Source organism: Rhipicephalus sanguineus, chromosome 11 (assembly GCF_013339695.2).
Source record: "Rhipicephalus sanguineus isolate Rsan-2018 chromosome 11, BIME_Rsan_1.4, whole genome shotgun sequence".
NCBI classification, from domain to species: domain Eukaryota; kingdom Metazoa; phylum Arthropoda; class Arachnida; order Ixodida; family Ixodidae; genus Rhipicephalus; species Rhipicephalus sanguineus.
In genome coordinates this window covers 115064665-115136753 of record NC_051186.1, presented here as the reverse complement: position 1 = coordinate 115136753, position 72089 = coordinate 115064665, and positions in this window count along the sequence as shown.

The following is a 72089-nucleotide window of genomic DNA, read 5'->3' as shown; positions in this document are numbered from 1 at the left end:
AAAGCAAATTTTAGGTTCGAAGCGAACAGTGATTACGTCGAATAATTTTGAATCGAATAGTTCGAATAGTATGTATCACACATTATATATAAAAAAATTAACATAAATGTTGTCGAGGCCCAACTAACCTGCACGGCGTTTTTTTTTTAATTGGAACGAGGCATGCATGTGCGACTGTCATTCTTTTTGCTGCAAGTTATGCTACTAAACGTAGCGTTTAGTAGCATCAAATAGCAGCAGAATTTCAATTTCAGTAAGATGCAAGTTATAACCGATAAAATACGTCACACTTTAAAAAATACTATACATATAACATATTATAACATATAAGCCCGTATAACAAGCTTTTAAACTTAAAAAATGATCAGGGGCGTAGCCAAGGGGAGGGTTGGGGGTTTCAACCCCCCCCATCGAAATTTTTCAATTTTGCTTGCGCATATATTCACGCACACATACAAACACACGCACGAACATACCTAAAGTATGGTTGAACCCCCCCCCCCCGAAAAAGATTTCTGGTTACGCCCCTGAAAATGATTAATCTATGTCGGAGAGTAATATGTTAATTTAACCTTGAAGTGGGGCTTCGCGGCATTGCGCAATTTTGTTGGTTAGGTGCTTTCACGGCATTGCACTTTCAGGCTGCAGTGAAACCACCTTCACAGGTGGGTTACATGCCGTCCAATATACGCCTATTCGTTCATTATGAATACTTTGAAATTTCGGAACCTTAAATTCGTGTCGAAGCGAATTCGAATAGTATAATATTCCTTCGAACATTCCTAATGCTCGAATATTCGCACATGCCTACTTCGCGGCAAACAGACGCAGACATTCTGCCAGTATGCCAGGACGGCAGCAAAATATTGTCTACCCTTGTTGCTCGCGAGGGTAACATGCACAAAACAACAAATTTAACCACTCTCGGTTGACCTGAAAAAAAGGTTAAAGATTTAAACGGCTCACATAGAGAACCGTGGTAGTTGCACGCTCCCCAGGCCTTCTGTAAACGCATCGTGTCTGAAGAAAAAAAGATCACAGCTTCACCGCAAGCGCGAAGCAATGAATGCGAATGCAACAAATTCTAATGTTATACGAAGGAACGCTGGCAGCTAACTCTTTTGGATCCGATCTCGCGTAACTATACAAAACGTTGGTGTAAGGGAATACGGCCGCTCCAGGGAGAGGTGCGCTTTTCGCAGTCTCTTCGCGTTGAGAGCGCGCGTAAAAGAGTATACGAGCCGTTTGCTGATCCCTGCGAGATAGCGAGCGCGCAAGGGATCGTGAACGCGCTTTTTAGGATCAAAGTTCGCAGTTGCTGCTCAAGCTCCCCCCCCCCGCCCTCGCATCCCTCCATGCTCAATCAAGACGGGCGGGGCGTTTCGTTTCTGCTTGAGCAGCATCGACGGCAGGTCTAACACGCGGGGGGATGTTATCGCATGCGCCCTCCGAGTGACGCAGATAGGCCAGCTCGTTTGATCTCTGCATCAGCCGCTATCGTCGCCGCTGCTCGCGAGCTTTTACTCACGGGTAGAACCTACGATGCGCGGTGGGATGTTATCAATTTGGACTTTATACTGAGCATGACGGCGACGACAAAAACCCGTCGAGAGTGCCGATATAATTGCTATCGCAAGAAAAGTAGCCACGTGATGGTCTTTGGTTGGAAAATAACTCAACAGCGCAGTCAACTTTAAGACTTTTCGACTTTAGGACTTTTAGGACTTTCTTTTTCTTTAGGACTCTAGAACACTCTCTCCCTAAATAAAAATAAAGCAATATGTCCGTTGGCAGTTACGAACATGTACTCCCTATTTCCATATAATGAGAGCCATCTGTAAGTTCTACGTAGATCTTGTTCGTGGATCTGAAGGAATCTAAAGGACAGTTAGTTTTTGCAGTGATAGAAATAGATGCGCGGTCCACAATAACCTCTTGTTACCTAAAGTTCGCACTAATTATGGAGAAGTGAGCATTATATTTTCATAAATTTCATAATAGAATTGGCCATCAGGTGATCTAAAAGAAATATAGCACATTTATGTATTCAAGCGAAAATTAAAATTGTGTTTTTCCATGAATAATTGCTGCGTTTCGTTAATTTTGTGAATATGTCTTGTATATTCACAAATCGCTAAGTACTGACCTGAAAATTTAGTATGGTCCTTGCTGCTTGTAACACTTCGAAAAGGCTCTTGATATTCCCTGTTGAGGTTAGCTTTTACAATGTACTAACACGGGACGTCCCGCCTGCGGTTTGTAACATTGAGTCCTCCCCCTGTAATATATTACCTCCCCCTGCAATGTATGTACGACCGCTGCCGCTGCGGAGCTGCGGCAGCGGTCGTTCTCCACTCCATCCCATTGAGGACATGTGTGTGTAATCCCAACCGTACACGTTAGTGACACTTTTGTGTCGTAGAACTCTACGAGATGGCAGTAGCCCAATGAACCCTCGCATGCTACCTGAAGCCATCAAATCTGCCGGGACGCGACCCTAACTATGAAACGACAAAAGAAGCGTGCTGAATTAGGGCTCATTGAATTCAACAGACACTTGTAGTGCATAGGACGAGGCCTGCACACGAATTGAATTTTGTGCAACAAGGGTGGTTTTCTCGAAGAGTTGGGCCTGTTCGCAAAAGATACCCAAGGTTTAAAACCAATGAAGAGAAGCAGAGTGCTCATGTTTCCTGTAACTTCTGGTGTTCTTACACTTCTGCTAAATCTGAAGCTATCTTGAAATTTTCACATTCATGATGTAGTACAATAAGGGTGGCTCGTTACCATCCATTGTCTGCATATAGCATAGATTTATTTATTTATTATTGTGACGAGAGTGCACATGGAGTTTTCTGTGTAAGTTACTTAATTGGCAAGCTGCATTTTCATACATTTTAGTACGCAAGTGTGGGAAAGCGTCACATCTAATGCATAATTGCAATTTTCTGCAAAAATTCATTACTCTACTATTATTTCCTCTCAATGCATCCTAAGTTCATCATTCAAGGAGAGGTCTCGTATATCAACAGATACCTGTGTTAGGCCAGCATGTTTGATATGTGCTACCTGTGAACTGTAAGGCCTCTATTGTGGGCAGGTTGATGGAATGTTTTGTGGCATCTGCTATTATGAACCCAGTGTCGACGACTGACTGTTCAAGGTACTGAAGCAATGGACAGCTTGCTGTGAAATGTTTGGAGAATTCTTCCTTAGGTCTGGTAAAGTGCATATTAAGACGTAGATATTTGCTTTCTTCTCAACAAACGGGCAGTTCAGGCATTTTCGACCTATCGAAAAATAAAGTCAAGAAAAGAAGATTGGGATTGGTGGTTTATAATACGAGTACAATAGCGCACACTTAGACAGGGGCGAAGTAAGCAGCAGGACACAAGAGCTACCAACAAATCAATATTTGAAGTAGCAGAGAGAGAATTGTGTACAGAAATATGTGAGGTGAGTGCACAGCCAAGACTGCAAACGATCTGAAATCGGCACGAACGATCTGATTGTAAGTTACTTTGTGGGCAAAATAACAAGAGGCGCGCAAACACACCGCATGCCTAACTTCTCACATATGTTGGCTTTTATTGTCGTACAAACTGCTTTTTCTTTATTCTCCACAATCACTTCAAATTCGTCAAATTCAGGCTGACATTCAGACGTGCTACAGTGCACAGCTAGACGACCGTCTTGGTGCTTTCCTACATTGCCACGGCGTTCTTTCAAATGATCGTTAAGGGATCCAGCGGGATGGCTAATGCAGAACTTTGCACAGAGCAGTGGGATCCGATATGCAGCATGATCAGCGCATCTAACAAACGTACATCTATCTTGGAGCATGCCAATTGTCGCTGCTAAACATAAGAGATACATCAACGCGGCCAGCAATCTTCTTGACGTTATGCACAATAATATGCATGTAAGGCTCTGGCTCTGCACAATAATACACTCGATGGTGCGAGGAGAAAATTCGTGAATCCAAATTTCGACCACTGCTACCTGTAGATTGCTCAAATAACCGGCTTCCGGCAAGCGACATTTTGTTTAGCGCAAAGACACACAAGTATGCATACCTTTCGCGTGTTATTACTTCTGAGAATGAAGCATGACAAATGTCGGTTTCAAGCTTCCTTGCTAGGAAAACTAAATCTTCCGGAGTAATGATCCTTTCCAGGTAAAAGATTCTACCTTAAGGATAATTTTAGTGAACACCGTGGCAATGAAGGAAAACACAAAGACGGTTTCCTAGCTATGCAATGCGACTCGTGTGGATGTGAGCATCAGTTTGATAAAGTTGACATGATTCGTGTGGATGTGAGCATCAGTTTGATAAAGTTGACATGATTGTCAAAATTAAAACAATGGCTACGTATCTGCGTGCTTCGCTGCAAATTTCGTCGAAATGCGATAGTCTTCTGACATTTATGTGTGGCCTTGCTGCGGACAGCGTCTCCTCTATGTTGAAGAGGCCGCATCTGGCTGGCATCGATAAAATAGAGGAGGCGCTGCTTGAGATATGGACGCCATCTGGCTCTGGCGTCGGGAAACATGAGCTTGTGCAGAACCCAGGGCCACTTCCAAGTGGCAGCACCATATCGTCGGCAGCGTTCTTTCTCGTGCATAGCGTCGCATTTTCAGCGCAGCCTAAGAAACACTATGGCCTTCAGAATTACGTACCTATGCATTTTTTAGTAAATCAACACACCACCTAATGCTTACGTATTGATGTTGCGCCTCAGACATGCGTAATATTTGCTTCTTCATCGACAATGTTCACAACTATGAATGGAGCTAGCAGTTAAAGATGTCTGGGTGTTCAGCAAGTGCTTAAACTTTGGCTGGGTGGCTGAATTGTGTGACAGACAGACAGACCAAAATTTCTGCGTCAAAGTATCCGAAGAAAGGCTATCGTCTTTCACAGTTAGTCCGCAAGATAATTGAAGCTGATATGATTGAGTGGTTAGGCACACGCTGTGTTATAATGCCTTCCATCAGTTTGCCTCAAAAGGAACTTGCATTCCTTTGTACCAATTTCAGATGGCTTGCAATCATGTCTGTGCGACACGCACACATCTCACCTATATCTGTACGTACGACATTTCGCTGCTATTCCAAATAAGCATTTGTTGATAGCGCTTGTGTCATGCTGCTTACTCGGTCCCTGTCTAATTGTGCACTATTTTACTTACTCAAGTGAGAAACTTATTGCACCTATATTGTGAGGCCCGAGGGACACATGCCCTCTCCTTTTTATGATATTGGACAGGCTATAGGCGCGTCAATATTTAAAACCTGCTGTGCGTGGCTCGTTTGTTTTTGTAAAGTAGGCGCAAAATTCAATTTTGGCACAGATAACCTTCTTTCATTCGGTTCAAGTGTCCTGATATTTTTTTCGGTTCTTCTTTTTTTTCAGATGAGCCAGAGTGCAAACAGTATACTGGTAGAGTTGTCAGAATAAAACTCATCTTTTTGCGTTCAGAGGAGTTGGATGTTCACTCTTTACTTCGCAAGAAGTGATATGTATGTAGGCTTCCTGCCACAGCTATGTACTGTCTCGCACTATGTAGGAAACACAGTGATTTCTACAACCTTGGCTGAGAAAAAATGATATGTGCCAAATAGTGGATTTCTTCGCTTTGTAGTCACCCATGCACAGAAGCTGACCCCACACTGTACCTAAATTTTTGTAATAAATTGTGCTGTGTGAGGAAGAAAGTAATGGTGCTTTACATGCAGCTACTCTAATGACTATTGACTGATGCAGTGGCAGCTTCTACTTTGCTGCAAAGAAGTTGTTAGAGGGAGGATACGCACATTAGGCAAAAATGGCGACAAAAACTATCACTGGATCTTAAACACAACAATCATGAGAAAAGATGTGCATGTACATGTTGCCCCTGTAGAAACATATATCAGCCTACAAATGCCTATATATTTGATCTGCCAAATTATTTGTTCCAGTTGAACAGCTGTATCTGTTCTTGGGATTGCCTGATTGTTCGCGATTGGCATCCAACAATGTTTTCACCGAAGTTTCATCCCGACCAAGCGAGATTTTGTCAGACCCTCGACTTCATAAATCCACACTATGCACGATTAATGTGTATGTGGTGCCAGAACACTTCAGTTTTCACTGAAGTAGCACACTTGTAGCCTGGCATTTGTTTCAACAGGGGCAATGTGTGCATGCATGTCTTTATGAGCCTTGTGTTACGCATCAAGTGAAACTTTTCGTCGCCATCGCTGCATAATGCATTTATCCTCTCTCTAACAACTTCTTCGCAGCAAAGTATCAGCTGCTGCTTCCATAGGTCAATAATGATTGCGGTAGCTGCATGTAAAGCACGGTAACTTTCTTCACCACACAGCCCTTAATATTACAACTTTTTAGGTGCAGCGTGGTGTGAAGTTGTGCACATTAGTGACTGTAAAGCACCAAACTGCTCTAATTGGCACATGTCATATTCCGCGTTACGTGGAAAGTTTTGAAGTCATTACGTACATTATTTAAAAGGATTTATTACGTAGAACATTCCTTAGGTGAAATTACGCAGAATTTTTCTATGACAAATTAGGTATGAATCTCCTAACGTGACATTACGTAGAACGTTTATTCGAGACATAACGTATGACATTACTAAGAAGACATTACGTAATTACGTGGAATGTTTTTACGAGTGAATACGTACATTTCTAGAGAGAACGTTTAAGGAAATAGCTATATTTTGGAATCGAAAGCTTATCGGCAACTTTGAAATCCGAAGCATTCCTTAGCGAACCTTTGGAATTTTGTGCGTTTCTATCTATCTATCTATCTATCTATCTATCTATCTATCTATCTATCTATCTATCTATCTATCTATCTATCTATCTATCTATCTATCTATCTATCTATCTATCTATCTATCTATCTATCTAGCCGCCTACGTCTGGGTGCTCTCATGATCGCCTCCTTAACTTGGTGTCGACCAAAAAATTACACCATCTCCCGCTAAATGGGATCATGAGGCGATGCGAAGCCGGAGCACTTGCACGATCGCGTTGCGTTGGCACTCGTTGGACATGCTACCGACCTCGCGTCGTGGAACGCGAAGAGGAACACTACGCGCGTCGTGTCTTCCCTCTAGCCTGGCCGCTATTTCTCACAGGGCGAGCGGGGAACGCGGTCGACAGGCGGGCGAGAGAGGAGCAGCGTAGGAGAGGAGAGAGAGGAGGAGGGCACGCGCATGCGCTGGCGCTCATTGCGGCCCTGCGCAAGAGAGAATTTTGGCACGTTGAGCCCACATTTCAGAGGAGTCAACCGAAGCAAGCGCTGGACTGAACGCGCGCAGCGCTCTACCAATTGAAGGAGCGGAGACTCGAGGAGGACAAGCGCATGCGCCGTGAGAGCAGAAGCAAGAACGCAAGAGAAACGCAAGCAGGTGCTGGTAGAGAAGTGGAGAGAGTAACGCGCAGCTGTTGGAGAGAGGGAAGGAGGAGAGTTGCGCATGTGAAGTGTGAGCGCTGAATACCAGGCCGACGCCAAGGGACATACCCCTGAGCAAGAGATGCCTCGCATCTAAAACAGCATGGGATGGTAAGAGAACTTGACGAAAAAGACTGTCGGTTAATGACATTAATAACATCTAAATCCCTTCGCGTACATCGTCAAACCCTTTCCTCCAGACACGTGTGGCACATACCCGTGTACCACGGGCGACGATGAGCGGGTATGCGCCATAGGTGATTGGCCCCTTATATCTGCTCAGGAACGGCAAGAACAGACATTGGTAATTTCAATGCGGGAGTGTTAAGAAAAACCGACATCGGCAGCATTGACCAGAAAAATGGAAATAAATAAAGTAAGGATCTCAGCATAATCCAACCCAAGCATTCTGCGTGGCAATTGGGTACTCTACTACAAAACCATGCCTGGTCTATAAACCAGTTCAATTTTACTGCCTGCATCGCCAACCTCTATAGCACCGATGTAATGGTTAGCGGTCTATACGAGCGAATGTTATCCTTTTCTCCCTTGCTTTTAAAGATTAAGTTCATTCTACTTTTTCGCCAACTGTCTGGTATTTCCCTCTCCTTGTAAGCACTTTTCTACGGCTTTCAGCAGTGCTTCTTTAGTGTTCAGTCCAAGATCGCTAATGAGACTGACGGGAACCCCATCTAAGCCCGGAGTAGTGCGCTTAGGAATTTTTCCTTCGGCCTTCTTCCAAACGAAATTCTCTAGTACTACATCTTCCTCGGTTGCACTCCTTTGCGTACTTTTACTCACCGGGGGAATCCCCTGGGCGACCTTTATAAACAAATCGGCTGTTATCTTTCGGATGTAACCTAGCGCTTCATACCCTTCCAATTGATTTCCTCCTTCATCTACCAAACGTTGTTGCATTGTGACAGACTTCCTACCCAGCGCTTTTAGGTGGCTCCAAAATATCCTAGGCGCGGCCTTCTTCTTTTCGCGAATCCCTGTCATCCAGCGTTCACTTTTCACCTTTAATTTTTGCCTCGACTAATGTCTGCACAATGGATTTTTGCTCTAAATATATTTCCCATATTTGGTTGACTTCGTCCAGTGGCCGCTTCTCCTTTTTTGCCTGTCTGTGCTCCCGTGGTGCCTCACGTCGCTTCTCGATCGCCTCCCGGATTTCTTTGTTCCACCAACTTTTTGGCTTTCTCTTTCCTTTCCAACGAATAGTTTTCTTCTCTTTTTCCATTTCAAAATGTACAGCGCCATCTGTCGTCAGTTCCGTAACATCGATCCGCCATGTTTCGTTGGGCGCGAAAACGAAACCAGTCGCATTTCGCAGCCTTTCAGGTTCTTGTTGCTGATAATTTATTGTCGTTCAGCGATGACTTCCCACTGCTTCGTGCGCTGTTCAGGTAACGAGAGAGCCGTGACAATGCCGGGAACAAGGTCGTACTACTATAATTGAATTTGTCAGTTACGTGAACGAATAAAAATAATATACCGGCGCGAACTTGTTTCATCGACGAAATCGGCACTGTGTTTAGGTTCGGAAATGACCGGCGCGCGCAAAACCGCTCTTTAAACTCGGTTCTTATTTCTCCTTGCAATTTAGTTGCTCGCCTGCAATATAACCTAACCTACAGAGCAATATATTAATATATATGGATTTTAATGGAGACGGCGGACGTCGCACACGCGCGAGAAAGCATGATTGATCAACATTAGCTTGTCGGTGTTGCAGATCGATGAAAGCAACGATTACGCATATAAACGCGTGTACGCAGTGTCACAGACGCTGATGCGCGCGTCCGCGGTAAATTAGTGCCGCCATTCCAGAACCTATCGCAGACACACACAGCCATCGCTTTACATGCTTCGCAAGGCAGTGTGCGCCGAAGTACAGGGGTGGTCAAAAGTTCCCAGGCCGCAACGCCCGGCCGCGGAGCAGCGGCTCGCTACTATCGGGGCGCTGCCATCGCAATCACGCCTGGGCGCACGCTGGCGTCTAGCGCGTGTGTGGAAGGGGAGGGGGGTGTATCCCTCTCTCTCTTTGTTGTTCTCCTTCATAAGTAACCTAGGTATAAACTACTACTGTGCAGCGCTGCTTATTCCACTAAGATTTTCCAACTAGCCCCAACACAAGCTCTTCTGAATACATTTCGGGCTCCGACCAAGCTCGTATGCAGCGAAATGGCCTGCGAAGACGGCTGATAGAACCACCGCAGTGCCAGTGGAAAGTTAAACGCACGATATTGTTTTCCAGGAAGCCGAAAACTACGGTAATGTATATGGTGCCTAGCTAAATGTGGCCGCAATCATAATGCGTCAGTTTTCCGGAAGACAGCCGCCTCGCTACACGCTGCACAGTAGTAAAACATCGACGAGCGGACAGTGAGGGAACATGACGCACCAAGTTTATACGTCGCTTTCTTATCAAGGAGAGCAAGAAATGGAGAGGGGTTCCCTTCCCCCTTCACGCACACGCTCGACGCCAGCGTGCGCCAAGGCGTGATTGCGATGAGAGCGCCCCGATAGCAGCGAGCTGCTGCTCCTCAGCCGGGCGTTGCGGCCTGGGAACTTTTGACCACCCCTGTACATGCATAGTCCGCAGGCCACGTCTGCTTACGGCGCCTTATCCTACCGCTTTTATTGTTATTCTTTTTTTGTAGCGTTAGCTACACTTGCCTAGCCGGAGCCGGTTTCGCGTGGGTCATCCAGAGCCGTGATGCGCTTGCGCGAGAATGAGTGCGGAGCCGGCATCTCACGCGCTCTCAGCCACCGCCGCTGCTGGTGGCGGAGAGCGAGAGGAGTGGCGTCGGCCGGGCAGACAGACTGGCGCCGGCGCGCGCGAGTCGCCGCTGCTGCTCTGCGCATTCTAGAGGGGTGACGTCGTAGCCATGGCGCGCGCAGCTATTCGCCTTCGCTGTGCAGTCGCCGTCTGACAATGCGCTGGACCGCTGGTGCCGCTTAATAGCGCCTCTGACTGGCGTTTGCAGGTGGGTAATGCCATGGACAAGGAGAGCGCAAATGCTGCTCAACGGCGCAGAAGAGCCGAGAAGCTTATGTCATCGGATCCCGAAGTAGTTGCCTGGCAATTAGCCGTTCAGCGTACGAAGAATGAACAGAGGAAGGCTAAACGTGCTGCTGAGACACTGGAGGAAAGGGAGGAACGTCTAGAAAAGCGGCGTCGCCAGGTTGCTGAGCGACGTGCCCGACCACCTCTGCAGCAGCAACAACAAGACGCCGTCGATGACGTCAAGGCTCGCCGATCGACTGCCTATACTCTGAGTGCGACTCGAAACTGTGAAAGCGCCAGTGCGACTCGGACCTTCGAGATGGACTTCGTAAACACTCCGTTTGGATACGTGTGCGACTTGTGTGAAGGGTATGGCACATGAAAGACTTGATGCCGCTAAGTATTGCCATGCGTGAAACGTTGAGTTTAGTGGCGGCGCCTGAGCGGGGTGAAACCGTGGCGCGGGTTTGTACAACGTGCAAGAACTATCTCGTTAAGCGGAACATTCCGCTCTTTAGCGTTACCAATGGGTATCGTTACCCGGTCATGCCGCCAGCTCTACCGGTTCCGAACGTAATGGCCGAATGTGTGTCATTGGAGCAGCAGTAAGCATGACAATCAAGCTAATCCTAGACAATCTGGAAAGCTCAGAATAATCAGCTGAGTCTTTGCTAACGCTACGTATATCCTGGCATAGCCGAGCTAAGCCACTGGAATTTTTTTTTGCTTCCTTCGGACAGCGTTCGCTGCTTACACGGAGCGAGTTACGGAGCTGTACTTTAGATGGAGCTGTTTGTTCGGTATGTCATGGTACACATCTTTCCGCTAATCGCGGGTACCTGTGTGCTGTTCGCAATAGCGCGCGGCGCGCAATAATGCACGCCTCCGCGGCATGCGAAAGCAAAGAGCGCAATTTTTTAGGAAGACATGCCAATTAACGCACACGTATATCGTTCAAGAAAACCGGAACGACAATACTAAATCCGCGCCATAGATAACGACCACAAGGCATTAAAACAACCAGTATGCATTAAAGGAGCATTACTCGGGCCGCTCTCTTTGTTCACCGTCCAAACGCGCGATGAGTATTTAACTTTGGTTTGCAGAGCATCGATCATGAACATGCACATGCCTTGTTCATTTCGAAAAACTGCGACACAAGTATTGCGAAGGGTGTAGAGATACCTGTGGGTAAACTAATGAGTCGAGGAATGCAGCACAGCGTTGCGCAGGTCGAGCATAAGAAACGTGGTTTCGATAGCTGACGTGTGTATATAATCGCAGTGGGATATACTATGGAGGCAATGAAGTAGTTTCCAAACAATAAAGTTGTTTGCATCCATGCAATAGAGATGTATTGCTGTGTAAGGTTGTCTTAGAATTTTCATCTGCAGTGAACGTTTTTCTTGAACGCTTACCTCAGATCGAAAGCACACGCCACTAGATTACAGCAGTTCGGCTTTGCGAAGCGATGCGCCTCGTGCAGCTGCCGTCCTAATGAGTTTTGAAGCGCACAGAGCTCTCTTTCCTTCATTCATAGCAAGGGTCTCGTTCTGGCATATTTGATGCTTTCAGGTAGTATGCGAGGAATTGTTGGTCAGCTGCCAGCTCGTAATAAGTCCACGTGCTACGTGACGCCCACAGGCAGAAAAAGAGTATTCCATACTCGCCGTTATGGCTACTGGCGGCACTGACTGACAATACGAGTTTTAAATGTTGGCATATACCCTATAAAGTGGACGGGGGAATGGCCGCTGCGGTGGCTCAGTTAGTAGAGCATCGGACGCGTTATTGGAAAGTCGCAGGTTCGGTCCCTGCTCGCGACAAGTTATATTTTCGTCCACTTTTCTTTCTTCAGAATTACCTTACATTTAAAAGTAATAACATCCCTGTACTTTCCTTGGCATTATTGTCTCTCAGTGATCATTAGTATTGTGTATAACAAAGAAAAAACGAGCCCTTAAAATTTCCACTTCTTTCCTTCTTTCATAGCGAGAGTCTCGTTCTGGCCGACTTGATGCTTTCAGGTAGTATGCGAGGGATGATTGGTCAGCTGCCAGCTCGTAATAAGTTCACGTGCTACGTGACGCCAACAGGCACAAAGAGAGTGTTCCATACTCGCCGTCATGGCTACTGGCGGCGCTGACTGACACTCCCACGTTTAAATGTATATATCCTATAAAGCGTCCAGGGGGATGGCTGCTGCGGTAGCTCAGTTGATAGAGCATCGGACGCGTTATTCCAAGGTCGCAGGTTCGGTCCCTACCCGCGGCAAGTTATCTATTCGTCCACTTTTCTTTCTTCACATTTACCTTACAAGTAATAGCATCCCCTATACTTTCCTTGGCATTATTGTCTGGCAGTGCTTATTATTATTATTATTATATATGCCACATATCGATAATAAATTAAGTTGGAAGTTTGCTCCCTCCGTGTCTGTTTCGTCCGTTGTCTAAGAAAGTTTTGCGCAAGAGTGTTGATCATGGAGTACCAACCAGCTCGAACACACACCTTGTTAAAGGGCCCCTCACCAGGCCACTTATCAAATTTTAGTTAGACGCTGGAAGTTGTTGCGTGCCGAATAAAGAGCAGTATGCCGCAAGAATTTTTCGAATCGGTGCATTACGAGCTGAGAAAAACAATAATTTGTAGCGGCGCGAAATTATGATGCGAGGAGGCGACTTTCAAACCCTTGCCACTCGCCCCGTGTAGCCTTCGCAAGCCAAATCCCTTCCCTGCCCTCTTCACTTGCCACATACGCATGAACACGTCATGCGCATGCATGGTCACGTGCGCATGACGTGCCCGAGCCAGCCCGAGCACGCGAGCGGCGTTGCACGGCCGCTACCTGTTTTTTTTTATGTAGCGGCCATGGGCGTTTTGTTGGCGTTCTCTGTGGTGTACTGCATGTTTCTGCGGGACGGTCATGAAAGTTGAGACATTTGTACGGGCACGAGAGTGGCGGTATCATGAGCCAGTGCCCCTTTGCGTTTACTTGGACGCGGTAGAACAAACGAGCATAATGAGTGCTCGAACACGCCAGAACATTACATTCGTTTCCAGGGCTGGCGTCTGCTCGATGCGCTAACCGCGGGGCACGAACGCATGGGAAAGGGAGGCACATTAGCCCCGCATCTCGCTGCAATTCACGAAAAAAAAAACGAAAAAGACGCACACATTCCCTTTGTGTGTCTCATTATTTCTCTCAAGTTTTATTAATCTATTCAGGCAACAAATTACACAAACTACACATGTCGTGTCAAATATTTATCGCAGCGTCACGTGCTACTGCTGGCGACGTCAGAGCACAGTCGTCTACGTAGAGGAGCGACGTCACAGCACTACCATCTACGTAGCGCCATTTTCTCATGTACGTAATCCCCTCAATCTCTAAAGCGCGCGCCCGCGAGAGGAAGGGCAAGCAGCGTTCACCTTGAAATTTGACCCATTTCCGCGGCGCGTAGCGTTGCAAATTTTGGCAGACGTGATCGTGAACGCCCAGTGTATGCATTGCGCTCGTTAGCTCAAAATTGTCAAACCTGGTGAGGGGCCCTTTAAGGTATATTTTCAGGCACATCTTCACAGTGCTGTTTGTGAGTCCTGTTCTCCAGCGTCTGATCTTGTCGTCGGACTGCCACCGCTGCAGCTGCTGCTCGGTTCGAGGCTTTTGGTATTCGGTGCAGTTGCTTTGGTGTCGCGGAAATTCATTCCCTCGGGGAAACCGGTGTCTCCGTGACCCCGGGATCGAAGATTTTTCGCGTTCCTTGCGCCAGGCGCAGGCGATCGCGTTGCAATCTGCACCCCCGTTCCTCCGCGTAGTGCTGAGCTGTTGCCGCTACCGCCTAGTCCTCGGTACGCTCAGCGTGACGCTCACGAATTCTGTGGCTTATCAGGATCATAGTGGCACAATAAATGGTTCCTGGTACAGAAAAGCGTCCAAAAGTGCTAATTTATGTTAGCGATGATCTGTTCTTTCGACCGGAGATCCGGGTGTTACGTAGTCCAAGATATGCGTCAACACAGCGCTTAAGTTGATCTAATTTCTCTGATATAATTAAGCTCAATTACGTAACGTGTAGCGTTTTACATGGCATTTGAAGATTATTAAGGCCCGCTCCAAATAATTTCCGTATTCAGCGTTAATGTTCGTACGAACATAATAAAAATATATGAAGTAAATCAAGAAATACTAATAGGCTTAATGCGCCTAGAAAAAATATTGTTTAACGAGGTCACACCACGCGGAGTGGCCTTAAGCGGAGCGTTTATCGTTTGCCATCCGTAATTGTGTTGTTCTGCATATAAGATGGAAAGAGCGCGAGACACCTGTACTTTGATGCTTTATTAGCCATACTGTGAGTGATAGATAGAAGCGGCGGGTTTCGCGGTTGTACGTTTAGAATGTGAACCGTTTAGTAAAAACTAAGGATATGAGGATGCTGAAGGATATACGACTACGTAAAAACACGCAAACACTTCCCTGTTATGTGCGTAGATGTTTATTTTGTGCACATTAACATAGCAGCTCATAAAGCGCATCACCCCCGCTTTTGCACTCAGGAGCTTGTATTTGCTGTTTTACGGTAGGGACGAATGAGTGCGCAGTGGCAGCTCTCGAGGGAATAGGTAATTGCGCTCGTTTGGCCACAGTTTTAAGCCGGAGGCGCCTTTCACGTAACGAATGTGTAACATTTAGCGACGTTAAAGGGGTCATATAGCCATCAGCCTTCGTGAGAAAACACTACGTGCGTAAAGCAGGCGCTGCTCTGAACAGCTCGGGGAAATCTTCCACTCGTGCGTGGCAAGGGGCGTTTACAAGCGGAGCGCACCGTTGCCGACTTTCTGAAGCGCACTCTCTTCATACAGAGGCCCGTCCTCAGTCACCTAGGTGGGCGGGACACCTCCTTTATGACGCCATGCAGCCGATTGTTGTAATTGTCGGATAAGTGACACAAACCATGAGCGCCGTTAGGATCAGATGCGTTTCTTGAAACGGGGTGCCACCACGTGCCGGCAACACGGTCCACAGTCTAACGTTACTCAGTGAGCCACACTCACGCGCAGGAATCACAATGGGAGGGAGCGATCATGTTTCATCACTTGCTCGAGATCATGAAACGGGCTGACGTAATTTCCCGTGTGCGGTCCCTCCTTGTGTAGCTTACAGCGTGCTTCTAAGTACGAGAGAAGAGATAAAACGCTTAAAGAGCGGAACAAATCAGTGTAGCTCAGCTGGTTTTCGATGGATTCAACGAAATGTTTTCGCAACCGGTTCGAGGGCTGTAAACTCATCAGGCAATTTACCCAGTCCCTCAGGAGCCCTTCATAGCACGAGGTTTAGTGAAAGAGATACAGAGACTCGTACACTGTATCGACATAGGTCAGTATCTTATATGCAATGCTGAGTTTTCTAGTCGCTAATGGGATCAATCAGGTGCACATCTGTCACTGTAGTCGTGTGAGAATTAATGGTTTGCTGCGTAATAAAAGAAGAAGATGGTTTACTTGCTCAACACATTACGTCATCGCGTGAGGTGAGCGTGCTCCTACTCGGGAATGACATGTTCACAATATTACAAATTATTTCGAGACGCAGAGCGCTGCCTCATCTTTCCAAGGTTACTAAGTAAATCTGCAGCTTTTGTCGTGACTACAACCTAATATATTCCTGGAGGCTCGAAGGGGCACCAAAGAGTACTTTAAATATAATAAAATTATATAGTTTTCTCCTGTCGATATTTGTGTGTTTTCAAGTGAAGATAGTTTTTAAAAATTGTGATGCGAACTAACCAGTCTACTTTTCAAATCGAAAGTACTTTTATTCAGTCTTTATGACTCGCAGAACCTGGCTTCTGCTATTTTTCTGCATCGTCGAGGGCCCGAGCCTCCGCTGCAGGTGCAGTGTCAGCCGCAGCCGCGGCGGCCGCCGCATCCCTCAACTCGATGACCCTGCCTCTGGTACCCTGGAAATAACAGTAAAAGGCAAGTGTGTTTTTTTTTCATCGAACAATAACTTGTTGAACTATTTCCCCAAACACAAAAGCAAAATGAACCTGGTAGTGCAGTCCCTTCAACTGCACCCACGGGATGGATAGTCACCGTTTGCGTCATAACGGCACATCAACTTTAAGTATTCGCCAGTGTGAATGCCGCCGATCTTGAGGCGCATTTCGGTGGACGTATGCAAAGATTCTTTCCCGCGACTTATCTCTCTTCTTCAAGTACTTCTCTAGCGAGAGTGCAATTTACACGCGGTAAGGTGATATTTCTTGGTCATCATTTTACAGGTATTCTTCGAAACCGCGATGTATTTTCATTGATAGCGTCCTTTGAAAAATGTTTGTTTTTAAGGAGACGTCATGAAATCAGTCGAACAGACGGAAGAGACCATCGCGAACCAAAAATAGACTTTAAGCTTTGTTTTTGCGCCTACGTCATCTACTACCAGAGCAGTAAACCTCGCACCTAGGTGTTATAAGCGTTTGCGTTATACACATGAGGGTATATCGTTCGAGATTACCGAAAGAAAACACATTTATTCATATAATTGCCTTGAAATCTGTTATTCTGCTTACATTTCGCCCGCCGTGGTGGTGTAGTGGCTATGGTGCTTGAATGCTGGCCCGAAGGTTGCGGGAACTAACCCCGGCGGTGGCGGCGGCGGCGGCGGCCGAATTTCGGCGGAGGCAATATGCCAGCGGCCCGCGTGCTTAGCCTTAAGTGCAAGATACAGAACCGCAGGTAGCGAGAATTTCCGGAGCTTAGGGATTGGAACCTGCAACCCCTAGCTACGTGGCGCGATGCGTTTAGCCGCTTAGCCAGCGCACATGCATCCTCTAGCACAATCACGGCGGAGCTATTAGATGCGAAGTACCTTATGGCGGAGTTCAATCCGGTGGTGGTGGTGGTGGTGTGCGGCGTGACCGCCCTTACTGCGCACGCACATACCCTCTCCCCTTCCCCCTCTCCACTTCCCTTCTACACCCCCCCTTCCACTCTTCCTCTTAAACGCGGGCTAGACATGCCGAAATTCTCTCCTGCGCAACGCCGCGATGAGCACCAGCGCATGCCCGTCCCCTCCCCCTCCGTCTCCTCTCCTACGCTGCCCCCCTCTCGCACGCCTGCCGACTGCGTTCCCCGCTCGCCCTGTGAGAATTAACGGCCAGGCTAAGGGAAGACAAGACGCGCGTAACGTTCCTCTTCGCGTTCCACGACGCGAGGTCGGTAGCATGCCGACAGAACGCCAACGGAACACGATCGTGCATGTGCTCCGGCTTCGCATCGCCTCATGGTCCTCATTAGCGGGAAATGGCGTAATTTTTTATATACACAATTTAGCATTCGTGGAACACGCATCTCGGAGGTGTTTCAGCATGGCAGATGGCGCCAAGGGCCCACGGGCGCGCTTTAAGCGGACGCGCCCTGTAGGGTTACGTCGCGCCGCCTGCATGGATATAGGAGCCGGAGTCCGCACTTTGGCTTTCCTTGCTGCACGGTTTATTCGTCCACCGAGTAGCGAAGCGAGGCTAACGATTGGGAAGGCGATACGAACACGGTCCTCTGACGGTATCACGTTCTACACTTGAAACCGAAACTCAAGCGTCCTTCAAGTTTATTTTTTTCGCTGCAGTCGCAGTATGTGGAACAGGCTTTACACGGAGATCATCCGATAAAGGACTAAAGCCTGGAGCAGCGCTTGAGATGTCACATGAATTTTGTACAATTCGCGTCGACGCCGACAAAGTATATTTCAAGGTTCACCGACCGATCGCACATAAGTCTTTGATCTTTGTAGGCAGGTCCATTTCACGGGTTGCTTGAAAGGCGCGATCAACCAAATAAGGTAGCAGTGGCACGTGACTGTCGGCCCGTTGGCGCCAACGGGTATCTGTCTAGGACACGATATTAACAATATATGGGGTTTTACGTGCGGAAACCATGGTATGGTTATCAGGCACGATTTAGTGGTGGTCTTCGGATAGAGTTATAGCACTTGGTGTTCATGAACATGCGCCTAAATCTAAGCGCACGGGTGTTCTTTCACTTCGTCTACAACGAAATACGGCTGCCGTGGCCGGGACATGAACGCACGTCCGGATGGATGGATGGATGTTATGAGTTTCCCCTTTATAACGGGGCGGTGACACATGTGCCACCAGGCTCAACAAAAAAAAAATATTTTTCCTTCTTGCTTTTTTTGTTTTAATTTAAATGACCTAATGCCTCTACTTCGATAAAATATATCTTACAACAGGAAAAAAGACGTAAATTCTAAGTCCAGTTCTCTGCCCTTTACAGCAGACTGCCCTTATTTTTTTCCAATATTTATTTTTGTCATTTCTCTTTAATCACAAAGGCGTGCACCAGCCTTACGAGATTATCTTGTGATGTGTCACTTTACCTACGTTGCAGCCATGCACAACTGGCAGAGAGCGGAGCGTGACAAGCTCAACACGTTAATCAGGAAGGCCATCAAGAGAGCTCTCGGGCTCCCTATGTACACAAGCTCGGAGAGACTGTTTCGTCTCGGAATGCACAACACGCTGGAAGAAATTGCGGAGGCTCAGGAGAGGGCGCAATTCGCCAGGCTGTCCACCACGCGTTCCGGTAGGAACATTCTGCGGGAGTTGGGGACTCCAGCGACGGAAATCGAGTCTCGCTTCTGCAGCATTCCTCGTGAACAGCGAGGACGAATCACCGTTGTCCCCATCCCGCGAAACGTCCACCCCGAGCATAACGATGGTAGGAGACGGGCCAGGGCAAAGGCTCTTTTAGAAAGGGCTCACGATCAGGCCGGGGACTGTTGCTTCGTCGACGCGGCCCGGTATCCCGAGGGGAAGGCGTATGTGGCAGTGAGCATCAACCACGAGGGGATAATCACGAACTCGACAACGGTCCGGACGACAGCAGCCGAAATAGCGGAGCAAGCTGCGATTGCGTTAGCCTTGCTGGACAACAAGAGGTCCACGATTTACAGCGACTCGAGATCAGCGATTAGAGCATTTGCCAAGGGCACCATCTCGGAACCGGCCTTGCGGATCCTCCGGGACAAGAACATCGAGCCACACACACTCGTCTGGTTCCCAGCTCACATGGGACAGATCAAGGGAGCCCCGCCAAATCTCAATGAGTCGGCCCACATAGCTGTGCGAGGACCAGTAGACCGCGTAGCTACCGGAGGGCGCGCTGAGGTTTTGGAGAATCGGGACCCGCCCACCTCGTATAACGAAATTACCAAACATTTTTACCTGGGGCGGAGACAGTACCCTCCACCACACAGAAAATTAAGCAGACCACAGGCTCTGACACTCGGGCTACTTCAAGTCGGGGCGTACCCTAACCCCGCGCTATTGCACAAGATCTATCCTGAAATACAGCCAACTAATGCATGTTCATTATGCGCAGATATCGCTAATCTCGAACATATGCTCTGGCGGTGCCCCGCGTTACACGGCGGCCAAGTCATCACGCCGTCAAAATGGGAAGAAGCTATTACAAGCTCCGGACTCGAAGCACAACTATGGGCAGTCCAACGGGCTCGCGACGCAGCAGAGAGACTTGGTCTTTCTGTTCCGACGTGGGAGCGGCCCGCAACGTGCTAGGGCGCGTTCCGAGGGACCGAAATAAAGTTTATTCATCCATTTCTCTTTAATTTTCTGCCACCAATACTCTAACCGTCTCTTACCTATTTAAATCGCGGGTGGGTTAAGCTTTTCATTGTTGTCCCTAAAACACATGGCTTCATGTAGGCTCCTGCCCAAACGTACACCTGGGTGGATATCTCCACATTCAATCAAAACATGCTCCGCGATTTCCTTTTCTTCCCCGCAGCATGTGCGTTGTTCTTCTTTACCGAATCACCGAATCTTGCCTCCTAACTGCGCGTTATAAGGGAACCCGATCTGGCTTCAAACAGTAAAGCGCTTCCCCTCGAATTACCGTGAATGCCTCCCTCCTTATTTCATTTGTGCCCTTTCGGCAATTACTCAACGCTGGTTTTTTCTCCATAGCTGCCATCCAGTAAATCCTCTCCGCTTCTGACTTCGATTAACGCTCTTTGTTGACATATTGCTTACACTACCAGCCATATATTTACTAGCGAGCCTCCTAGTACTTTTTCTCCTCTGTGTGTCCAAGCTCTTTCTATACAAATAACGGAACACCTTATCTGCCCAACTACGCTCCTTAATATTCCTTAGCCTTTCTTCGAACCTTATTTTGCTCTGAGCTTCCGTCGCCTCAAAGCCTGCCCATCCCATACCGCCCTTTACAGCTTCAGGTGTCGTCTTCCAGTGAGCACCCAACGCGAGGCTTCCCATAGTCCTTTCTTTTACATCCATTCCCGATGGCATCTCCGACCTCATGCACACCACTGAGTTCCCAAAAGTAAGCCCCGGAACCATTAAACCTTTCCACAGACCTTGAAGCACCTCGTATCTATTGTGTCCCCACAATGCTCTATGCTTCATTATTGCAGCATTCCTCTTTCCTTTTGCAGCCGCGGCTTTTTCGTGTACCTCCATGTACCTGTCATCCTCAATTACCGATACTCCGAGGTACTTGTATTCGCTCACCCTTGGTATTTCTTGGCCCTGTATTGACACCGCCTGATCACAAGGATAATTGAATACCATTAATCCACAATTTGTTACACTAAATCCTAGTCCCAGAGCTTCACCTTCCCGTCCACATATATCCGGCAGCTGCTCTATATCATCTCGACTGTCAGCAAATAAGACAATATCGACAGCATAACATAATCCTGGAAGCTTCTGCTCAATGATTACGCTGCCCTGTTTTGTGACAGATCAAAACTAATGTTGCTACCTTGTAGCGCTTTTTTTCAATTTCACCATGTATAGCATGATTAGCAGCGGGAATAAAGGACATCCCTGTCGCAGCCCCTTGCTAATATGAACGTTCTATTTGCTACATATTTCTTCCCATTCTACGCAAACTGTATTTTCTCGGTATATCTCCCCCAAAAGCTGTATACAGCCGTCGCCTGTGCCGATTTCTTTCAATATATCCCATCAAACTTCCTGATTAACGTTGTCGTAGACCCCAGTGATGTCTAGAAAAGCCACGTACAAGGGCCTATTTTCTATGTTAGATATTTCTGCACACTGAGTGAGAACAAACAGACAATCGTCTAAACGCCTGTCGACTCGAAATGCATACTGGAGGTCTCCTAAATTGGCGTTATGTTGTATAGTACCTATGTCATTGTTAGTGGTCTATACCAGCGAATCTTGTCCTTTTCTCCCTTGCCTTTATATATCAAGTTGATTCTACTCTTTCGCCAACTGTCCTCGATTTGCCTGTCCTGCAATCATTTTTTTACGGCTTTCAGCAGTGCTTCTTCAGTGTTATGTCCTAGTTCGTTAATGAGGCTAACGACAATCTCGTCTAAACCCGCGGCAGTGCGCTTTAAAATTTTGCCTTCGGCCTTTTTCCAGTTGAAATTCTCCAGTACTAGCTATTCCTCGGTTGCTCTCTCCGCCACACTATTACTCACCGGGGAAATCCCCTGGACACTCTTTTTAAGCGAATCGGCTGTTACTTTTCGGATGTAACCTAGCGCTTCGTACCCTCCCAAATTGATTTCTTCCTTCATGTACAATATGCTGTGCATTGTGACAGACTTCCTACCTAACGCCTTTATGTGGCTCCAAAATATCCTAGGTGCGGCCACCTTTTTTTCATGAATCTCTATCACCCAGCCTTCACTTTTACCTATATTTTTGCCGCGATCAATTTCCGAACAATGGATTTATCCTTAAATATATTTCCCATATTTTATTGACTTCCTCCTGCGGCCGCTTCTCCTTTTTTGCCCTTCTATGCTGCCGTGATGCTTCACGCCGCTTCTCGATCGCTTCCCGCATTTCCTTGTACCACGAACTTTTTGCTTCCTCTTTCCCTTGCAGCAAATGGTTTTCTTCTCTCTCCCTATCACTTTCGTCATAGATGTAACAGCTCACTATACTCCCAGTCCTTGTCTGGTATTCTGCATACTTCTTCCTGGACTCTTGCGGCTATATTTATTATTTGCTTGTCAATTAAATACGACGTCCTGGACATTGATTCCATGCTCTTATTGCCATTTTTATATCCCATTTGTAATGTTATTCGTTTATGATGATTACCCAAGCTTTTTATCCTTTGCTCGTCTATTCTCATTTCTCTTAGTTTGCGATAAATTTCTTAATACATGACACAATAATCAATACTTGATTGTTTGTTCCTGACTTCCCACGTGATCTGGCCGTCACATTTATTCCCCGTGTTAACTATCTCCAGACTATATCACTCGCAGAAATATAGTAATAACTTCCTATTGGTTTCTGAATATCCGTCAATGTCATGTCTGTGGGTATTCACATCCCCCAGAAGAATGATTTCGGCCTCATTACCAAATTCCATAATATCCACACTCAATCAATCTACTATCTCCTGATTCCTTTATCTGCAGTTATTTCCCGTCCACAAATAGGCAACCCCTAGCCACGTTTTCTTTTCACCTACTGTGCCCAAAACACAGAGGTTCTCTGTTTCACTCTAACCCATTTGGCGCCGCGGTGAATTAGCATTGCAACCCCCCCCCCCCCTTTCCTTTCTGATGTGTTCCTGTTGCACCCTTCCCAAACATAATTTTCAATATCTGCTGGTTCTTCCAAATCTCGAAGGTGGGTTTGTGGAAACGCATCAACGCCTATCTGTTCTTTGTTTATATGCTCGTCAATCTCTAGCCATTTTGCCTTTTTTCTGCCAGCCTGCATATTTATGTAACTAATCGCAACAGGCGCCTTCTCCCTTTTTTGACCTTTTTTCTTGTTTTTCGCAATAATACCCGTGAAAAAGCCATGGTTGTATTCCCTGTTGCTAGCTACCCCGGAATCCGAAGGGCCCGCGTGCCCCCCAAAAAAGCTACTGCGCGTCCTGCCAGTCACCAGCCTACGTCATGATCAAGCCTCTTATCGAATTGAATTCTGTCTATTTGGAAATCGCTCCACCTGTGCACCTCCCTGCTTATATTCACTACCTGAAAACCCTTCTCTCGACTAATTAGCCATATATCTTTGTTTGCGTCGACGAGCGCTCTTTGCAAGTTGCCATTGCGTACTGGTACTTCCGGTACTGTGCATGCTACAATTTGCCCCTGGGGAGGGGGGGGGGAGCGAGGACACGGCGCCCTTGTCAACCCCTTTCACCAAGGTCGTCGGTCAACCCCTTTCACCAAGGTCGTCGCTAATCCTGACGATTCTTTATTCAACACGTCATTTAGCCATCCCTCAATTACCACTAGGTTACATCTGTCAGCTTTAGCTGCGAGTTTTTCACTCGCTTGCCTCATGACTGCCCCAGCGGATGTCCTGGGCAACGACCCTATCGAAACTCTCTTATCGCCTTTCACCCTTTCTTTGATTGCCTCTGCGCATCGGACTAAATTTGAGTAACCGGCAATAATGACCTTCTGTAACCTGCACCTGGCTGCTGGTTAGGTGACTAGCGTGAGTCACCGCTGCCGCTTTGTCCCCTCCCTCTCTTAAAACTAATTCTCGGAAGCTTAGCCCTGTGACCACTGCACCTGCCTTGGTCATGCCTGATGTTCCCTTCACCTCTCCCTCACGTGTGGTCGTCGCCATAATGTTTCCACCGTCCTCTGCGTCTTCTTTGTTCCCTTTGACGACCTTCGATAGGCGCTCCTCGGCTGACCCGAGCGATTCTTCCATGGCCTTCGTTTTCTCCCGCTCTGTCGCCAACGCATTCTCCATCTCTGAGATTCTCGTCAAGAGCCCACTCAGGACAGCCATCATGTTTCCCATTGTCTCATCGAACTCACATTGTCTACACTTGGCATCAGCTTCTTCTTCAATGGAAGATGGAAGATTGTGCAGCCTTCTCGTCTGCACAATCTTCCATCTTCCAACCTACCCCGCACCCTGAACACTTTACGGTCTTTTTGACCATGGCTAGATCTGTTCACCGATGTCCAGGTATTAGAAAACTTTCAGAACGAATAATCACGGCGTACTAAAGCTTAAAAGCGTGACACCTGCTGAGGAACTATGGTGGCTCCAATAACGACGAAGCTTGAAGATTCGCTGAAGAGCGAAATACTGCAAACTACGTTCGTACTACGTATGGCGAGCTTCACTTTGCGCTAGTGCGTGCAGAAACATTTCCGCTATCCACCCGAGCATAAACGTCTGCATGGGTCTGCAGACGTTCTTGGCACCGTACGACATCAGCCCATTTGCCAAAAATAACGTTATCCGATTCCGACTCTACGTGGAAGCCAAACAAGAACCGGAACCAAATGAAACAGGCGCTCATTAAGACCAACGCCTCTAATGAAGTAAAGTAATATCCCAATCTTTTGAATAAACAGCTAAAATCACAAGGATTTATGAGGCTATAAAATTGATTGAAGTAAATGTCATAAGATTAATCGTGGTGAATGTAGCGACGAATATGTGCTGATTGAGTTTTACTTTTCTAAAGTGCATTAGTATGCAATAAGAAATAATGCTCTGTAAGTCACTAGTAAAGCGATATAATACAGAAATGCCCTAAACATTTCATTTCTTCTAATCTGACTAGTAAATATTGCGTTTTTCATGTTATCGTCGCTATAATATTATGGGGCCTTGCAGGGAAACGTTTTCTGCGGCCACACTGATACCCTTGCAGAAGCGAAAATCGTGTAGTCGCTTGGACCTTTCCTATTGCACTCTGATAAGTGAGCGCAATTGTTTTACTAACACGCAAGCGATGGAAACAACACTAATCTTTGGGGAAGAGGGAGGGGGGATTCCAAAGGTGCAGTTCATGAGCTCAGGAAAACATAAGTGTTGCTCCTTACCCATTCAGCTCAAATTTGTACCTCAGTAAGCCTAACGGTGATCTATGCATGTTTTCTTTGGTCTATCGGATTCACCATTCTGTTTTAAATAGCACCATTCCTTCGAATAAATAATGCCGAGTGTCTCAAGTCTCTATTGACTACCACGTTCCTTACACTCCATAGTTGCACCGTTTCTTCTTTGAGCTCCTAAAGACGAAATAAACTTGCAAATGGGTAACGATCGCTGGCAGTCAAAAGGAGCTTCCTTAATGAAGCTATTCCCTAAGAATCGAGCGGTTGATGAAAAAATAATGCCAAGAAATCGCTTAAATTGATTTTTCCTTGACGGCATTGTAACAAGCGTTACAGAATATTCGGTAACTATTTTTATTTATTTTGAAGTCTCGGCTGCAAGCAATAGAATTTTTAGCTCTCAGTATTTTACTTCTGAGCATTTCTCAATAATTTACTGAGTTGCACACAGCTTGCAGTTGACTGACAATCAAGAATTTTTTCCCTTAGGTGCAGCGCAAGTGTACTGAGTTTGTTAAACTCTTGTCAACAGGGCGCGAGAACTCATGCCTAGCCATTGTTGCGGTGCTCCGTTGTGCGTAAAGGGTACCAAAGTATTTATAATTTGATGTTGTTACCCATTCAATACTTACCCCTCTCGGCGCAAACGCCATGTCACTCCTGCAATAGAAATCCAAGTTGAGAAAATATATTTGTAACGCACTAGTCGTCATTATAGCCTGCCGAGCCAGAGTTGATTTGGTGTAAAACTCGATCCCAATAAACAAGAAGAGACAGTGGACCAAAATTTCTTTAGCTTGTAATATCGCACAGTACGCGGTGGCGCTGTCGGCTACATTGGGCGGTTTCAGGATTTTTCCAATGCACAGCTATTCGTGGGTCGCAAAAGTTTATAAAGTAAGCATTTCCGGTACAATGTACCTATAAGAGGGGCAATTTCTAAAGTACAGCTCATAGGCTTCAATTATTTATTCATTTTACCTTGTAGGTGCATTAAGAACATTGAGTAAGGGGTTTACAAGCGGCAAATACCATGGGCGTAGCCAGAAATTTTTTTCGGGGGGGTTCAACCATACTTTATGTATGTTCGTGTGTGCGTTTGTATGTGTGCGTGTATATGTACGCAAGCAAAACTGAAAACACATATTTATTGGGTTATTATCCATTCAGTCAGTGAACATCTTCACGAAAAGCTTCTCGATTCAGTTACGTGGCGATACCACCGGAAAGGCAGTTCGAAGAGGCGACGGCACGTAGGCAAGCAAAACAATTATACGCTTTTCTTTTACAAAAAAAAATACCCGAACGAAACCCTGGCTATTATGAAGGCTTTTAGACGCGTTTTTGGCTCGCTGAAGGGGAAGATAGCGCGTCTTGTCACTGTAGACATATAGATGAAAAAGACATAACAATCTAATTGTACGGCGCCTATTCAGTTTCTGGAGAGGGATGTCAAGCCTAATTTGGTTTACACTTATACAACTGTCATATATACGAGTAATAAACAGGCCGTACCTATTTTAACACCTTCTTGCATATTAGTTAGGTACTATTGATGAGGCGATCACACTGACGAATTTGGTGAGCAACCTTCACGTGCTCAGTTAATTCTAGTGTTGAGAATTGCCACAGGTACTTTGTCACGTGCTGCTTAGGATACATTGAGAGGCGTGAAAATATTCGCAATGCCACAACTGTATTGAAAAGCTTTAATTCGGGAGGACGAATAAAAAATATTATGATGCTGTCAATTTCTCAAGATTTCTTCATTGGAATTACGCTTGCTATGGTAAATTTAAGCGATGTTAATGTTGAAAAATAACGAAGATAGACATCAAACTTTTATCAGCAGAGTGCGCCACACGAAGTTGGAGCAGCGGTTCGCCATTAGATTTCGAGAGCTCTTCACAGTAATGAATAGTAATTAATGTCGCTCTTCACAGAAATCAATAGGTGGTAGAAGATACCAGGGATTTTGTCCTCTGCCGACGCATACATGCTGATAATAAGAACAAAAGATGTGGAAGGACCTTAAGAACTGGGATGAAAAATCTTTCTGTTGCGAATGTCGCTGGACCGAACATTTGGACAAGTGGACTCGACAGGGTAGGAATAATAGTGTTTTACGTGCGAAAGTAAATCAGCAAGGGCCCAGCTGCGCTGCCATACCCATCCATTAAAAAAAATTGCGTTGCCACATAATCTCCGACCTATAAGTGATGACAGAATGTGACATGCTGTTTCCGTTATGAAGCCCGCTGGCAGAAATTCGGCGCTCTTCAATCCCCATCAAAATGTCTTACATATTTGCGATGAGATACCGAGAGATATCACCAGCAATCGCTCTTACTTTGAATAGATATTTGCTGTCATGTCGAGAAGGTAAAATGACGAGAGAGAATATATTGAAATAATTGCTGGCTCTCCCGTAACATAGAGTAAGTGTCAGCACGAAATGGCGACCGGCAAAGGAGACATTGTTGGAGATGATAATAGGCACGCTCCTAAAATCGCCATTGTTCATATTCGCAAAGGCACATAACACCATGCTGTGCTCTGGGCCTTGTACAAGCCATTGCTTACTGTCCCTCTGTGGTATAAACTTTTGGGCTTTGCGTAGCGTATGCGGCCATGTCGCGACGCAGGCCTGAAAGCTTAGTAAGCTGCAAATAGCCCGTTTTGAGCTAACCTCTTGCAACTCTCGTCTCGCTCAAACACAATAAGCTTGGCGTGATCACGCAGTATGGCGCCATCTCTCGGGGACAGCGCAACTTACCCGCGCTAGTCTCCGAGCAGAGATAAGACTTTGTGAGCGCGAAAAGATAAAAATCAAGTGTACATTGGCGTGAACCTGTTTTTGAAACGTAGCTGTTATCTGCCTTTGGAACGTCGCTGTTGAATATCGCAAATAAAAGGCCAGAGTATGAGACGTTACAGGTTCAGTCACATTGTGAATAAACATTAAGAACACGGTAGAAACATTTTCAGTTGCTTGGGCATTAACTATCGGATTGAAACTAACTGATTTAAAATAACTAGCGAATTGAAATTAGCAAAGTCATGACGTGATTTTTAACAGCATTTAAGCAAATTCATGACATAAATTTTTAATAGCAAATCTATTTGGGCCGTGGTGTGCCAGCCACATCTCCTAGAGGCTCGCAGCTCCTAGCGAGTATGTACTACCACGGCCGCTACATAAAAGAAAAAAAAAAGGTGCGTCCTCTTGCGTCGCGTCGCCTAATAATGGGCGAGCGCGTCTCAGCTGAGTTGACAGATGCGGCCGCTATTTTTGGTGAGGACGCCACTGTTCCGGTACATATAGCAGACGCTGTTTCCTGCTAGAATGTGTTTTTTTCATGATTTATGCGTATTCATGTGCTTATTCTTGTGCTTTCTCATGTTTTTTTTGTGTGTGTGTGATCCTTGCCTCGGCTTTCGAGTGCTTCGGTACTGTTCTTTGGTGGGCGTTCATGTGGCACACGGTTTTTTTTCGATCGGTGCGATGCCGCGAAGCTGCTATATGCCGCTGTGCAACTCAAACGCCAAAAAAGACGCTACTGCGAAATATCACGAATCTACAGCGTCGGGAAGCGTGCCTGAAGAATACTTCTCGCCAAAGACCGTAATATTGAAGCTGTAATGGCCAAATAAAAGACGCGTTGTTTACGGCGTGATCAGAGTCAGTGTCACGCGTACCAACGCGACTGCGGAAGCGCTTTTCCGTGAACCGCTGTACCTTAGCAGGGGCGCCACAGCAAGTGGGATGGGAAGCAGGGCCGAGACGCAGTTTCGGCGCCACCCAACAGGCCGCACCTTTCTTTTTATATATCGGTCATGGTACCACACAATTTATGCAAGACCCACTGCTCAACTCCGCGGTCCAACAAAAAAAATTGAGACTGTGTCCATAGCTATAGCCTAGCGGGAATGTGCCCCATAATTTGGGCAAGCACAACTACTCACCTCCGGTCCACTAAAACCGAAGAAGCTATCTGTAACTTGCCTGAACTTCCCGCGGGCCACATTTTATGCACTAAGAGCGAAATCGGCATTTGTTTACGGCCAGGAGGCAAACGTATCTGATTAAGAAGCACGGTGCTTTCTCTCGAGTGTTGCGCGGTAGGTGAAGTCACGCGCTCTCCACAGGAAGAAGCGTCAACAGGAATGGACGCTTGAACGGCAACGATGACGTCCTTGTGATGCAGAACCTCGCGCAAGACATGCCGGAGCCAAGCGCAGGCGGAACGCAGAAGATCCGAGCTTCCAATGATAGAAGCTGAGGTTAGACGTGAACGGCTTGCATCAGACCTTTAGTTGAAAGTGAGGCAAGACGAATTGACGGAGAAGGCTTCACTGTGTCATGAGCCTTCGCGACTTTAGGTCGGTGAAGCTGGCTAGTTTATTTCAGTACGTCTGCTATGAGCGATTGTTTGAGGCAAGCGCGTAACATTGCCATGAATCAGGCCGCTTAATGCATTTACGTCTGTGTGACACAAACAGAACACGCTGCTGGAAACAAAAGTAAGTGCACTAGATAGCCCCAGCGCCGGACAGTATCGAGATACACCCTTTTGTGTATCGGCGTATCTGTCTCGATATCTATTTCAAAAATGTGCTTGTATCTCAGTAGTGAAACACTTTTAAGATGTATCGAATGTATCACAATAATCTGAAAGGCACGGGTGCCTAGTTACTTTTATTTGTCGAAAAGCAGCTAACATGTTTACCAAGAGGAAAGAAAACCCATAATGGTAATAAGCGCGAACAAGGGACACAGTACTCGCGAGAGAGCAGAGACCCAGCGATATTGTTCGCAGCGCAAGACAGAGCTGCGTGTTTGTTCTCTCGCCTTTCCTGCGTCTAGTGTTCGTGCTTAGTACGACCATGAATGACTTGTTCCCACCTGCCCAGCTTGCAACCTTGTTGAGAAAGAAACACTTTTTGTGCTGAGCCAAACAAAGCCGAGCCGCTGGTCGGCGACATGGGAAGAGTGGGGGAGAGTTCCCCGCTGACGGCCAAATCGGTGAGGCAGTATTGTCGGCCTCTGCCGACGAATGCCGCTGTCTCTCCAGGCCGGCGCAGCACCCCTAATTTTTTTCGGTAACTGGTTGACCCCATTACAGATATGGCCATGCTTTTATTCGTTATAACACGACCTGGTGCTACTCCATCGCGGTAGAGAGACTTTTCTCGCTCGCGACTCCCGTGTTAAGGCCAAACCAATGCTGCCTAGAAGAGAGCCTAATATAGCAGCAGGTGCTGCTTCAGAGGAATGAACGCAGCAACCTTCTCCTCAAAACAAGTTTTGGGTGCAAAACAAATGTATACTTTTTCTTAATTCACTGGTGGCAGTTGGTGATTGGAGTGACATGGTTGTCTGGCACGTTTCAATGAGCTGCAACATCATTCACAATATTATACTGCACCCAATAAATGTCTTTACGGAGCATCAGCATCCCCCAATAAAAGAAAAATTGGGGCAGCCACGCACTAATGGTGCGAATGCTGAGGAAATTCCGGAGCTGGTGGCGTTACCCTCCTCCTCACCATCACTTCCCATTGCCACCCCTTGCAATACTATCTGCAGTAGACATGGCTGTGCTGTACTTCCCCATCTCCCATCCTCCTTTCCCTCCTCTTCACCCCCTATTCCTTTTCCCCCTCCCTTGCTATACTACAGTATAAAAGCCTATGCGTTACTTTCTCCCCTCCCCCTTTTCCTCGCTACGCACCCTCGCATCTCTTGTCCTCACTTCCCTTTCTCACTACCTTATTACACTATACTTTACAAGGCTATGCTATGCTCTGCTAGTGTGACTCGTTAGCCGAGTGATTACGATGCTCGTCCTTGTATCATTGCTATGCGGCTTCGAATAGCTTCTCGCGAAGATGTTTTAGTAATGCGCTTATTGGGCGCGAGATCGACCTATAGGTGGCAGCAGCGTCGCCACGTTAGTGTGGAGAGGCGGTCGGCGGCGCGTATACAAATGCACACAGCGGCGCTTCGTTGTGAGCAGTTTGAGCTTATTGTCGGCGAATAAAATGCGTTGATTGCTGCATACTGGTAATATATACACTCCTCATTGTTGAATTGATGCACAAAGATAATCCAACGTTCCAATTACTAGTGAGAGAAGCGCAATCTGCAGATGAAAGGGATGATCGCCCTGGATGACAGTCTACGCTTACGCACTATACATATATTGTTGTTTTCTCTGTACGTGTTTAGCTTATGTTCTGTGTACTACGCACCGCTGCAGCACGACTGAATTACTTAAGAGTTTACTTCTTGTTCATATGTATACCAGCCCATATTCCTGTGCAATTAGTTCAATAGCACTGTTCGCGCGAATACGCATACGCAGTAAGAGTGTTTAGCACAAAGTTTTCATCGACTGATTACGTGCACGACAGTATTGCAACAAAGGTCCGGTTATTTTGTGGAATAAGTGTCTTTCTTTTTTTTCAAAATAATAATGGCCGCTACCTTCCGTCAATTTATAACAACTCCACACAAACGCTCAAGAAAATGTGAAAAAAAGGATGAGGTTTTGCGTGAAATATACGACATAAATGTCAGGCACGCCGTCGGGCTAAGAGCACGGATGGTTCTGCATAAATTTCGTGCGAAGTTCTAATTGCGCGTGGCAACATCGTTTTATCACTGCCGTGTCATTCCACTGCCTGTTTTTTTTTTTTCTTGAGGGACAGTTTGAGTACCGAAGTCTCAGACTTCATCCGATAGAAATATTTCGCTGTATTGGGACCACGACCGTAAAATAAAAGGACATTTATTCGCAACTAAAGGTCATCATGAACTACAATACCGCAGTTATACACCTAATAACCACGCGAAAGTGCATGAGCCTCGTTTTTGTTGACCACGGAGTCGCTAAAACGCTGCATTTACACACAATTTAATGATCCTCATGTTTGCGACTATGCCAAGCGCACTTTACGATGTGCTTGAACCAGAAAGCGGCACCGACACTGAAATGATTCTGGCGAACCAAGGGTACGACACCAATACACCGCCCTCTCGAAAGTCGCGCTCGCTGATCTTATTACAATGCGCATGCAGCCGAGCAAGCCCATTTGCTTCTGTACACAATGTTAGGTATACGTACGAGCAGTTAGAATCGTGCTAACATAACAGAACAAACCGCCCTTTGAGAATGTGCAGGACGTACGCGCACATGCAAGCACGACGTGGCTAGCAGACGACGCAGGGAGCAATCCACACTAGGCGCGCTTCAGTTAGTAGCCCTCAGGCGGCGACTACGCTTGATCTCGCGGCCAATAGGCAGAATGCGAAAGGCGGCAGGGTGATGCAGTTCCAAGCGAAACAGGCGCGGAGCGTTGCCTCTAGGCCGAGAATCGCTAAAGAATGACACTGTCGCTGTGCTACTGATGATTCAAAACCACAAACGGAGAACAAAGGAAATGGGTTTCGTTAAAGGAACTCTTCTGTTTAACTTTCTCGCAGAGGATCTGCCCTATTTTTGGGAGTTTGTAGTTTGGCGTGCCTCGTCCTCATTGCAAAGGAGCTCATTTTATCCGGTCAAGTACATAGGCCTATATTAGCACCCGCGACGCTCGAGAAGGAGTTGAGAAACCGCAAACTCTCACCTTGTTTTGTTTGTTTGTATATTCGTTAGCGAGTCGGGTTCTATACTTTGCTGTCTTAGTATACCACACTCCTTTTTGGGTGCAATGCCCTTACTGGCCGAAGGCCGACGGTGGCATGCTCACACAGTTCCAAGCGAAACAGCCGCCGAGCCGGCCGAGCTTCTTCGCTAGGCCGCTAGCTTCCCTATCATGTCGCTCTTAAAGGTCTCTTAAAACACAGCTGGCAGCCTAGATTCCGGGGTATGCGCCTGTTCCTAATAATCAAGAAGTAGCGCGCCCGTGTTCGTCCCTCTATATGCGTGTTCGTATTCCCGTTAATAAACATCTGAAAGCTTCATAAAAATCAGCAGCATTTGTTAAAATGTTATCACGTGCTCATAAAAATACTTACATCACCAATAAACAAACTGCCAACAAAACGAAGGCACAGCAATTCTTCTTTGCAAACATGGCGACCTCAAGCTGACGTACGTCTCAACGAAAGTTCAAACCGTAAATTTGAGCGGTACCTCCGCAGCTTTATATAGAAATACTCGAGTGGCGGCTACAACGCAGAAAAAATATGTAAGGTGACTTTCCGAAATGACCTTGTTGACAGTTCGAAGAAAACGTATATGTTTCTGGTGGCAAAATAATTGCTACGTGTCGCAAATACGCAATATATATAAACAATGAATAAGCAAAACTTCTTCTTTCTACCGTAAACATAAATTGTGAAACACTTCGAAGTACAATATAGGAAAAGAAAACAAATATTAATTCTATCCTAACAGTTTCAGCAGGCGGTCCAGCCTTCTTCAGAGGATGTAATTGTAATGATATAGCACAACCAATGGCACAATGACCGCCCGCCCAGATTGGGGCCGAACGAGGTTTGCAAAAAAGAAGACAAAGAAAAAAGAGAGAGAAAAATAACGAAGGAAGCAACGGCGACAATTCCTTTGCAAGGCCATTCGACAGTGGCTGCAAAACGAGGGAGGGAAATAACAGCGGGAGGAAAGAAAGGGAGCCGCCGGTGCCGGGCGAGGCGGGCGGGTCATCCCTGTCTCTTCGTGATGTAGATAAGAAGGGCGGTTTGAGCAAGCGACCGAGGGAAAGGGGCAAAGAGAATTGCCGCTTCTACACATACTCCATACATACGGAGTCCAAGTTCATATGGTGCGGTGGTTAGGCAGCGGGGCCGGGCCGTACACGCACGAGCAGAGATACATACGACCCGCTCCAGCTTTGGGAAAACATTGGCCACGATGGATGGCTAAAAGTAAAAAAAGAAACGAAAACAAAGAAGGAGCACATGCATGTAGCACCGATTAGGTCTTTTCTGACGCGCTCGGTGGTTTACTTAGCGTCCTTTGCGTCTTAACTCACGTGTGTTTAAATAGATAAAATAATTAATTCCCTTTCTGTGTGGTACGATTGGTCGCGGAGGCGCGTCAGTCACCCAGGGCTCTCATTGATTCCGAGGGGGAGTGATCTGAAATTCTTTGTGAAATATGAGTCCCGCTGTTCGCGCTCTCTTGTATTCTGAAAGCCGGATTGTAGGAGTATCCCACTTGTGTGCTCGAACGAGTGACCAGGCAGGTTAATGGGTTTGGAGAACGGCAAATTATGGAGGCCTTTCACGTCTGCCCTGTGGTTGCTGAAACTTAAACGGTGGGCGGTTTCTGTCTGTCCGAAAATATTGCTGCTTGCACACTTCACAGCGAATTTAGTGTACCAACCCGGCGAGACAAAATTAAGGTCGTCTTTAATTTTGTACTCAAAGTCCGAATAGGAGGCTTCGGCAGTATTTGTGGTCACCATGTGTTTGCACACCCTGCAAACAGGTTTCCCGCATGGCCTACACCAATAGTAGTCGGATTTTCGTGTTTTCTCCCTGACCAGCAAGTCTCTCAGGTTTTTATTTCTTCGGTAAAGTACCTTGGGTGGGGTGTGAAATACACTCGACTACTCTGTTTATGAATGTTGAAGTGGCGGCTGAATATAGAGTTCACCCGAGGGGCTGCAGCGGAGTACGTGAGGGTTAAATTTGTCCCTGACGTTCTATCTTTATCTGCGCATTTTGGAGGCGAATCACCTTAGGGTCTAGGTTTGTCCTTTGTGTGGTGTTATAAACATACCCGATGTTATAAACAAAGTCTGGTATAAACATACCCGATGTTTATACCCGAGGAAACATGTCACACGTGTGTGTATGCTGCGATTACAATTACGATTATAAAGTTTGAGATAAAAGTCATATGCAACACTCAAAACACCTATGAAATATCTTAATAAAATAACATGGAATAATAATTAAAGGTACTACGTTATCGAAATTAACAAATGGCAATCACAGTCCTGAAGGATTAATAGTTTGACCATTTGCTCTCGATTTCACACACCGAAAAACAGTTGTAATGAAGGGAAAACGGAATCCAGAACTCAAGACGATGTACGAATTATAACAAAAATTGAAGACCATTAAAGGGGAACCAAATAAATACATTTGTGTATACAGACACCTTACGTCACTCAAGTTACATTCACTGGGCAACGCGCGTGTGACGTACGGTGACATACCGGTAAAATTTTTTTCTTCCATTTTGAACCCTCGGCCCAAAAAGCGAGCGTGCTCATTTGCATTGTCAATGATTTTTTGTGGGTACTTTTGACGCAAGAATGCTGCTGTCAATTCATTTGCGTCGGTGTCACATTGCGTAATTTCACAGCAGATTCTTCTGTATCTGTGGGATTGACAGTCGATGACGCCTGTTTTGCAGTGGCGGGGGTGACTCCTGTGGAAAATTTCTGCCTTACCTCTATGCTTTCTTTGTCTCTCTTTATTTTAGAGCGCAGTTTAGGCGCCCATTCCTGTGTTGAGCGGCGTCGCTGTCGCCGTCGGTGTAATAACCGTTAAACATCAAAAAAATAAAATGAGAAATAAACAGCTCAAATGGTGCGCCTATACAATGCTGTGGTATTCATCAACAAACACTGTCATATACACGCGGCTTCCTCGCTGGAAGTGGGCCGTGTAGAGCGCTAGTGCATCCCACAAGAATCCGACAAGGCTGCGCCTGTTCTTCTTCGCGTCTGCTTACTGACTTCCGACAAAATATATAATTTGTGGTCTCACGGCATCGACGTCTGTCTGCCTGTTTCCACAACGCGATAGGCGGCAAGTGAAGAAGTGATGTTACCTGGAACGTGACAGTTTTCATTGTTACTTTGTAAAGACGAAGAAATGCTAAGTACTTAAACTGTACGTGTTCTCGGAAAGAGAGAAGAAGCATCAGAGTAGGAAAGGCAGAAGGTTAACAAGTTTACTAAAATCGGTTTGCTACCCTACACATAGGAACAGGGTGGGAGAGATTTAAAGATGCGTTGTCGGGAAGCCTTGAACGGAACAAAAAGAAGTCGACGCGCCATGCAGTGCGTCACCTCAGCATCTCCTTGTACTCGGCTGATTGTGAAGTTAGTTACTCGAGTTTAGCGCAACCGTGTCCCTTGCCCTGCATGGCGTATGCAGAGCGCGTGTTTTTCAGCAGAGCGCCGTACCGTAAGAGCAAATTCATACCATAAGGTCTAGGTATCAGGGGTGACTAGCGTACCATCGCAAACTTTCACTTTCCTTTAACGAGCGGCTGTACACTGATAGTCATGTGTACGTGTGTGTCTTTGCGCGTATGATACCGCTCTCTATATATCTCTCTTACTTTCGTACGATTCTAACTTTCAAACTCCCCCATCGGTTTCACCTTTGCAGCGTAGTATACCGGTTGTCCTACGGTGCCTACCATCCCTGTATTTCCATCTTCCCCGTTTTCCTTCCTTGTCGACTATGCTTACTCACTAACTTGTCAAAAGTGATGCAACAAAAACTGCTAAAATCGCCTAATCTCATATTTTGATTCTTGCAGTCCGCTTATGAGCACTAAAGTGGAATAGAACAAATAAAATCGTTTGCTATCCATATATGTTGCACCACTGGCCCTTTGCTTATGAAGAGAATTTTGCGCAGTGTGGTTACATCGCCTCTCACTTACGGGACGGCAAAATGACATCAGAGCATGCCCTGTGAATGCGGCCTATACGCATTAAATATTCCTTTGCGACACCAAAAAAAACGAAGCTTTCTCAGAATAATCGAATGGTCCCCCATTCCTAAAAAAAGATAAGTGCATGATATCGTACCAGTGCAGGCGATCTGCGAGCGAGAACGAATTCATATTCGTACAATAATTCTCTTGTGAGAAAGTATAACCAGAGTCCTTCAATGCTTTTCTGGTCACGAAACTCCTCCGCAACGCTATGAGGTGAGCTTGCTATGTCGCCGCCGCGGCCGCGCGGCGGCGCTAGGAGCGCGCAGGGGGTATTGAGGAGAGCTTTGCTATATAGGGAGAGCTGGGGGCCCGAGGAATCCGGCGGCATCGGCGTTCAGTTTTCCTCGTTGTTTCTTAATTTGTGTGACGGACAGGTGTGAGAAATGTGTGCGAGGTCATGGATAGTGTACGTGAGTGACGATGCCGAAGACTTTCTGTGTACCGGGTTGTCGCTCGGGCTACAGAGGTACGAGCGGAAAGGTGTTGTTTAGTTTGCCGATGGACGGCGATGAGAGGGATGAATAGAAACGTGCAATACCGCGATAGGAAGCTGCCGGATTCACCTTCGATGCTGAACAGGTTAGAATGTGCGAGAATCATTTTGACGCCATCGACGTTATTCGAACGGACTACTTCATAGTGAATGGAGAAAATGTGTCTTTGCGACGCGAGAAGGCAAAGTTGCGGGCCGGCGCTGTTTCTTTCGCAGCTTGATAGTTTCTTAGAATAACAGAGAGCCGAGCTAGTTGGTAAGTATTCATTCTAAAAAAGACACGGCGTGCAAACACGGACACAAGGAAGAAGTAACGATACCAGGCGTTTGTGGTGTCGTGACTTCTTTCTTGCGTCCGTGTTTGCACGCCCTGTCTTTTTAGAATAGTTGTTTAGGTTCATTCCAGCTTAATAAATGCTTTGCATTGTTTCCTTGTTTGCCGTTGCTAAAAAAAGCGTTTTTTTTCCCATTTTTATTGACTGAATGTCAACTAAGCTATTTTTTTCAATTTTTATATTGTACTTCAGAGTTTTCCTTGTTTTTTGCATTAGCTTGCTCCGTCCATGTACTGGCCGTGCAGAGAGTTTCCCTACGCTAGGAAAATGTCGCTCATAGCTTTCTGTTTTCTGAGGTATTTTCCCAATAAAAAGCTTTTCTACTTTTCTCTTCCAATCGTAGCATTCTTGCTTTATTTACTGTAAATTAGTGGCTCGACAGTGGGATGTTCTCAAATATGTGCATTAAAATAAGCATTTATAGTGATGTATAGACGCAAAGGGCGTTAGTGTTTCCTCAGCTTGACACGTTTTTGGGTATTTTGCCCCGTGTTACGTTTCCCACGTTCTGAATAATTCGAAAGCGCAACAGATCTCTGCTTGTGACCTCATATGTGCTTATTTTCTCCAGATTCACGTAATCACGTAATCACGTAATCACGTAATCGTTTCACGTAATCACGTCTCCCTTGTGTAGTCTTCATTAAAAAAATCGTTTCATCACGCGGTGCAGACATAGTCCATCTAAGCAGTCAAAGTAACGCGCGTTTTGATTTGTGAAGGTGATTTGTGAGTGCCCTTTGGACGCTGCACGATGTAAAGTGCGACACACTTTCGCTCGTGCAATGTCCACGTAACATGAAACTGTCAAAGTTACTCGTAGAAAATGAACAAAACGTGGTTACAAACTCCGAGTTAAGGCTAGGTTAGGTCCTAGAGATCAGCTGGTGTTCACCCGGCACACGGACGCTAAACCTTGCGAAAGCTTCGTCACTCCTGATTTCAAGTGTTGCCGAAGCTCTGTGAGGTAGAGTGCAGCGGAGAGACGTTAGCTTTTATAAACTGTAAACACAGGAATGTAGAGCTTTTCTTTTTTGTAATGCGGCTGTGTTAAACTCCCGCGGCGTAGACGACCTGATTGTAAATAGCGCAATCGGCGCTGGCGCAACTCCCGCTACGAAACTTCAGTTTGCGAGTTGGTGGTCTTGTGCAGTATGACAAGTCTAGGTAAATATCTCGTGCTCCACTGCCTGAGGTAAGGAACCTCGCTGGAACAACATATACAGCTAATATTGCCGCGTTGGCACGACTGCATGCATCGCAGCCTTGATATTAAAAAAAAAAAGACACGAAAGTAAGTTTTTTTACACGCGTATGCGACTAACACATCGTATGTCAGGTGAAGTATGAATGGTAGTTGAAATATTGCGGTTTGGGGGGGGGGGGATGCACCGCTAAACCATTGCCTCCAACCGGCACAGCATTCAGCCACAATTCAGCCGAGCGCAGCGCGCGCGCACAAATGCCCCGCGTTCACCGCGGCGACCCAAGCGGCCGCCTCTGTCCCTGTATGAAACTGCGGGCGGACTTTCGTGACCAGAAAAGCATTGCAGGACTCTGGTATAACGCTTTATATTTTTTCGGCAGCTTTATTTCATCGCTCTGCGCAGCCTTCTTGGCTTATAAGACTCATACTTATCGCCTTCTCACAGTAGGAAACAACCTGCAGGTGAAATACTGCCAACCACTTTTCCGTAGTCCGGCAACATCAGACCTATGATGACGTAGAATACATAGCACGAAAAGCCCGTTCACATTGTTAAGCAGAGCTCCGCAATAAAGAAATGAAACAGCAGCTGCTACGGAACATAAGCTGTCACGTAGGACCATTTCTCACACATTATTCGTAATCGTAATTGTAACCGACGTAAAAAAACGCGTTTCCGTATCTTCAACATTAAGTATACGTAAAAAAAGAAATGTATCATCTTGAGGTACGGGGGAAGTCGAAATTTCGCAGGCCGCTATCCGAAGTAATCCTATGACAGCGTGGCCTGAGAAACTTTGACCACCCCTGTACATGTAAAAAAAACAAGCGTTAAGAATGTATAAAATTAATTGACATGCTTAAAACCGACAACGCAAGTTCCATCTTCACTGAAATGAAACTTTATTTTCCAAGAATTATAAAGTAAAATACACCCCAGAGCTTCGACAGAGTGTGGAGAAATTGTCAGGGAAGCTTTATTTCATTTGAGTATCTTTACATCTGGAATTTATAATACAAGGAAGGAATATCCAACTTCTAAACACCCATGTAACCTGTAATATTTCCACAATGCAAGGTTACTGCACAGATTTCTTCACTGAAATAGAAAAGAGGAAAAAGATGTCGTGTAATCACACTAAGCGAATATAGAAGCAAAATAGTGCGATCTCATTTAATAGCTGTACGTGCACATTACGTTGCCATTACATAGCGCAAATGTATTGCACATTACGCAGTGCAGCTCCCTCTAATAATCTGCAGCTAAAGTGCAGAATTTCACATGAAAATACAGCAGATCTCAGGTATTGCGGCAATCGACGTAATGCGAAGTAGTCAGCGTGGAGCTGCATGCAACGCATTGTTTGTTGTCAGGCAAATCAAGGCATTCATGACACGAGCGCAGCATTCTGTGGCATGGGATTCATGCCGTACATGACTTACATGTAATAAAATTCATGTTCCACCTGTAATTTTACTTCATCATGCAGTCGTTCCATACCATACCAATTTTGGTACATATCCATTTAATGAGATGGTCAAGAGTCCCACGACCGTGTATTGCGAATCAAGCCGTACATGGCATACATGTTACGAATTGCGCCTCAAGCCCCGCCACTCAACTTCGTCATGCGCTCTTGTCCCGCCATAACCATTTTGGTATATTGCTCATTCCACGCTAACTCTCCCAGCCTTGCCGCTCCACCATCAGCGATCTTGGTGCTCTCTATGCAAAGCAAGAAGTGTACCGACGAAATATTCTCGGCGAAAAAATGTTTCAGTGCCGCAAACCGCATGTGAAGTTTTTCGAAAATCTCCAAACTTATCGCTCGTAAAACGCATTTTCAAAACACTTCTTTATTCTAAGTTGGACCAGCACAGAAGTTTCCCCATAAAACGACCACAGGCTTGTCACCTAAAATAAGTTTCACGAACGTTTACGATTCCGCGAGCTCTTTATGCGCCCTTAAATATAGACAATATGGTCCACCCTGGGGATTTTTCATAGAAAGGCAACATTCAGTGAATTGAAAAAGTTTGAAATACCTGACGCTAGGAAGCTTGACATTGAGGTTGTCCTAGTAAAATTATGCTAAATAACGTGTTGAGCAGCAACATTAGCTGTCTAATGACTGAGAAAGTTTGATCAAACTACTTTTTGTTTTAAGGAAAAAAAAAATTTTGAAGCTGCGTTGTGCCGGTGTCTGTTCTTGCTCGTGTTTTGTCTGAGCAGTAACGCATCCTGCGGTAAGTACAGCCTTCGTGGGCGTGAGGTTCGTAACTGCTAGTTGAGGAAGAGACGTCTAACCAGCGTCCGCGACAATGTATACGTTACAGAGAAAGCTACTTTAGAGTTCCCTGCAAAACAAGGCCCCTGGGAAAAACCGCTCTGCAATCCCATTCGACGCAATAAGACTCGCCAGAAGTCTGCGAGACTGCTCGGCTTCTTGGCTCTTGGGACCTATGAACGTTTCCGTGTATCCGTATGCCAGCTGTTGTTAACTTTTGAACATTTGATATAGTTAGCCACTGTCAAGCGTGTGCTGTTTTGCTGTTAGCGAACTTGAATGGGCACTGTTCTAAGTTTTATATCTACTATTAATTTCTCGCTACTTGTATTGTGCAGTAACCACTGATCGTTTCAAATATATGTCTGCTAGTTGCTTTTTTCTTGGTCTGTTTTTATATTATTCGGTGTATCGCTGTGAAACCTATAAACATCTTGTTTTTTTCCTGACTCTGACATATTTACTCTCTCTGAGGGCGTAGCGAGTGAATGAGTTTCTAAGCAACGCTGACAACGAAGAAATCCATTAGAGACTCATTCGGAAAGCTTCACGTTGCGTACGTAGCATCAGGCAGCATCCTGATGCATCAGGATGCATTGATATGGATAGGGATATGGATGGATATTTTACACTTCACGCATTGTCCTTGTCACTCTCTTGCGTTCAAGACAACACCTCACCAGCAGTACATCCTAGCATTATTTACATGCATCACGTATCATTAGGTTCAGCAATCCGTGTACGCAATAGTTTGCCTTGCAACTATTGCACCTTGCAAATAGATCTTATAAGTAGCCGTTTAAGGCGTAACACTGTCTTTTTAGTGGAACGTCTGGTTGAAAGCTGGACAAAGTTACCTGACGGGTAAAAACAATTACGTAGTCTTCGATACAGCGCACACTAACAGAAGGTAAACTGGATTAGTTTGTCTATGACACAGCTAAAGCCTGTAAGTCTGCTGGGCGTAACGCGATTTTTTTTATTTGTTTCTGAAATACTAAGACGGCACATTTAGTGGGCGAGGGTGTTGCAAGCATGAGAAGTGTAGCACGTAAGGTAATTCGATGTTCGCGATCTAAATTTTATTGTCCCTATTGCAAAAAGCAGCGCCGTTCCAGTACCCCCAGCGTGATACCAGCACGTTTTCTGGCGCTGGACCGCACTGGGATCACTGGTATACGCTCGAATTCACTGGGACTCCGGTGAAAGCACTGGGAAAGAGCTGGGTCGCACTGGTAGAGCCACTGGCTTTGCCGCTGTGACGCTGGCGCTCACTGGGAAGCGCTGGAAACGCTGGAATTCTCACTGGCGTGCGCTGGCACATACTGGAGCCTGCACTGTTCTGCCAGTGCCGCGCACTGCTTTCAGTATCGTGCGCGGCGGAATGCTTTTATTATCGTTGAATATCGAATGTCTGATTCGATGGTACCGATAGATGCTATCCTAACGGGTCTCAAACATGTGTCACAAATTCTAGCTTGGCAGAGAAAGACGAGGAGATGCGCACTATTTCATGATATACGTGATACATGATACACATATATATGTGAAATCACGGTCACTTTTAATATTTCCCTGTCGAATGTCAAGAAAAATATGTTAATAACCCAAAGCAGCCAACACTGATCATTTTGCTTTCTACCACGCTTTTTTATTATTCATGCATTGCCAATAACGTCGTTAATTTTTGCGGAGCACGTAGCAGCAATGATTACACAATTGGTGCATGCCGATCATATATATCAGTCTATCATCCGTGATGTTTGCGGTTATGACTTCATATTGTAATGTTTCTAAGTCTGAAGGCGTTGGTCTGAACATACAGAGCAAATCGTTACATCGCCGTGCGGTTGGCAAGAAGTAAATGAGCTCTGGCTTCGCGACCCCTCCCAACGGAGGTCAGAAAAACAACCTTCGTTCGATATCGCCACACAAGAAACGCATCTCGCGCAATTCTTGCACTTCCACTTACTTCAGCTATACGTTAGGTATCAGTTACAAATGTTTTGAGGCTAAAATGCAGAAACTTCAACCATCGCAACTCATCTGCGCAGAGATCGGTTCTACCCAGTGCGGCTCCCAGCGAGCGTTAGGCCTAGCGTACCGGCGGAGTCCGTGTGCATGCCACCGGCGCTTCTTGATTTAAGTACACGCAATTCGAACGTGTAAGATTTACCGTAAAGTATAGTCTGGACATTCGTTAACCTAAATTAACCATTTTTTCTTGTGTACGGTGTTCGCACAAGGAGCGATGACCATCGATGCGATGCGCTTTGAGCAACGAACGTAGGCTCATCGAAAGCAGCCGGCCGCACTCGCCGGTACTTCTCTGACTCATACGTCAGAACACATACCTGTCAACTGGTACGCGTATGTGAACTGACACAGCGGCATCTTTTTTCAACTAAATATATTTGTTTTTGCTGAGCGGTTTTATAGTTGTAGGTATCGCTAGAAGTGCAAGTCAGAATACAGACACGCCCACCCCGCAGTAATATCGTCGCTCGCGCGACAAAACTACTCAGTAGGAATTCATGTAGGCGCGTGTTTATCGAACGAGTCATCATCAAGCTTCTGTACAAGTTCATCATTAGTAAGGGCGAGAAACGGCTATTAAAAATCGGCAGTAACAGCCGTCAAAGTGTACCCGGCTCCTCGATCCATTTGATAATTTTCGGAGTTAAAACGGGAAGTCTTAAAGAAACCTAGTGCTCTTCCCATTTTGGGAATTTCATTCGTTGCCGGCCACCCTTTGTTTGTGTCTAATAAAGAAGCAAGCGTGATCTGGAAAGGAAGATCGCGTCTTCATTTAATGCATGACACCGAAACATGAAACGAAACGCTTTCTTACTGTATTGACTAGCTCTTTCACAGGCGTGTAAACGTGTTTCAGCGTGGCGCAGTGGTAGAGTACTCGCTTGGAGATTGAGAAGTGGCGAGTTCGAATCCTCGTGGTGGAGGTTTTTTTTTTTCGTACGGCTCTTTTTTTTTCTTTTTTTATTGCACTAATGCTTTCTATATGAATTTTTTAATAATATATTTATGTAGGGAACGTAGGCACCGCTGTTTTAACGCTGTAGAGCCGTCCGTTTTGAGCTTGAGTACTCAGCGCCTCCCAGTAAAACGCCGCTCCAGCGGCCCAGTGTCCAGCGCGACGCTGGGCCCATAATCAGGCATGGCACTGGACGCTGGTATCCAGTGGCGCTGGGTTTTGCAATAGGGGTATCATACTTTTCAACGTATATTGATCAATAGTGTGTCAGGGGAATAAGAAAATTATAACATTTGGAGTGGATTTTACTCGACCGATTATGTCGATGGAGCTCTGGATACGGGAGGAAAAATAGGAGCACACGTGCGCGTAGCAAAATCTAGCCAGTTTCGAATTCCCAGCAGTATTCTATATATTTTATGTCTACAGTAATAAATAATATTTTCTAAATGACTTCCTGATCTCACGGAACTGAAGTGATGAAGTGATGTTACCGTAAATATGCGAGAATTTTACTAAAAGTTTTCTTACCCGAAAGTCGTAGTAAGACTTATTTCCAGTAATTATATAAAACATTGATGGCGATTGCGGCTGCCTAATAGATCCTGATAGAACTAATGTTTGAGGTGATCTGCTGGAGAGGACAATTAAGAGAGCCTTCTCCTCAGGCAACGTGTTACGCAGCAACGCCGTGTCACAAGAATTAAGAGCGAAATGCAAAATTTCTTCACAACTGAAATGCTACTTAGACAACGTGCACTTTTGGGAGTGAGTCCCAACGATTTGGTTCGTTTCTAGAGTTGCATAGGCATTCGTTCACTCAGTTGGGCTGCTTTAAGTAAAAGTCTCCTATTTAACCCTGCAATGATAAGCGGGCACAGTTCACCGGATCAGGGTGGCCAGGTCGAAAAACAAAAAGTAGCCAGAAAATCGGGATAACTATCGAAAAAGTAGCCATATTGAGCGAATAGCCTTAAATGTAGCGAAAAGTAGCGGCGCGTCTCTGAAAACTAAGACGTTTTCATACATGCATTGGATTTTGGAAAAAAATGTAAATAAGAATAGTATGAATGCAGATAAAATACATGTAACAAAACCCGGTTTTACAAAATTCCTTATGTAAAGAAGAAACTTGAATTCCCCGGCAGGTGTGAAAAGGTTCATTGTTATCATACACGCATTAACGAAATTAACAAGGCTCTGAACCCAATTTTGAAGTTTTCCTCAATTAATTAGTAGAAACGGGCTGATTTCTTTCTAATTTTGGCTCAGGTGGGTTTTTCTTCGAGTGTACGCTCTAATACTGTCAGTTAAAATTTTAGCCTGCCACCCTAGTATGGCTGCAGGTTTACTTTTATGAGGCTGTATGACGCGCCCATGTAGGAAACAGTGGAATCAACAGTCAGCAGTGCTCTTATACTAAGAGACTCCGATAGGGGCGGCGGTGCTTTACTGTCTCTGTAAATACTGCCAGAGGAAGACTATGTGGTTTCCCGATTATGAAGTTCCCGACTTATCGAACTAATTTAAGTGCGGTCATCACTTCAAGAACGAGTTTAAGCCGTACTTCAAGAATAGAACTGACGAGATTTGAATGAACATCACTTGCTCATATTAGGTATATTGCGTGGAGGGACGAATCGCCTCGCCCTGTCACAAAGATGACACTATTCGAGCATCTTGCCTTCCTTTAACCCGAGAGAACCACGGGAAATCGCCTTTGGGGGACGATAAAATTGAATAGGTTGTTAGGAAACATAATGTCACGATTGCCAGAATACGAACACAAAGTGTTGCGATTTCCCTTGCAATCATTTCTTGTGAGATGACGAAAGGCGTATAGTTAGTATTGGTTAGTCGCAGCCCACACTTAATCATAAGAATTGACAGAAGCAGTTTCTTGGACATCCTATGTTCTCATGTTGAGTAGAGAGCACCCTCAACACGAAGGGCGGAGCTCCCCGAATTCTGTTGTTTTCGTCGGAGTGTAGTTCAAGAGTGTAGTTCACCAAGAGGTGGTGGGAAGAAAAGTCAGGTTTATTTACCGTTCATTATTATTTTTCACGACTGGTTTAAAAAAAGAAACACCTTTGAGATATCTTCATTCATTTCTTAAAATTTATTTGCATTAAGCCCGATACGGCTACGTGGAACCGGTAACTCCCCTTTTATTTTCGATTCTTAGATTATGGGAGAGGAGGTAGGGCAAGCTACATACACGGGCGACAGTGTTCCCTTGTCCTGTCTTCTGAGCACTTTTTGTGCACTGCATGTTAGAAGCTCTAAACGCGCAATGACCGTCAAGCTTTCACACCACATACTCGTACCCCGGTGTCTGCAATGTTATCACCTATCTAAAATTTGGCAAAAATTAAGGGGCCGCAATCAAGAGGACTCAGCACCGGCGTGAAGAAATAACCAAAGTGGCGCAAAGTATCCAAACCTGGCAACCATGCATTATATGTATATATATATATATATATATATATATATATATATGTATATATATATATATATATGTATATATATCTATATATGTATATATATATATACATACATATATATATATATATATATATATATATATATATATATATATATATATATATATATATATATATATATATATATATATATCACGTTTATTGTTCCTGGTGCTAATATGTAATGTGAATTGCAAGCACACACAAAAAAACAAAAAAATACACTTGAACGATGTTTCGTTGAATAAATGAATTGCTTTTACTTGTACCTCATGCTATCTACATATTCTATGTTGCGAAAGTAGGCCGCAGCAGATATCGTTTTGTAGTCTTACAGTTTTTATGAATTTCAACAATGGGTATTTTGCGCATATCAACCACCCGTTTCCACCTTCTAGCAAAATACCATAAACAGCGGAGGTTAAAGCTTCTTCCTCTTGAACAATGTGCATCTCCACTTTCATGCAAAAGTTTTTAAGACTTCCTAAAGATGTGTTTACAAAATCATTTTCACCTGCTGTAGCCAGCGCTATTACACAGAACTTAAAGCAAGGGTAAAAATACCTGTTTACGTACACGGACTGCGCCATGCACGCGAGTTGGCGGAGACGTTCCCATCCCCCGCCAGGTCTTGCCGCACATCTCTGTCTTATAAACTAACAAACATTGCCGTAGACGTGGTTCCAGATGGCAGCATCCTTCGTAAACCCGATACAGAGCTGCTAGGAAGCGATAACGTAGAGCAGGCGCGTTGAACGCGGACAGATAATAAAAAAAGCACATCTACTCTTCTTCCCTGTGTGAAATTTCGTTCCCTTATCTTTCAAAAATGTGCTTGGCAATACGAAATTGCGTTAATTTTTGAATGGCATTGCTGTCAATACGTTGCCCATATGTGGCAACTACAATTTAAGAAAACAGGCGACCTTTCACAATTTTTTGTAAATCATGATATGCAGCGTGTATAATTGTCTTTAAAAAACATATGAACTCTCCATCGAGATCATTGTAACCTCGTCGCACAGTCGTGGTACCCGAAACAATAGTTAAAATACCTAACTAAAGAGAGTGACCTACATGGCAAGCAGAACGCAGCGAGAAAAGAATGTCGCCGTGTTTGTCTTGTAGTTATGGTGCTCGCTCGCTGATCTGCAAGTTGCGAGATCCAATCCCTGCCTTAAGGCCACATTTCGATGTACGTCACACGTCAGAGACCAGTGTGCTTATACTTCGGCGTGCGTTAAAGAACCACAGATGGTCATTTTTTTTCGGAGCTCTCCACTACACCGCTCCTCATGAAGATATCGTGGTTTTAGGACGTAAAACGCTGACAGTTACAATGCTTATCACCTTGAAAATTAACGCATGCTCTTTCTTTTTTCATCGAGTGTATACTAACGCATCATTACGGTTTTCCCAGAATATTTGGCACGCTTCGGCTGATCATTTGTAAATGGTAGAATAAGAGAGAAAAAAAAATCATCTGGCATTATCAAAGACCTACCTCTTCCGGCTGGCAAGTACTTACGCGAACTATTACGGCATCCGCAGCATAAATGCTGCGGTTGTATTATGCTTACTGAATGAAACGTCCTTTTGCCATTCCTGTAATTCTTTACGGTTACACATGTTCATATAGCAATATACGACAAGTATATGAGAAAGATATGAATTCTTATGAATTGCACGCATTCCTCAATAGGAACTACGGAATTTTCGCAATGGCGTACGGAACATCTCAGTAGGAATTGTAGATGCACCCTTACATGCAGAAATCTTATAGCGCCTACCAGTGCCTTTCAACGCACTGCCAGACATTGGGAGCTTTCCGCAGTTTACATGTCCATGCATTGAGGGCTTTGGCGACACAGTGCACAATTGTCACACTCTAATTTGCTGTTAAATGCTAGGATATTGTTACAACGAATTGTGTTACGAAGTTCTGCCATCATAGGAATGCGCACAGCTCGCATCGCGATCGCAAATCACCACATATTTGTTTTGCTTGCTGTTCTTGAACAGTGCCGTAATGACGACATTCTCAGATTACATTTCTTATCAGATACCGCCCTCACTGACTGTGCAACCGCCGTTCTTCAACTTGAACTGCCTTTGCCTGCTGATGTGCAAGCACACCGTTTGTCCTCTGTAGATTATGTTCGGCTGTCACCACAAGCTGCCAGGCCTTGACGACATCACCAACTCTTCCCGACGGCCACTACATAGTCTCTCGATTAGTTGACGTGCTGTCTGCCCAAGATGTTGCTGTGCCGCATATCATCATGACGCATGGCCCGAGAGACAATCGTCGCCATGATACAGTCCACCGGATTTGTAGATTACGACGAAGGAATACTCCTGGAGCCGTAGAGCCCAGCGACCTAGGCGACCAGTTGGGTCCTTGAGTGATGAAGTCCAACAGAGAGCATGGTGGTCAGTAATAAGTGAGAATCCGCGGCCATAAAAGTAGGGGCTAAAATTTGCGATAGCGTAGACGAACGCACGATACTTGCTCTTCATGATCCAGTAGTTCCGATCAGATGTGGAACGAAGCGGCTGGCGTACGCAATAACACGTGTTTGCCCCCCCTCCCCCGGTAATGGGTGAGGACGGCGCCGGTTCCATGTTCACTGGCATCTGTGCGAACTTCAGTAGTCGCGGATAGGTCGAAGTGGGTGTGGCGAAGCATTGGTACTGTTTCACGGTTGCGCTCTCTAGCGGCTTCTAGTAGGTCGTCTTCTTCTGAACGCCGCTCCCGCTAAGTGTCCGCGCTTTTGCCTTGAGTGTCGCCATTGCGCATCGTCCCTGAGCGCCGTCCAAAAAACAGCTTAACTTATAGGTGGAGAGTGCTCTGCTCCCATTCAATGCCCCTGGAGCTTCGTTCCCGTACCCTGCCATCTACCATGCCTCACGACGCTGCTCAGCAAACGTCGCATCCCGCACCGTCCAGATGTCCCGCTGTCCCACGTATCCGCGATCCACCTATCTTCACTGGCGCCGATGGCACCTCGCGGGAATAGCAAGCTTGTGGTACAACAACCACGCGTCCGATTTGCCGACTTGGTCAGTTTTCAAGACCACCGTCCTCAATATTTTCGGCCGCTCTGCAGTTCGTAACCTGCCAGCAGAAGAGCGCCTACGCGAACGAGCTCAGAAGGCCGGTGAATCTACCACCAGTTAGGCCGAAGACGTCCTCTACTTGTGTAAGAAAGCCAATGGCACATTGTCCGAGTCTGGCAAGACCCAGAACATTAGGAAGGACATTGACGACGATGCATTCACCATGTTGCTCGCCAAAAACCCTTCCACAGTGGCAGATGTCATAACACTGCGCCGGAGCTACGAGGAGCAGCGCCAGCAACGTTCGATGACCCGTCGCCTCCATCACGCGAAGCAGAGCTGGCGGCTTGGCGGCCATACCTGACCAGGCCGGGTTGGTGGCAGAAGTGAAGTCCTTCGTGCTCGAGGAAATTGCACGCCAGTTCTCTCTCCTGGGCTTCGCCCACCCGCCGCACGTTAGACAGTCATCGACGACCCTTCTTCCTCTCCTCCGCCAAGCGATTTAGCAGGAAATTGCGGAGGTGATGTTTGAGTACTGCCAGTAACCACTGGGCCACCGTCGCTGTTTACCATCTAACGCGATACGCCGAAACCGCCGCCCTCCCAGCGGCTACAGCGCGCGATATTGCCTCCTTCCTGCTACACCGATTCTTGCGGCGTCAAGGTTCACACCAGGAACATCTCAGCGATCGAGGCCATGTCTTCTTGTAGTTCAAAGGCGGCACTTGGAGTCGAAATTGGCTGAAGGTGATCAGACGGCGCGTCAAGAGGGCGCATGTAACGCTGGCACCGGGTGCAACTGGCGACGTAGCGTTCGGTATCATTGCGCATCCTAGGCTTATGATTCGGGGCTGATGCGGTCTTATGGTTGGTGTTAGAGGCCTGGAGGACTTCGACAAGGACATGGGAATTTTCTTGCCATGATCGCTAAGGAGAACACGAGTTGAGCTGTGCCGCAAAATATTGGCGCGCAGGAAAAATTCGACGACTTCACAGGCAGCACCAGAGGGAAGAGCTGCCGTCTGCGCGTAGCGAGATAGCTGGCCCACGGCAGTAATATCCAGCGGCGACCGTCAAGCGTGAGCAGAAGGGGTCCGTATAAGTTTATGCCCACAAATTTAAAGCGAGCGTACAGGCACGGCAGAGCTTTTAAAGGGCCAGCGGGAAGAGATGTGGCACGTTTTCTGTGCTGGTATGACGCGCAGGAACCGACGTCCTTGGCCACACTAGTGGAGAGGCCATGCCAAACAAACCCAGTTTTGATGCGGTCGTAAGTCTTCTGGAAACCTGTGTGGCTAGCTGCCGCGTCGTCGTGAAAGGATTGTAAAACCTGGAGAAGTTAGCGAGGACGACCGGGACCCATTGCTTACCGAGAGGACGGTAAATTTGCCGACATAATGTTCCATCTCGAAGTTTGAAACATGCAAGCTGGTGCCTTAAGCGACTCTTGGGAGCTCGCGATAAGCCAGAGATCCGATCTATGATTGCGCGGCAGTATGTATCTGCATGTTGGAGCGAGGTGAGATATGCAGATGAAAGATGGTCTGCAAAGGCAACGGACTCTTTAGGACTAACGGCCGTCTCCTTTGTCACTTGGCTGGTCGGTGACGAACAGATAGAAGGCGGCATTTGGGTGCTATGCGAGAGCGGGCAGCGCGACAAAGCGTCGGCATCTTTATGTTGCCGACCCAACCTATCTGTGACGCTGTAGTCATAGTCCTGCAAACAGAGCACCCAAAAGCCAATGCGTCACGACAAATTCTTGAGGGACGATACCCAACATAGAGCATGGTGATCAGCGTCGATTGTGAAGCGCCGACCGTAAAAATAAGGGCGAAAGTTTTGAACGGACCACATGAAGGCGAAGCATTCTTGTTCGGTGATCATGTAACTTCACTCGGCAGGAGAAAGAGTACCACTCGCATAGGCCTTGACTTGTTCTTCGGAGGCGTGGTTCCGCTGCAGCAGGACAGCACCGATACTATGTCCACTTCCGTCAGTGTGTAGGATAGTAGACACTGCTGGGTCGAAATGGCGAAGCACCAGCCCCGATGTGAGGCGTCGCTTGAGAGTGTGAAAAGCGGCTTCACATACATCCGGTTAGACAAAGGGTGTGCTCGTGGTCAGAAGTTGGTGAAGAGGAGCTGCGCACAAAGCGGCGTCAGTACGACGCTGAGCCGAGGAAGCTGCGAAAGGCTGCGAAGATGTTTAGGTGTGGTTGGTGTAGGAAAGTGCAGTACTGCGGCAACCTTGTCGGGACCGAGCTGAATGCCATGTTAGTCGCAGCATCAAGGTGCAAGGTCACCTAACACCTTGATGCTGCGACTGACGAACTGACACATGGCTCACAAAAAAGTGTGGAATGCTTGTTTTGTTTCTTACAGTTCTGACCTACGAGGAAATGTTCAGAGCATTAGCATTTACAAATTAATGACGCGATTTTGTGCCACCAAGTAGGTGTTGAAAACATAGGGACATGCAATCTATCATAAGGAAAAAAGCAAATGTGCATTATTTTTAGGGGTGTGCGAATAGTGAAATTTCACCTCGAATCGAATAGTGCTGTATAATGGCCAAAGATATCGAATATCGAATCGAAAGTCAAATAGTATATGTACACGAAACGTGTAGGACCAGTTACTACAAGACAAAGGAAAAATCATTGACCCTACGGCGTGCCGACAGTTTATTACGCATTTGTTCGAGAGTGGCTTTTGTTTCAGCTTTTATAGGCACGCTGCATGTTGATACAAGGGCCGCCATTCCAGTCAGGAGCTCCACTCCAAACCCCCTAACGACTAACGGAGGGGGGTACAGTGGTTAGTTTTTTCCCCATGGCCGCGCAATACGGCTCATCTGACAACGGTAATGTTGTGCTTCATTGTCATGGGTGATCCGGGCCCAAAATGTGTCGGGCGCCCGTTCACAGCAGTGTTTTCACTGCGTGCCGAAGCGATAGAAGTTTCTGAACGAGTGGTTCGATGCGGCAGTGGCGACTGCCAAGCGTGAACAAATTTTTTCAAGTGAAGGTAATGACAGCGTTTTGCAGGCGTAAGTCAGGTCATTCTATGGAGCCTGCGGCGTAGGCAACCGAACTACGCAAGAAGTCCGTGCCTTCGTTTCGGAAACGAAGTTGTGAATGGCTTGACCGTTTTGTCATGTGTTTTTCTACGTGTGGAACGACATGATGTCTTTTAAGATCAGGATGCGTTCGCTTTTGAACCAAGATGTCAGTGAAAGTTTTCATGAAAAGCCGACTGAAACGACGTTAGCGTTAGTTTTTGCCACCCCACCCTAAACAAGTTGCACCATTGGCCTTTGTCGCGTTCTAGATATTCGCCCTGTCGAATTATTCGTAAATTCGAATATTAGCTATTCGAAAGTCGAATCGAATTATTCGACTGGGTACTATTCGATTCCAATTCGAAACTCGAATATTGACACACCCCTAAATCTTTTATTGTCTATCCGCGTTCAACGCGCCTCCTGTACGTTATCGTTTCCGAGGTGCCCTATATCGGGTTTACGAAGGATACCACCTCCTGGTACCACCTCTATGGCAATGATTGCCAGTTTGTGAGGCAGAGAGGCGCGGCAACGCCTGGCGTTGAACGCCTCATTGTTGGGGGATGCGAACATCTCCGTCACCTCGAGTCCTTGGCGGAGTGCGTTTTTGCAATGCGGTGTTTTTATCCTTGTTTTAAGTTCCATGTAATAGCGCTAGAAATAGACCTGGCTCTAGTAGGTATTAGCTCTTCCGTAAACAAATCCTTAAGAAGAGTAAAGAATTTTAAATAAAAGGGCACAAATATAATATTCTATAGCAGGAAGCTTTAGCCTCCACTGTTTATGGTATTTCCTGGAAGGTGGAGACGGGTTCTTCATGCGAACAAATAACTCATGTGTGAAATGAAAGTGCGAGGCAGTAGAAAATATCTGCTGTGGCCTACTTTTGCAGCATATATACATATATAGATGTGTGTGTGTGTGTTTGTGAGACTGCGGCGTCGCAAATGTACGCCATTGTTTCTTTTCTATGATCGAGGCCTAGAACATCTGCAAATATTGTTGTTCTGACTCACACGATTCCCGATTTTCTTCACGGTAGAAGGCACATTTTTCGAGGGGCTTGTTTTTTTGTTAGACGTAAGTCAATTATTAAAGGAGACCATTATGCCACGGAGGGCATAGGGGCCATGAATACTTGGCTTTAACCGTAGTTTAGGAATAATGCCGTAAATGATATCAGTGAAATGAGAGTGGGCGAAAGATCACCCTATGTTTCGGTGGCATCCGAACCCACAATCGTCGAATGCGAAGGTTGTGGCTTCGGGAAAAAGTGTTTCTAACTTTTGCTTCATCAGTATTATACCCTTCGAGGCGAACTCCTACAGCAACTGTATGTTGTGGGAAAACACCCGTGTGTTCCATCCTACACTTCGAGATGAACGTCCACTGGAGTTCTAAGTTGTTGGAAAGCACGATCCATTTCCACACTATGCTTCGAGGTGAACGGCCGCCGCAACTCTATACTCCGCCCTTTTCACCATACACTTATCACTGCAGCGGGTGACGCGAACAGCGAAATCTTCTGGCAGGGACGTAGATGGAACAGAGGGCGTTGACAAGAATGTGGTGTGTAGAACAAAAGCCGGTGCACGGCCATACACGAGAAAAAATATGCTCTAATTAGTCGTGCGTTGTACGGCAGTGTTATAGATAAACGCGGCGAAAGGAAGTACATTGTCCCATTTCTAGTGATCTGGTTGAACATACATGGAGATCATCAAACCAAATATTTATTGCACATTTTATAAGAGAGTAATACACATATCAGGCCTGCCAAAGCCTCATAGGGCTTGAGCGGCAGTGCCTGGCAGCAGCGGAAAACTGCAATCTTTGAATTTATAGATTTGCAATATAAAACAACATGAAAAATAATATACGGCACAGGAGAGAGAACAACAACTTTGTTTACGACGGTAAATAAATCATTCGCCCGAGAACCTTTTTGTCTTATGGTTAGTTCGGGTGCGCAGTACACTAGGAGGCAGCTTATTGAAATGTACACGAACGTAGCAATCTCGTACTTTTTTTTCCATACCTTGTATGACGCCTGGGTACTAAAATGGGATCCTTGGGGCGCAAACAACGTGCAGGAACATATTTTTTTTGAAGCTATCCTTCCAAAAGTGCCTAATCACTACGCTTTGCATTATTAAGTGAGTAAAGTCCGGCATACATAAGGTTTTGAAAGCATCCTTTTTGGCATTGAGGTTAAGGTCGTGACAAATGTTTTTTAACGTATGACGGAGAATAGAGTTTACCCTCAATTCGACATTACTCGAATTCGAATCATGTCGGACAATGTTCGGTGCAAACGCTCTGTAAGACCATTTGTTAGCGGATGGTATTGTCACAAGCAAGAAGTACACGAAACGGTTGAAAACCTGGATTGTTCACGTGCACTTCCGCAAGGAGCCTCGAGGCAGCACACCAAACGTCGTTTTCCTATTCCACGTTTTGTGTGCATGTTTATTCGCGCGGTATGCGTCGTGACATTTCCAGGTTGGCAGACGAAGCCCGCTGGGCGAGTCAGTCAGTGGTTTGTGGATTGCAGGGCTTCATGCAAGTGACATGCGCCACTTCTGTTTTGGCGGAGCGCTGACCCTTGCTTGTGAGCCGCGCTATACGATAGTTGATCTCACTGAGGCGTTCAAGGATAACGCAGGGCCCGACATAGTGAGCGAGAAACTTCTGACACAGGCCACGCTTCCGTAATGGCGTGTAGAGCCACACATGATCTCCAGGATCGAAGTAAACATATCGGTGGCGATCGTCATAGCGGGTCTTTGACCGGTTCTGCGAGGCGTCGGTGCGTAGCCGAGCGAGGCGTCGCGCTTCCTCTGCTCTGCAGTGAATCTTGTTGATTGGCTGACTGTCATAGGCCGAGTAGAGAAGCATGGTGTCGAAATTGCAGCCTTGTGGACGAGCATAAAGGAGAAAGAAAGTTGAATAACCAGTGGTCTCGTGTCGTGCGGTGCTGAAAGCATAGGTGATCAAAGGCAAAACAGTGTGCGAGTTCCTGTGCGCGGAGTCAATGTACATGGGCAGCATGTTGGCAAGCGTTGACGTGGTATGACGTAGAATGGCGGGAGCTAGATAAGTTCAGACAAAGGGTCTCTTCGACAACATCCGCGGTAAATTTCCGCCCACGGTCACTGATTACGATGCGAGGATGTGCGTGCCTGAGGATAACGTGAATGAAAAGAAGATGGAAACGTGTTTTGCTGTTGGCGACGGCAGTCCTGCCGTCTCACAATAACGGGTTAGGTGGTCTACGCAAACGATGACCCAACGATCGTCGCCTGTGGACCGCGGATGAGGGCCCAGAACATCTATTCCAACTAGTTCAAAGGGGTTGGTAGGACGCGAAACTGGCTGAAGGTGATGAGACGGCCCACTGATGCATTTCAAGTCGACCCGCTGATGCATTTCAAGTCGTTTTTCTTTTTAACTTGATTTTACATACGTAGGAACACCACGTTTATTTGTTTGTGTGTGTGAGAGAGAGAGGCGAGTCTAGCACTGCGATTCTATGAGCTAGAGGTTGTTCAAACGGATATAATAGGGCTTTGTGAATTAGGAATACAGATGACGCCTAACACAGCTAAAGAACGGGCACGTCATATACTATCGTGGCTTTCTTTACAGAACAGAATTCGGGATTGGATTCCTTATCCATGAAAGTCAGGCTGCCAACATAGAGGAATACTATAGCATTAGTGAGTGGCAAGTATTCTAAAAAAACATGGTTGATCCCTCCGTCATACGAATCGGTATAACACGAAAGTGAAACGTGTCTTCGCACAAGTAGTGCTTATTGTGCAGTGATATATGAGAGCTTGTACAATGTCTATTCGTGTCTGGCAGCTACAGCACAGTTTTGACGTGGGTGCACCCATGTTTACGGCATGTCTCTATCGCGACGACTAACGCCCATGATCACGATTAAACCGTTGTGGTAGCTGACTTTGTGAACATATATTTGGACACAGCAAATCGTGGATCCTGCGTAAGGATATCAACAAGCTCATAAGCAACATTGGTACCCGTTATGCACTTCTTCAAATTAAAGAGAGAAACGGCACGGTGCGCGCTTTCTATCAATAGGTGACCGACGCCTGCGCTCATGCGTACACTACCACACACTACGCTTCAGCAACACGGGAGGTAGAGCTTCGTAGGCTGAGCCGCAAACGCGTGCGTCCCGCTGTGCTTTGTCTCGCAGGCGCTAGTCTCGCTCCACCAAGGCACGACATTCGCCCGTCGAAATTGCGTCCTTTCTGCAACGCGTATTGCGGCAGTTTTGTGAGTCCGTACTCTCGCAATCGAAGCAGTCGGCGGCGGAGAAATCCCGTTGGTGCATGTGGAAGCTGCACTACTCCGATGAAACAACGCACGCTAACGCGAAGCGAAAGGCAACGAAAGAACGTAACCAGCGTAACTGCGTCAAGGGTGCCTCGGCAACGGCAGCGCGGCTAGTGTACCTCACTGTTATCGAGACGCTGTAACCATGCCCTCCGATATCGTGCGCAATCTCGGAGGAAGCGCTAGTAATTGCCAATCGTGAGCGTTACTTCTTTTCACCTCTCACGGACCGCGGCACCGCACCGCTCCGCGCCGCCTACCTACACCGCCCACAGAGAGCACCGTGCGAAAGAGAATGTGTGAAAGAGATAAGGCGCGTTCGCGCGGTGTCTAGCATCTGGCGAGTTAACTTAATGGGTAGGGCGTCGGGTGCTTGCCGTTGGGACCGCAAGAGCGTTAGTTCGATTCTCAGCGGGGGTTCTTTTTCTTGGTTTTTTTCTTTCTCTCCCGTTGGCGTCCATTTTATCAACGTCATATCCGTGACGGATGCACTTGGTGGACCCCGGCATAAAACACTTTCGTGTTAATAAACTTCGTAAGAAGTACAAGATTAAAGTGGTACAGGTCTACACGCCTACAACAAGCCATATATGACCATTTAGTCAAAAGCTTCTATGTAGATGTGCAATGAGCAATGCACAAAATAAATACAGTATACTGTACTGATGGGCGATTTTAATGTAAGGTAGTCAAGAAGGAGGCTGGAGACCAGACAACGGGGTAACCTGCTCTGTGGTTGTTGAAACTTAAACAGAACTCGGTTTCTGTCTGTCCAATATATTCCTGCTTGCACACTTCACAGCGAATTTTGTATACTGCAACGGCCGAGTCTAAATTAAGGTCGTCCGAATATGAGGCTTCGGCCTTATTTGTAGTCACCATGTGTTTGCACAACCTGCAACAAGGTTTCCAACCTCCAAATTTCCAACCTCAAATTCGGCCACGGCCGAATTTCACAAACCTACGTCCTTTGCAGTTTCGTAGGACTGTGCTTGTATTTTCGACGCTTCACACACAACATTGCCACCATCATATCGCCGCTGACGAAGCTCCTTGAATGTAACTGTCCCCTACATTCGTGGTCGTCTGAGTGCGACGACGCCTTCGCAAAGCTCCGTCGTTTGTTGACGTCTCCTCCCATACTACGCCGCTTCGACCCTACGGCCCCAACGGAGGTACACACGGACGGCAGTGGTGTAGGTCTCGGCGCTGGTCTAGCGCAGCGCAAAGCAGGGTTCCCCGAATATGTCGTAGCATACACAAGTCATACGCTTACAAGAGCCGAGACCAATTACACCGTCACAGAAAAAGAGTGCCTGCCGATCATCTGGGCCCTTAAAAAATTCCGACCTTACTTGTATGGTCGGCCATTTTATATCGTCACGGGCCATCATGCACTATGCTGGCTACGAAGACTACGACATCCGCGTGCTGTACCGCAACGGGCGACAGCATGCTGACGCCGACGCCCTCTCGCTCTCCCTCTGGCCTGACGACAATGCCTCCTGCTCAGTATCAGACATTACTGTTTCTTCCATCGACGTTCACACCATCGCTACCGAGTAGCGCAAGAATAAACGGAACGCCTCGCTGATAAGTCACTGATCCGTCGGCAACACCAACCACTCGCGCGTTGCGTCGTCAAGCCCGCCCTTTCGTCATTCTTGACGACCTACTGCCCCAGCGCAATTACAAAGCCGACGGCCGCCATTGGGTACTTGTGACACCCCGAAGTCTGGGGTCTGAAGTATGCGAGTCCTTCCACTCTGATCCGCAATGCGCGCAACCTATGGTATCCAAAACTTACCACTGCGTTCCGCAACGATACTTCCGTTCGCCCGGTCCTGCCTCGATAGCAAACGCCGAAAACATCCAACGCGCATGTCACCAGTCGGTGTACAACCATTACCGATGCCCACGCGTCCGTCTGGGCGCGTGGGCATCGATTTGTATGGAGCACTTCCTCTGACGTGAACTGGTAACAGCTGGGCCGTCGTAGCTGTTTACCATCTAACGCGACACGCGGAAACCGCCGCCCTCCCAGCGGCTACAGCGCGCGGTATTGCCACCTTCCTGCTACACCGATTCATGATGCGTCATGGTCCACCCCAGAAACTTCTCAGCGATCGAGGCCATGTCTTCTTGTAGGAAGTCGTCGAAGCCATTCTCAAAGAGTGCCACGCTGTTCACCGCAAAGTGGCAGAAGAGCATTCGCGGTGGCACCACCACTTCCGATTCCACGTTCTTCCCTGGAGCGCTCGTATGGCTCTCGGTCCATATCACTGCAAATGGGCTCTTCCGCGTTGTCGAGCACACATCCTCGGTCAGCTACCTGATCGAACCCATAGAACCATCTTCGATCATGCGCCATCGAGCGCGACATAGTCAACGTGGAACGCGTCAAGGCCTACTATGACCCACTCATAGTGACGAGCTGCTAGGTCGCCGGACGGCTCCCTTTTCTTACACGGGGTAAATGTTACGCAGCATTGGTACTGTTTCACGGTTGGCTCCCCAGCGGCTTCTAATGGGTCATCCTCTACTGAACGTCTCTCGCGTTTAAAGTCTGTGCTTTCGCCTTGAGTGACGCCATTGCGCATCGTCACTGAGTGCCGTCCAATAAACAGCTTATCGTGGGCAATATAGGGGATAAAGTGAGAAAGGTGATCATCGCCGCGAACGCAGCCGCTTGGATCTGTCCACACCAGAAGGGCACGTCCTTGTTAAGAAGGCCGGTGAGCGGTCGGTCATTGCCGGCGAAATTTCATTTAAACCTTCGGAATGATGAGCACAAGCCAACGAAACTCTTAATATATTTAGTAGAAGAGGGCACAGGGAAGTTCTTGACATCTCTAATCTTGACAGGCTCTGGTTGTAAAACAGCAGCACATACAAGATGACCAAGAACAGTGATTTGTTGCCAGCCAAAATTGAACTTTTTGGAGTTTAGCTAGAGTCACGCTCGACGAAAAACAGCTAAAATGGTCGATAAACGAGTTAGACCACTTCAGAACGTAGCGCTACAGAGGATGACATCGTAGGATACAGATGGGCCCTTTATAGCCAAGAAGGAGACAGTCCATGATACGTTCGAATGTTGCCGGGTTGTTGCACAGCCTAAAAAGCATAACCTTGAACTGATAGAGGCCGTCTGGTATGACAAAGACACTCTTTACTCATCCTTAGTGGCCAACAGAAATCTGCCAGGAACCCGAGCGCACGTATCTTGCACCATGAAGACAGTCAAGGGTGTCGCCGATTCGCGGCAGCGGATATATCTTCGCGGGTTATCTTGTTCAAAGCTCGATAGTCGACGCAAGAACTCGAGCTGCTATTCTTTTTGACCAAGGAGGCTTCTTTGAGGCCTTTCGAAAGCATCTGATGGACTTCTCGTTGTATGACCTAGCGTTCTGAATGGGGCACATGATTCTTTCGCAGTCTGTCAGGAATATGATCGCAGGCATGCATTCGATAACTTACGAATGACGTTTGACATAAAGGGCGGTCGTCGAAGTCGACGATATCCATATAGGTCGCTAGAACGTAGGGGAGTTGCACAGCTTGACAGGGCAGATCAGCGACAATTATTATCGCGATTTCGATGGGCGGTACGCTTGCTGAGATGCCTTCACCTAAGGACGAGCAATCCTCAGCGTCTAATGCCATGATGTCACCGGCATGAAGCGCTAATACTTCCACCAATGAAATCGCTTCCGAGAGAACTTGGGTCGAGCTACTCAAGTTGAGCAGCGGGAGCTTTGCGCAGTTGTTCACCACTGTCACTATGGTATCCGGCGAAGAAACATTTTCGGCCAACAGTACGTCACCTAAAGGTGACACTATGTAGTCGCTGTCGGGAAGAGGTGTTAATATCCTCAGTGCCACACACGTGACGGCTTGCGGTGACTGCCGAGCATAATCTACAGAGCACAAACGGTGTGACGGTGAAGCTGGGACATGAACAAGCCGATGCAGTTATAGTTGAAGAACGCCATTTGCACAGTATATGGGCGGCATTAGACAAGTAATCGAATCTAAGAACTTAGAATGACGTCATTTGGGCACTGCGCAAGATCAGCAAGCAAAACATTGGCCGCGTATCTGCATTCTTCGCTGCAAATGTCGTCGAAAAACGATAGTCTAGTGCCGGCCCTACACGAGTCCTCCTCCTCTATGTTGAACCGCCGCATCTGCCTGATAGCGTCGCATTTTCAGCGCAGCCTAAGAAACACTAGCATTTTCAGCGCAGCCTCAGAAACATTAGTGTTTTTAGAATTACTTATGTATTTTCTAGTAAAAGGGACACACCAACTAATACTTACACATTCAGGTTGCGCCTCATATATGCGTAATATTTGCTTTATGATCGACAGTGTTCACAAGTATGAACAGCCGTACCAGTTCAGGAAAGCTGGGCGTTCAGAAAGTGGTTAAACGTTGGCCGGGTGGCTGAATCGGGTGACGCACAGACAAACAGAAAGACAGACAGACAGACAGACAGACAGACAGACAGAGAGACTAAAATTTCTGCGTTTAAGTTCCCCAAGAAAGACTATCGTCTTTAAAAAAGATATTTCGTGATTGGTGATGCTCATGCGTGCTGTGCACATTCTTATGACGGCAGGACTTCGTAACGCAATTCCTCGCAACATCCCGGCCAGCACGCGGACATTGGACCGATGTCGGCCCAACGTCGGCAAATGGCGGCAAATCACGCTCGCGCTACTTTCACCCTGATCGCCCCGATGTCGGCTGGCCTGCGTTGGGTCAATGCGGGCGTGCCGACTTTGGGCGGATGTGAACCAGCCAGCGTCGGTTCGACATGGGCCTGCCGTTACTCAGCCGATGACGGCAAGCCGTCATTGGGCCTATGTATGGTTGCCGATGCTGGCGTGGTGTCGGCCCCGCCGACGTCGGGTAGCCGCTGGCGTGATCGTTGGCACCCGTTATTATGGGGTTTTAGCGGTGGTGGTTTACGGTGCGTTAAATACGGTAATACTGTACCGTCGTGGCCTCCACGTAGCTAGTTTATATAGAGACACCGCCGGCAGTTGCTTCATGCGTACAGTGACTTGATCAGAAAGGCTTATACACGTGTTATAAAGTAAGAGGGCTGCGTGCTGACCGCGGTAGTTCAGTATTGCTGTAGTTACTTTACTGTAAGTCAGCATTGCTAAAATAGTCTGTTCGCGGCTCAACGGCATTCATCGACTACAATTGGCGCCGTATTCAAAAAATACTTCTCAATTACAACGACTGCTCCACTGGGGTCTTAGTGTGCCCTAGAGACCCAGAATTCTATGGAACCGTGCAAGCACGAGAGGGAAGGTCAATATTGTATCCAACACAACTAAAAGGATGAAAGGCCTGCTCCACCAACTACGCATGCGTCTGGGTAAAGAAGGAGGAACACATTTAGAAGCTGATCAACACAAATTTATTCACAGAAATGAAAATACTCCGGCAGTTCCGGAATATTTGCGCTATAAAGGAATAAATAAACATATGTAGGTACTCTAGCCAACCTCTAAAACCACAACGACCGTATTCCTCAAGAAAAGCAGGAAAAACCTGATTGAGAATGGGGTGAGGCGAAGAGTTACAATTTCTTCAATGTTGTTCACGGCACATTCACTATAAATATTTAAAGAACTAGAACGGGAAATAATAGGAATAAGGATTAACGGAGAATATCTGACCTACGTGCGTTCTACGGATGATATCGCGCTTTTCGGCGATAAATATGAAGAATCGACAAAAACATTCTGGAGATGTAATGGAAAGGAGCGTTAAAGTACGATTAAAGACGGACCGGAAGAAAACAAAAATAATGTTAGGCGGCCCGGCGAAAAAGCAAGAGTAAGAGTGGCAACAAGACTAAAAGAGTATGTGTACGCGTGAGCTAATGACTAGCAGAGGAGCACCCCCTTCCTTCTGATGTTTATTAAATTCACCAAAGAATAAGGTTGATTTGGTTCGCAAACGTTGGACATTCGCAACACATGACTGGCAATTAAGTTACAGCTATCCTTTAAGCGAAAATTACATTTTTTCAGTCATAACTTATGGACCAAAAACATGAATAAACTGCTGCACGCTACGCGGAAAACATTGCGAGCGGTCCCACAACATTCCATGTGCTCGACATCTAAACAAAATAGACACGCACGTACCCACTCCTAATCTCAAGGTAAGATTGTAACGGAAAGGAATCGTTCATGATAACCACTCACGTGTGCTCGTTGGATCCCTAGAGACACGAGCGAACAAAAAATGCAAGCGCACCATAGTAACAGAATACACAAAAAACAATGGTCAATAGCAAATGCGTAATAAGAACAGAATGAAAATCTGATGACACGTAACAGCAGTCAACACGAGGCCTTATATGAGACGAGCGAGTCCAATATGGAAGCACGGGGCCAATCGTTGCTCGCTGCGGTCAACTCTACTAAAACAGTGCCGGGATCCTGCGGTGTATCCATCTCGCGCATGATTTTGACTTTCCACCACACTTGTCCACACACCGACATTTCTTGAAAATTCTGCTGGCCGGAGCGAAAAAGCCTGCTCCCGCAGCAACGATTATCCCTTCGTCGGGACAGCTACCCTACCCTGCCTGGTCAAGCGAGTTTCGTGACAATGACGCTGAACGAGGGGAAGCGGGGGGAGGTAAATGTTGAAGAAGAGAATGCTATTTCTCCCTTCTTGAAAGCACGGCTCAGCCTCCAACAATTGTGTGCCAATAATGGCGCAATGCCGGCAACACTGCGCCGAGATTGTGCCTCGCATAGCCGCCGTAAAACCAATATCGGCCCTACGTTGTGTGGTACCTGGATTATCCTAGCGTATAACGGCAAATGATAGTGTGACAAGACGTCAGCGTTAACGCAACCAGACTCCACTTAGTGGGCTCAGAATACGGCAGTGTGCCGTCAAAGCCCTCATTGCAAGGACATGTAAAGTGCGGACATTCCCAATGCCTCGCAATGCGTTCAAATGCACTGGTACGAGCTACAACAGTTCTGCCTGTAAAGCTACATCTAAGATTCTTAATGAGACGTTATGTGCGCCATTCCAAAATGTCCGTACATGTTTTGCGGAATGCGTGCAATACATAAAAATTTATGTTTTTTAATATACTTGTCCTGTATTTCCATATGAACATATGGAAGCGTACAGACTTTAAGTAATAGCAAGGAGAACGTTTCATTCAGTAGGCATAATACAACCGCAGCGTTTATGCTGCGGATGCCGTAATAACTCGCGTAATTACTTTCCAGCATGAAGACCTAGGACTTTCATAAGGCGCAATGGAATTTTTTCTCTCATAGTCTACCAATAATAAATTACGAGTCGAAGCGAGCCAGATATGCGGGGAAAACCGTCACGATGCGTTTTTAACAATCGATGAAAAAAGAAAGAGTATGCTTTAGTTTTCACGGCGATAAAGATATATATTATAATTGTTGCGTTTTACGTCCCCAAAACAACTATATGTTATGAGGGACCCTTGTTTTAAGTTCTATGTAATAGCGCTCGAAATAGACCTGGCTCCAGCAGGTATTAGCTCTTCCGTAAACAAATCCTTAAGAGAAAAGAATTTTACATGAAAGGGGACATGCATAATATCCTATAGCAGGAAGCTTTTGCCTCCACTGTTTATGGTATTTCCTAGAAGGTGGAGACGGGTTATCCATATGAACAAATAACTCATCTGTGAAATTCAAGTGCGAGGCAATAGAAAAATATCTGCTGCAGCCTACTTCTGCAGCATATATACATATATAGATGTGTGTGTGTCAGTACGACTGCGGCGTTGCAAATGTACGCCATTGTTTCTTTTCTATGATTGAGGCCTAAAACATCTGCAAATATTGTTGTTCAGACTCACAGCATTCCTTATTTTCTTCACGAAAGAAGGCACATTTTCCGAGGGGCTTCTTTTTGTTAGACGTAAGTTAATTATTAAAGCAGACCATTATGCCTCGGAGGGCATAGAGGCAATGAATTCTTGTCTTTAACTGTAGTTTAGGAATAATGCCGTAAATGATATCAATGGAATAAAAGTGGACGAAAGATCACCCTATCTTCCGATGGGATCCGAACCCACCAATCTTCGAATGCGAGGGTTGTGGCTTCGGGACAAAGTGTTTCTAATTTTTGCTTTATCCGCATTATACCCTTCGAGGCAAACTCCTACCACAACTGTATGTTGTGGAAAACACCCGTGTGTTCCATCCTACACTTCGAGATGAATGTCCCCTCGAGATATATGTTGGAAAGTACGAGTCATTTCCATACTATGCTTCGAGGTGGACGGCCGCGGCAACTGTATGCTGCACCCTTTTCACCATACACTTTTCACTGCAGCGCGTGACGCGAGCATTATCACGGCGGCGGGTGACGGGAGCAGCGAAATCTTCTGGCAGGGACGTAGATGAAACAGAGGGCGTTGACAAGAATGTGGTGTGTAGAACAAAAGCCGTTGCACGGTCATACATGAGGAAAGATAGGCTCTGATTAGACAAGCGTTGTACGGCAGTATTATAGGCAAACGCGGAGAAGGGAAGTACATTGCCCCAGTTCTTGTGATCTGGTTGAACATATATGGAGATCATGTCGAACAAAGTTTGGTGAAAATGCTCTGTACGACCATTTGTTTCCGGATGATGTTTTTACAACCACGAAGTACACTAAACGGTTGAAAACCTCGATTGTTCGCGTTTCCTTCTGCAAGGGGTCTCGAGGCAGCACACCAAACGTCGTTTTCCTATTCCACCTTATTGTCTGCATGTTTATTCGCGCGGTATGCGTCGTGCATATTCGCGCAATATGGGTCGCGACATTTCTTCGTTGGCAGACGAAGCCCGGCGGGAGAGTAAGTCAATGGTTTGTGGTTTCCAGAGCATCAAGCAAGCGACATGCCCAACTTTTGTTTTGGCCCAGCGCTGTCCAGTGGGTTTGGCAGCCGCGCTATACGACAGTTGATCTCACTGAGGCGTTCAAGGATAACGTAGGGCCCAACATATTGAGCGAGAAACTTCTGGCACAGGCCACGCTTCCGTAAAGGCGTGTATAGCCACACATGATCTCCAGGATCGAAGTAAAGATGTCGGTGACGATGGTCATTACGGATCTTTAACCGGTCCTGCGAGGCGACGGTGCTTAGCCGAGCGAGGCGACGCGCTTCTTCTGCTCTAGAGACAATCTCGTTGATCGGCTGACTGTCATGAGCGGAGTAGAGAAGCATGGTGTCGAGATTGTAGCGTGGTGGGCGAGCATAAAGAGAAAGAAAGTTGAGTAACCAGTGGTCTCGTGCCTTGAGGTGTTGAAAGCCTAGGTGATGAAAGGCAAAATAGTGCCACAGTTCCTGTACGCGGAGTGAATGTACATGAACAGCATGTTGGCAAGCGTTCGGTTCGCGCTTTCCACTAGACCATTAGTCTGTGCATGGTATGACGTAGAATGGCGGAAGCCGGATAAGCACAGACGGAAGGTCTCTTCGACAACATCCGCATTAAATTTCCACCCACGGTCGCTGATTACGATGCGAGGAGGTCCGTGTCTGAGGATAACGTGAATGAAAAGAAGATGGAAACGCCTTTTGCTGTGGCCGACGGCGGTGCTGCCGTCTCACAAATGGTCTACGCAAATGGTGGTCTACGAAATGGTGGCCGACGCAAATGATGACCCAACGATTCTCGTCTGCGCATCGCTGAAAAGGAGGCGAAACTGGCTGAAGGTGATCAGATGGCGCGTCAGCAGGTCGCTTGTAACAGTGGCACTGGGTGCAGCTGGCGACGTACCGTTCGGCATCATTGTGCATCCGGGGCTTTTGATTCGGGGCTGATGTGGTCTTATGAATGGTGTTAGAGGCGTGGAGGACTTCGGCAAGGACATGGGAAAATTTCTTGCCGCGGTCGCTGAGGAGAACACGAGTGGCGCTTTGGCGCAAAATAATGGCGTGCATGACGAAATCGGCGACTTCACAGGCAGCACCAGAGTGAAGAGCTGTGCGTAGTCTGCGCGTAGCGAGATAGGTGGTCCACGGCAGTAATATCCTGCGGTGGCCGTCAAGCGTGGGCGGAAGGGGTCCGTTTAAGTTTATGCCAACAATTTCAAAGCGAACGGAGAGGCGCGGCAGATTTTGTAAATGGCCGGCTCGAAGAGATGCGGTACGTTTTCGGTGCTGGCATGACGCGCAGCAAACGACTTACTTGGCCAAAATAGCGGAGAGGCCAGGCCAAAAACACGCAGTTTTGATGCGGTCGTAAGTCTTGTGGAAAGCTATGTGGCTAGCTGCCGCATCGTCGTGAAAGGCTTGTAAAACCTGGAGAAGAAGTTTGCGAGGGACGACCGGGACCCATTGCTTACCGAAAGGATGGTAAATTTGCCGACATAATGTTCAATCTTGAAGTTTGAAACATGCAAGCTGGCGTCTCAGGTGACTCTTGGGAGCTCGGGATAAGCCAGTGAGCCTATCTATGTTTGTGCAGCAGTATGTATCTGCATGTTGGAGCGAGGTGAGATCTGCAGATGAAAGAAGGTCTACCGAGGCCCTCTGCTTGGTCACTTGGCTGGTCGGTGACGAACAGATAGAAGACGGCACTTGGGTGCTAGGTGATAGCGGGCGGCGCGACAAACGTCGGCATCTTTGTGTTGCCGACACAACCTACACGTGACGCTGTAGTCATACTCCTGCAAACGCAGCACCCAACGGTCAATGCGTCACGACAAATTCTTGAGGGACGATATCCAACACAGAGAATGATGGTCAGCGCCGATTGTAAAATGCCGGACGTATAAATAAGGGCGAAACTTTTGCACGGACCTCACGATGGCGAGGCATTCTTGTTCGGTGATCCTGTAACTTCACTCGGCAGGAGAAAGAGTACCACTCCCATAAGCCACGACTTGTTCTTCGCAAGCGTGGTTCCGCTGCAGCTGGACAGCACCGATACTATGTCCACTTCCGTCAGTGTGTAGGACAGTAGACACTGCTGGGTCGAAATGGCGAAGCACCAGCCCCTATCTGAGGCGTCGCTTGACAGTGTGAAAAGAGGCTATACATACATCCGACTAGGCAAAGGATGTGCTCGTGGACAGAAGTTGGTGAAGAAGAGCTGCGCACAAAGCGGCGGAAGTATGACGCTAAGCCGAGGAAGCTGCGAAGGGCTGCGAACATGTTTAGGTGTGTTTGGTGTAGGAAAATGCAGTACTGCGGGGACCTTGTCGGGATCGAGCTGAATGCCATGTTTACTGACAGCGTGACCTAACATCTTGATGCTGCGACTGAAGAACCGACACTTGGCTTACAAAAAATATAAAAGGCTCCTTTTGTTTGCTAAATACTGACCTACGCGGAAAATGTTCAGAGCATTTGCATTTACAAATTAACGACGCGATTTTGTGGCGCTAAGTGCATGTTGAAAACATACGGCCATGGAATATATCATAAGGAAAAAACTCAAATGTGCAATACTTTTTTTATTTTATTGTCTATCCGCGTTCAACGCGCCTGCTGTACGTTATCGTTTCCGAGCTACCCTATATCGGGTTTACGAAGGATACTACCTCCTGATACCACGTCTATGGCAATGATTACCAGTGTGTGAAGCAAAGGGGCGCGGCGACGTATGGCGTTGAACGCCTCAGTGTTGGGGATTGCGATCATCTCCGCCACCTCAAGTCCTTGGTGTAGTACGTTTTTCTGAAGCGGTACTTTTACAATTGTTTTAAGTTCTATCTACTAGCTCAGGAAATAGACCTGTCTCCAGCAGCTATTAACTCTTAAGCAAAACCTTAAGAAGAGTAAAGAATTTTAAATGAACGTGGACATGCACAATACTCTATAGCAAGAAACTTCAGCGTCCACTGTTTATGGTATTTCCTAGTAGGTGCACACGGGTTATCCAGATCGAAAAATAACTCATGTGTGAAATCCAAGTGCGAGGTAAGAGAACAATATCTGCTGAGGCCCATTTTCGCAGCATTGAATATATCAATATCATAAGGTAGAAACCAACGTACAAACAATCAATACAGTTATTAAACTAAATGTCGTGTAAATAAATTTTTAGAATTTTTGGCGCCTGCACTTCTATTGCTTAAGAACCGCCAGAAACCTTTAAAGTGAATATATATATATATATATATATATATATATATATATATATATATATATATATATATATATATATATATATATATATATTGTAGCGAAGCGTTCGAACTTGATAATGGGTCGTCCTCTCGAACACCTTCCAGTGGGTCGCCCTCTTCGGCTCGAAGAGAACGCAGCTCGCGCTGAGAGTCGGCCCCGCCTTGACTGTCGCTGTATCGTCGAATATCGTCGCCGCTAATAAACCTCTCTATAATTTGGTGGAGAGTGCTGGGCCTTCACAACAACCTCGGCCCTCATTCGATGCCCCTGGCTCTTCGATCCCGTACCCTGCCGCCTACCATGCCTCAAGACGCCTCCCAGCAAACGCCCCCGCCCGCACCGACCTCATGTCCTGGTGTCCCTCGTATTCGCGACCCTCCCGTCTTCACTGGCGCCGATGGTACCGACGTGGAGGACTGGCTCGCGATTTTCGAGCGCGTGAGTGTCCCCAATAAATGGGACGAGGCAGGAAAATTGACTAACCTGGTTTTCTACGTCGCGGGTGTGGCGGGCCTGTGGTACAACAACCACGCATCCGATTTTACGACGTGGTCCGACTTCAAGACCGCCATTATCAACGTGTTTGGCCGCCCTGCCGTTCGTAAGCTGCAGGCCGAACAGCGCTTACGTGAACGCGCTCAGCAGGCCGGCGAATCCTTCACCAGTTACATTGAAGACGTCCTCGATTTCTGTAAGAAAGCCGACGCCACCATGTCCGAGTGTGACAAGATCAGGCACATCATGAAAGGCATCGACGACGACGCCTTCACCATGCTGCTCGCCAAGAACCCCAGCACAGTGGCAGAGGTCATAACGCTCTGCCAAAGCTATGAGGAGCTGCGCCGGCAGCATTCGATGACCCGTCGCTCTCCATCACGCGACGCCGAGCTCGCTGGCTTGTCGACCGTACCCGACCACTCCGCGTTGCTCGCAGAGATGAAGACATTCGTGCGCGAGGAAATCGCGCGCCAGTTCTCTCTGCTGGACTTTGCTCGCCCTCGGTACGCTCAACAGCCGTCGCCCACCCTTCTGCCTCCCCTCCGTCGAGCAATCGAGCAGGAAATCGCGGAGGTCATGCCCGAGTACCACCAGCACCATCCGGCTCCTGCACCTTTGAGCTACGCCCAAGTTGTCGCAAGAACGCCCCCACCAATCGTTACGGCTGCACCACACATTTACGCCGAGTCCTCCGCTCGACCTCACTCTTTCGAAGCGGATGTACCGGTAACCTATGCCGACGTCACGCACAGGCCACGACTGCAGCCCACCATGCAGTCCTATCAGTTGCCACCCCGTCAATCCCGTCCTGCACCATGGGCGGGCCCTTCCCCAGCGAACCGATGGCGCACACCTGACAATCGCCCCATATGTTTCGCATGTGGTTACGCCGGCCACGTGGCGCGCTATTGCAACCGCGTGCAGCCGCCTAGAGACGTGTCGCCTGCCACCAGCCAGTCGAACCGCCAATATTACGACCCACCTACGCCTCCGTCGCCGACGTCTCGCCCAGCTGTATCTACCCGCCGTTCACAGTCACCACGACGCCGCTCGCTGTCACCGATGCGGCCACGTCCGGTCCCAGGCGATCAGGAAAACTAGTCGTCGCAGTCCACGAGGCAAGGGCTGCGACGCTATCGAACTGCGAAAGCCCTCAGCGAAGCCCATCGAACGTGATAGACGTTTTTGTGGACGGTGTTCGCGCCTCTGCCCTTATCGATACTGGAGCCGCCGTATCCGTTATGGACGCTAAACTAAGCCGCCTGCTACGAAAAGTGAGGACGCCACTTTCCGGGCTCTCCCTCCGTACAGCCAGCGCCCAAAGTATTCACCCGACGGCGGTATGCACCGCCCGCGTCATCATTCAGGACGCTCTGTACGCCGTCGAATTCATTATAATTTCTTCATGCTCTCACGACGTCATCCTGGGATGGGATTTTCTCGCCCGCCACGATGCCGTCATTCATTGCGCACCAGCCGAAATAGAGCTCTCACCATTCTCAGATTTGACGCCGGCAGACAGTTCATCGGCTGCGACCAAGGTATTCGTCAAAGACGACATCACAGTTCCTGCAAATTCGTCAACGGCTGTGTCAGTCTATTGCACCGGTCTCTGCGACGCCGTTGCACTCCTTTCTCCATGTGACCGCGTTTTCACTAGGAAAGGCTTGCTGGTGCCATTTGCGACCGTGGAAATCACCCAGGGCGACACGGATGTTTTTGTGACCAACCCATCCCCGTTCATTGTTACGTTGGTGCGAGGGGAATTTCTCGGCAGAGTGGAACCCCTCGAAGACGCACAAGTTATGGACGCACCCGACGACACGCACTGTCCCAGTTCCCGTACGCTCAGTGCTGTTTCCACGTCCGATTCGTCACCTGCTGATGTGTTTAGGTCCTCCATTGCTGACAACCTCACATCGGTCCAGCGTTCCCAACTTCTCTGCCTGCTGGAAGAATTTCGTTCTTCTTTCGATATCGGGCAAACTTCTCTTGGCCGCACTTCCGTTGTTACGCATCGCATCGACACTGGCGCCCAACCACCACTGCGGCAA